General features: G+C 39.3%; 1 protein-coding gene across 1 annotated transcript; it reads left to right on the top strand.

The window, feature by feature from the left end:
• Positions 1-749: 749 nt before the first annotated feature.
• hecw2a (HECT, C2 and WW domain containing E3 ubiquitin protein ligase 2a) lies at positions 750-54314 on the top strand. The gene is made up of 29 exons (XM_036561922.1): positions 750-1185; positions 7700-7807; positions 8018-8112; positions 9838-9907; positions 11060-11229; positions 12139-12281; positions 12715-12815; positions 13662-14425; positions 15747-16068; positions 18812-18910; positions 19379-19529; positions 20194-20297; positions 20820-20944; positions 23107-23292; positions 24408-24542; positions 24823-24925; positions 25458-25554; positions 26752-26835; positions 30367-30455; positions 30787-30907; positions 31571-31684; positions 32261-32413; positions 42468-42566; positions 43249-43378; positions 44577-44723; positions 45581-45695; positions 46498-46583; positions 51419-51531; positions 53272-54314. Exons 1-29 carry the CDS (start codon positions 861-863, stop codon positions 53381-53383), a joined length of 4461 nt encoding a protein of 1486 aa, XP_036417815.1. The 5' UTR covers positions 750-860; the 3' UTR covers positions 53384-54314.
• The last annotated feature ends 6634 nt before the right edge of the window (positions 54315-60948 follow it).

Raw genomic sequence — 60948 nt, 5'->3', positions numbered from 1 at the left:
GGACCCTGACACATGTGCTCTAAAAGCTCTGTACTTCTAATCAGCAATCAGTGTGACATACTCTAAGTATGAAACTTTGGGCACCTTTAATTCTTACTCTTATGCTTTAATTCTTATTTTTGCTCTTTCTGGATGATTTGTACGTGCTTCAGTGTCTTCTGAAAGTCAGAATTGCTAAATACTGTGGCATTGTAGATATGCTGTTCTGCATGCTAAAAAAGCCTTGATGGGCAATTTCCTTCCCAAGAGTGAGGTTAGTATGCTTAGCCACAGAGTAGCTTGTAGTAGGCTGAATAGCTTGACTTTAGAGGGCAATGCTGAAGCCTAATGACTAATGAAGGCTGCTTGTTCTGGAATTCCTTAGTTCCTCTCTTTAGCTCAAACTATTTGTGTGCTCTTGCTGTGCATGTAGATGGGGCAAAAGCACTGATGTTTCTGTCTCTCCCTCTTTTTGTTTTTGTCCTCTAACTCTCCCACTTCTACCTTATTTTCTCACTCTATCCCTTCTTTCTCAGGTTCTGTGAGCTGTTGTTTACGTACAGTGATATATGAATTTGGTGAATCAGTAAGATTCACAGGCCTTTCTGGACTTTTCTCTGTGCTTACAGCCTCACTGACAAGTTATTGCTAATGATAATTGCCATCTAGAGTGACCTTTGCCGCTGCAAAACAACCTTCTGCAAGGGAACTTTCCAGAGGTTTGCCTGAATGCAAGTCTAGTCTCTGGATATTCCCTTCCATAACCCTCTCTGCAAGATCCCCAGTCACCTTACCTCACTCCTCCACCAGCAGCCACCATTCGCCCCTCTCTCGCCACAGCGGTTCTCCCGTCCAGGCCCCGCTCCCACCAGGCGCCAGGCATGGCGCCCCAGGGGCGGGAGCACCTGGCTGCTCGGGAGCATCAGCAGGCTGGGCGTAGGCGTAGCCCTAACATGCGCCACACGTTAAGCCCGGAGAACCTGCGGAGTCTGTCCGAGCGAGGAGGGTCGGACCTGGTCGGTACCAGCTCTTCCCCGGGACTGCCCAGGGCCACGAGCGACACGGACCTGGTCAGCTCCCAAAGTCGCTCCTCCCTCACAGCCTCTACGTTGGAGTTCACCCTCGGCCGCGGGCAAAACCTGGTCATCTCTTGGGACATTAAGGAGGAGGTGGATGCCGCCGACTGGATCGGCCTCTACCATATAGGTGAGCATTTGAGCATTTTGATTGATTCTTCCTTCTTCCAAGAGCAAATATTGCAAAGTACCAAATTAACACTTTTTATCACGAAGCATGTCTTGCAAAAATCTGACCAAACTGAAATATCACCAAAGCATTTCTGGTCAACTCGACTAATGAGTGCAAATTTGCTAACTGCACAAAAATAGAGCAATCGGCACATTTCCTGAACTTGGTTTACGTGACCAGTTTTTAGCTAATCTTTTAACAACACTACACTGTTTTGGCTGGCCTTGGTTGCTCTGAACAGTGTAATGTTAACACTGCCCACCTAGGTTTTCAAAATGTTTTTTTATATCAGCATGTTTTTTTCCGTTTGTAATAACTTCGCATATTAAATAGAAAACTATTTTGCAATGACTGCAAAGCTACAACTAACAAAAAGCATTACACAGGAAATGATGGCAAAGCCCACATATTTTATCTGCTTGTTGAGATATCAGCACTCAAAGCTTTCAGATGTTTCATTTACCTTTGGCCTAAAAGATACATACACATACATATGAAGCTTGTTTCAGTTATTAACATACATTTTACCTCATATGTTGCAGTTTTACTGCAGTTTCAAGAGTCCTGGCATACCTAGAGGAAAACATGTCTTTCTTAAGATTGAGGTACAATACAGTATTAATGAAGGATAACTGATTTCTGAACTCTTTCTCCTAAACCCCCCTCAGGAGAAAAGACGAGATTAAAATCAGCATTTCATTGTTTTTTGCACTTCGTTTAATGGTGAGTTAATGGTGTTCGTTTAATGGTGAATTAAGGTTCTCATTACTCAGCTTGAATTAACAATGTGGTTACTCAACATGGTGCAACGGTGTAGCCCCTTCGGGGTTCAACTTAAGTTTTTATCTGATAGGAAGCTATTCTGTGCCACAGTATTGATCGGCTCTGTGATCCTGGAGCCTCAGGAGTTTATGCTGAAACTTTAGCCTTTCAGTCGTACTCAAGGGAAGCCTGCATGTCCCTGAGCTGACAGTGCTACTACCTGATACCATTCATGCATCTTGCTTTGCTGGTGTAGGATTAATTGCACGCATCCAAAAAGGTTCAACTAATGCCTGATTTTTGTGATGGTAGAAATATGAGGAGGTTCCTGGCAGAGGCAACATAGGCAACTGCATGGGGTGACAACTTGCCAAGAGTGGACGCGGCACTCATGAAACCATACAGTGTGTGGGTGTCCTCCAGCCTCTGGGGTCCATGAACAAGCCCATGCGTCACATTTGATGTTTACCAGATCACCTCTTACCAAAGAGAAAAGGAAGAGGTCATTTAAAACGGACTCTGACATAACAAAAAAAAAATATGTAAAAAAAACTAATATTGTGAGTCAATTATTCATGTGAATTCATCAACTAATTATCAATTAATTGGGTTGAATGAGGCCTGTAGATCTTTAGAACTGTAACAATAAAATATTCTGACAAACTGAGGTACTGCTCAAAAGCTGAATTATCACCACAGCAAAAAAAGGCACTTAGTTTAAGCCTGTTTTTTCCTTCAATAAATAAAATGATTATTTAAGGCCTGTATTTTGTGTTGACTCAGGTTATCTTACTTTAAATTTTATTTAAAGATGCGAAACCATTAAGTGTGACAAATACAAAAAAACGAATCAGGAGAGGGCAAAATTTTTTGCACAGCACCGTACATGCTTGAGTCTTGCATAAAACATTATATTTCTCAAACTGAACTATATCAGGCAAAATTAGGCAAACTAAATTGTTAAACAGAGCTGTGACACCTTTTAGTTTTGCAACTAATGCTAACTAGACTAGTGTTTGCTAAAGAGCTATCTAGGTTAGCAATGTAGCTAGAACTCGGTTAAATAGCTGACTAACTGTATTACTGTGAAGAGAATGAGCCATAAAAATGAGCCAAAGGACTGAAGATTAAACAAATTATTTATTATTGTTTGCAGCAAACAGAATGTTTTGCTTCTGATGTTTATGATTTTATTTGAAACTTACATTTAAAACCACATATAGGGACCCCAACACAGAATTAGCCCCAGAATACCAGAGTATGCGTAGCAGAATCTGGCCTTTCACCTTCCTTGCCCTTAAACACTAGCATCCTAATCTCTAACCACGTGCAAAAATCTGAGAGCAGGAAAAGCGATCCTTCTGGGCACCTTGCCTCAGGCTATCGACCAGGAGGCCTCAGTACTTCATTACCTTCACAAGGGTTCCATCCCCTGGGTGCTCTACGTATCAACAGCTAAGCAGACATTCAATGATGGCGCAGACGTAAACTGTCTCTTAGCTCCTCATTAAGAGGGGGATCATGCAGGCCAGCGTGATTTACAAAGCCACACTCGTATTGTTTTGCAGGATCATAATTTGTCTTACGTATTGTGTGCTCTGTGCCCTCTCTGTTAGCTACTGTTGTTTTTTTTTTTGATAGCTTGTGTTGTTACTCTGTGATTGATTTTGCTTTTCTGCTCTATTCTTTTGTATTGTTGTTTGAGGCTAGGATATAAATAAATTGTTAGTAGTAAGAAAAAAAGATATGTGCATATATAATATATTGCTACATTCACTATCCATTTTATCAGCTCCATTTACTATATTTTGTAGTTTGTAGTTCTTCAATTACAGACTGTAGCCCTCTTTCACTCTGTTCTTCAAAGGTCAGGAACCCAACAGGACCACCACAGAGCAGGTATTATTTGGGTGGTGGATCATTCTTAACACTGCATTGACACTGATGTGGTGGTGGTGTGTTAGTGTGTGTTGCGCTGATATGAGTGGATCAGACACAGCAGTGCCGCCGGAGTATGCAGAGAAACAGATTGACTAATAAAATGGAAATGAAGCTAATAAATGGAAAATGAGTGTAGAAATGAAGTGGTTTTAATATTTTGGTTGATTGTTGTATATATGTCACATGCAAAAACACTGCTAGTAACATTAGGTTTGTAAGTGAAATAAAGTTACCACACCCTCTACAGGGATCAAGCCTAAATATGCCAAATTTGCACAAATTCTATTTATTTGTTGGGTTAACATATTGGGAAAAATAAACATAAAATATACAGCACCTGGACAAAGAAAACACACAGGTTCCCTACAACTCTCTCAGCTTAACAATGATTAAATCCATGGCACTATATTTAGATTCAAGATTTATATTCTAGTCCAGACATGGCCTCATCTATATACATCAATTAGTTAAATCAGAAATTATTAAGTGTTTCATCTATATCTGGCAAGAACTGGACCTCCCTGAAATAGACTTTTTCAGATATCTACAAATGGGGCATTTTCTTAAAAAAGAAAAAATACAAAATAAAATTACCATCTCCAGTAGAGCAGCACCTTATCCCTCCTGTTATGTTGTGGGTCAAATTGACATATTTCAAAGTTTAAAAATACAGGAAAAATATTTTTAAGTATTTTTTTGAAGCATTGTCTGCTGGGCTTAATTAGTGTAATGGACATGTAAATGAAAAATGACTAAGTAAACATGTTTTCAAGCCTCCTGCATGTTTGTATTACAAACATAATATATAGTTCTGTAGTCCTACCAACATTATGCATCTGCACTTTCTCAGAGGTTGAAAAGGAGACTCTGAAAGTCAACTAGATAACACACCTTGCAAGGTAATCTCAAATGTATAGCAAATTCTTAAATCAGTGGAGCCACATAACCCATTATACCTTAAACATAAGTGGAAAACTAAAATACAGAAGGAAATTTCCCATTTACTGTCGGCTTCCCACTTATGTGTAATGTTTAAGTTGACACAATCTCTAAAATTTTTCTACAAAAATTTTAGTGCACATTTTAATAGCACCTATTGCTAGATACTTTTGAACACAACATAAAACCAAGAGGACTGGCCCATCTTTGTCTAGTAGTTGCTGGAAGAATAGGATTTTGAAGAAACTGAATCAAACTTTCTTCATACTTTTTGGTCATATGCAAAAATTGAGGAAGATATCTACAATGCCCTAAACTCTGTCTTTGACATTCCAGTCCTTAAAGAGCCTTTAGTGTCATTGTTAGGAGTTGATCCCTAAAGTTTTGACAGTAAATGCCAGATTTACCTTCTCCAAATTTCTATTTGCTGCAGCTACTAGGGGTATAATTGTAAACTGGCTAAAACTACTGCCCCAACTTGTGAATCCTGGATATGTCGCCTAGTGGAATTCCATAATATGGAAAAAATAACTGATTTTCCATGGCCTGACTGCAAAGTGGTGAATCTTTCTGTGATTAAATAAACAATTAGTTAAAAAATATATTGTAGCATTTACCACTATTAAAGAAGGCACAGCTGGTGCACAAGTCGTTGTGCTTTGTAACAGGGCTGTAGCTGGCCACAGCCACGCCTTACACAAAGAGAACTTTGTCTAACAATTTGCTCTAAGCCTTGTTACGTCTGGTCTCCTCTGCCATCAGCATAGGACTGACTGATACTTCCTAATCTAATAGAACACAGCCAGTCTTAGCCAATGAGAATAATGACCTTGATTTTGTCCTGAGAAAAGTGCAGCACATTATCAGCACATCTGTATTCACTCTGCAAACTGGCTCTTTCTCTGAAGTAAGTCTTTTGTAGGAAGCTACCATTTGCCAGTCTGCTGTACTGCTTACATTAACGCAAGAAAGAAAGCAACTGACAGAAACAGAGCCAGTGCATGCTGTTCAGGCCACCAAAACTATAAACTCTGCTCCTAAACCATCACAAAGCTGGTCTAAAACAAAACCATCATCATCACAGTGACAGCTTATAATGGTTGGAGGTCATCTCTGTGTTCTGCAGGCCCTTTATTTGCTTACTGAAATATATACGAAACATCCTTATGTTTCCAGACTCTGTGTTGCTTCATTGAACTTTTGGAAACAGCCGTATGTACTGAAGGACCTACAGTTATGTGCAAAAGTCTGGATGCCTCAAATTACATGTTTTGTTGTTTGAAGTGATCAGTCCTCAACAGAGAACATATGTCTGCACACTTTAATGCACAATTACTGGTTATGTGCTGAATTTAAACATATTAAGGAAAAAAAATAACATGTAGCCTGTAAAAAAAAATTACATTTTATATTTTATGCTCATTTTAACAGTTTTAAATTGTTTATGCTGTAAAAACACCCGATTATTACCATCAGAGAGTTATGACTAAGGAAATCTGTTCCAGAGCATAGACAGTGTCCGCGGTGTTGGAATTTATGTTTTAAATTAGTTTTAATGTAATGAAAGGGTACAAGGAGTCATCTCGTGGGCAGAACATAGTGTGCTGTTCCAGACAGTATTATAATATTCAGCTGAAAATCTTTGAAATAAAGAATGGAGTCCCTCAGGGGTCTATACTAGGATCAGTTTTGTTTGCCTTACTGAAAATAGGTTGAACAGATGAAAATGCCACCTGCATGCAGCCAACAGAGTTACTGTTCTGCTCTTTCAGTTAAATGGGCCTGGTACAGTCTACAGTCTGCAGGTGCTTTTGACTGCACTCTGAAGTCATGTCTGAGTCACACTAGCGCTGAGTATTTGTAGAGTGCCAAGTTTTGTCTTCCTGGCTCAGGCAGTCAGAGTTTTTTCTGAAAAGTCTACCTTGTGTTAACTTAACAAGATTCCCAAGACCTTTGGAGGAAAGTTTTTGAATTTTTGATCTTTTCTTGATCTTTTCTTTCATGTTTATTGACAGTCATAATATTTTTAAAATTAAATTTTTGCTTATTTTTTTAAGTTTCTGCATTTCAAAATCATTAAGAAAAAGTAAATAATAAATAATTGTTCAATGTCGTTTGATGTGAAACGCTCCATTCTCGGGAAACTAAATGTAACTAAACTGAACTATAACTAATAACAAGAAGTTATTACATCAAACACTGCCTGATGTCTAAGATATTGTTTTATGACAGTTCTGAGATATGATTTTGACCTTAAAAATACACTAAATGTCCAGACATTTGCAGACACCTGCTTTCTTTTGAAATGAAGGGTATTAATAGGGAGTTCATCCCACTTTGCTGCAGTAACAGCCTTCTTTACACTAGATGTTGGAACATTGCTATGATGGTTTACTTGCATTCAGCCTATGTCTAACAGTCATACCTATGATGGATAATTAGTTCTGGATCAATCCAACTCATCCCAGATTTATTGGACGGAGCTCCATCACTCCAGAGAATGCAGTTCCATTGCTCCACTGCCCAATGTTGGGGGGGCTTTATACCCCTCTAGCCTATGCTTGGTATTGGGCATAGTGACCTTAGGCTCATGTGCAGCTGCTCCAGAGTCCTCTATCAGTAGAGAAAGTGTTAACTAATTTTCACTTAGAAAATCAACACAACATGGAATTTACCCAAACATTTACACACAACTGTATATTTCTAGTTCCTTAACTGTCCAGAATGTCTGGATACAATAAGCATTGTCATTATGCTTGGGCAAAATTAGCTTAGCAACTCCAGTCAGTGTGGAAACTAATGCTGATATACTTTTTCCCTCCTCTGATAGATGAGACCTGTCCATCAAACATGTGGGACTGCAAGAATCGTGGAGTGAATGGAACACAATGTGGTCAAATCGTCTGGAGGTTGGAGCCAGGGCCCTACTTTCTGGAAGGTCAGCATCACATTATGCTCATGAGCTGACTAACTAATGGTTGTTTTGGACGTGATTGTAACAGTCACAATTTGAGAATTAGCTTGGAAGCCGTGGATGAAATACTTAGCAGAAATGTATTTTGTTTAATGAGGTCCTTTAAGGAGACCTTCACAGAACAGATGCCTGTAGGCTACTAATAAGCACTAGCTCCTGTTTTTTCCCTTGCAGCGGAGACCAGGATCTGCTTCAAATACTATCATGGAGTGAGTGGAGCCTTGAGGGCAACAACACCCTGTATTACAGTCAAGAACCCTAGAGCTTCGGTAAGTAAATGTGTGTTTATGTTGCATGTGTGGGGTGTGCATTTCTGTTTATTAACTGCTGAGGGATGATAGTAGATTCATTTTAGATATATAGAATGTATGAAGCTGAAGTTCGCTTCTTTGAATTTTACGTTCCACCTTAAATTGTGCAGCAATCAGATGCAGAAATACTGCTGCACCATTTAAGGTGGAACGACAAATTCAAATATGAAGCTGGTGAATAACAAGTCAACTTCAGCCTCGTGGTGAATGTCGGGCTTGTTTTACCTGCAGAAGATGTTAAATTAAAAACAGAGAGAGCTCTGTTTCTTTTGTTTTTATATCATGAGGAAAATCTTCATTTCACCTGGTGAGTTTCTCCAGTAAGACTGGAATTTAAGTGCTGAGCAAGGGCTTATTGAGCTTCGCTTGTTTCTAGCTTATGGAGGCAAACTTGAACCTTAACGCTTCACTTGTCTTCAGAAATAAAAATAGCCAAGCATAAGCATAGCAAAGTAACAGTCACTTGGTGATGTTGCTGTATATCAAATTTACAGCAGGAAACGAATCCATTCACATGAGAAGTAACTGACTGTGTAGAGTCGTGTCTGCAGGCAGACGCTTCTCCATGCTTTTTCCACTTTGGGTCTTGAGTCTTTCTGAGTCATAAGGTCATAAGGTTGAGTCTCAAGTCGTCAAATTCGTGACTCGAGTCTGACTCGAGTCCAAGTCATATAACTAGAGTCCACACCTCTGGAGATGATAGTTCACCTGTTGCTGCAAATTTTGTGTTGGTCATCCTCGTAGTCCTTCATCAGTGGTCACAGGATGCTGCCCACAGGATGCTGTTGGTTGGTTATTTTTGGTTGATGCACTATTCTCAGTCCAGCAGCGACACTGAGGTGTTTAAAATCTCCAGCAACACTGCTGTGTCTGATCCACTTGTACCAGTGCAACATACACTAACAGGCCACCACCATGTCAATATCACTACATTGCTGAGAATGATCCACCACCCAAATAATACCTGCTCTGTGGGGGTCCCACAGAGAAACGGATGGTATATAAAATATATATAAAACTTCAATGTCATGCAAAAATTTTGTCATTTTTTACTTTTTTGCATAGTTAACCCTTTGTATTTTGTTAAAATTTCATCATGAATGGACGATGGTATTAAGAATTGTTACATTAACTTCCTTTACAAACTAAGAATGTTTTTCCATCTCCTGTAAAAAATATTGTTTTGGAGGTTTTGTCAAGACAGTGACTATATATCTTAACTGCACAGTAACAATAGAAGTGAAGGTTTAATTTTGTTTACACTGAGAACCATATAATGTTAGTAATAATCATTAACATGTGCCGACCATGCATTTCATTAAATAGCAGTGTTTAATGCAGAAGCATGTGCTTTGTAAATTGTTTTTATCTGATTATGTGTTATGTCAGTGCCAAGCTACTGGAAATGAAAGGAAAAGTCTGTAACAACAATGAATGGGTAAAAAGTGAGCTGATTTGGTGAAACAAACTTAAAATATTGACAGTTGGTCAGTTTCCAGCAGTTAATTTATTCACTATGTGACATAAGTCACTTTCTGGCAAAATGGTCCTCACAAAAATTTTCATTCTAGTGATGGCCCGGGTGCCAGTATGTTCATGTGTTTGCACAAAGAGAAAAGCAAAACAAAGACTGAGACCGGGAGAAGAAGCTGGAGTGATACTGATTTCAGTGTTTGTTCTCAGGCTGACAGCCAAGGTGAAGGACAACTGGCTTCAGACAACAGCCGAAAATTGCTCAGCTTCACCCTATCAGGTTTGTTGTAAGAATACAGGTATAAAAGTTTAGACACCCCTGTGGTCAGAAGGAAAAGTTTGAACACCCCTATGGCCCTATAGCATTTCTTTTATTTTTACCTTTTCTCACATTTTAGAGCAATACTGAATACATAAAAGCTTTGAAATATGTACATATATACATATGAAATGCCAAAAAAACAGAGTCCTTGTTAGCTTCTGAAAGCTACTTGTTTGGGAAAGGATATAGGAAATACTGTTAGAAAAAACAGAAAAAGCAACATATGTTGTGTTTTGGATGCTGGCATGTATATCAACCAGCATGACCAGCTTGACCAGCACCAGACAAGTATAAATCAGCATGGAATGTATGTTGGTCTTTTTTTTTAACAGAACATTTAACAAAATTGTATTAAATAATTGTTTTTTGTTGGAAATAGCTTCAGTTTTACTAGGCTGACATTGCTAACAAGTAATGGAAGTTTGTGCCCACAAATTAATGTTATGCCTGCTTAATCACATATCTGCCTCACATATCATCACATATTTGCCTAAACCTTGTTGAACCCTTAAATAAAACAGCGTAACAGCCATCGTGAAGCCTAACATTAACAGCTGGGAAAACTTAGGATGTAGCTTAGGCTTAGAGTGAACTGTTAGACAAAATTCTCTTACGTATGGCATGGCTGTGGCCAGCTACAACTGTTTAAAGCACAACAGCTTGTGTGTAAGCAGTGTCGTCTTTAATACTGCTGAATGCTACATCTGGTGTCAGAAGTGGGCTCCTTAAGTCTAAAGATGAAAACCAGATGAATCCAGCCACTAGATCCAAACATTGATCCCCGTGTGGAACGGGGTATGAGTCTTTCTTGGTGACACCAAAAGTAGTGTTTTTTATGCTACTTTTTGACAAAAGTTAACATGCACACATTATTAAGCATGCTACACTAGGAATGGATATAAAATAAGTAGCCCAAAATATGTGCTCAGGAGTGCCAGGTCACTAATCTGCTACAAGTTTATTGATACACCTTGTGTTAAATAAATAGGATTGGTAGTTGGCTAACCTGTTAGATCTGTGCTGGTTAAAATGAAGCATTCAAAATTAAGTGCAGTTCAGACATTGCAGTGAAGAAAGATAATAAGATAATAAGATCTGTTATTCATGTAGATATCCGGGCTGTGGGCTTGAAGAAGGGAATGTTCTTTAACCCTGACCCTTACCTGAAGATGAGTATTCAACCGGGCAAAAGAAATGGCTTGCCCACCTTCTCCCACCATGGCCAAGAAAGAAGATCTGGCATTACAACCAACACAACAAACCCTGTGTGGCACGGAGAGGTGATACACAGAAGAATCATCTGCAAATGCACATATATTCACTAGTCTAGCTTACAAGTATTACCTTTGTAACTTTAAAATAACATATTAAATAAAAAACAACAAAAAAAAACTTTTTAGATCTTTTAATTGTCTTTTCAAAAAAATAAGAAACAACTGATGAAAGCCCTAAATTGGGAATAATACCAAAATCTAAGCATCCCCTTGTTGTTAACACTTACACACAAATCTTTCACTTTTTGATTTGTACTTTTAACAGTAGTTTAGAAGAAAGAAATATCACATCACGTTATTTAAGCAACACCTGTTCTTCATACCAAGAAAGACACTTTTATGAATGAACCAAATACCCAAAGTATTGAAAAATAAGTGTTTTATATTAAGGCTGACTTGGAGTACATGGTGAAACTTTGATGCATGTTGCGAGTTGCATGCAACGTAATTTCCGTGCAACTTGACAGTTACTAAAGTAATCCATTCCAATCCAACTTGGTACACTGTAGAGTTTTCACTATATAAAGTCATTTATTTACATGCATTTACGCATTAAGTTGAGACTGATGCAGCTGTTTCAGCTGAGTTTCAAGTCAGTTGCTGGACACTTTACATCATGCAATTTAGGGCAATTTAGTAAGCAACTAAAGTTGTGTTGTAAAGTTGTATGTAAAGCCAGCCTTTAAACCTTTGCAGGTGATTTTTCTTACTTGGTTAAAATTTAACTTTAATGATCAAACATTACTTGGAAAAATTAAAAGCAAACAAAGTGCTCCCTAACTTTTGATGAGCAGTGTAAAGCTATGCAATAGCATGCATGCCAAACACAAATGTGAATACACAACATTATAAACTTGCATACAAATGCATTCATATACTCTGACAGAACGTTTTATTATCTATTTTTCTTTTTAGAGACACACTTTTGTGGCACTGATGACTGACGTCCTAGTGATTGAGGTCAAGGATAAGTTTGCTAAAAGCCGACCAATCATCAAGCGCTTCCTGGGTCAGCTGAACGTCCCAATCCAGAGGCTGCTGGAACGGCAAGCATCAGGGTCAGTATCATGAAAACCTTGCTCACAGAATTTTTTTCCTTTTTAATTTTTTTTTCCCTAATTATTTTATCTAGGTCTGTATAGTACAATTTTCCCCTTACCCCAAATGTAGTCAAACAAGGAATGTTGCGTTTTATATTTTGCATAGCATCAAGTTTTTTGGAAACAGGATTGTATTATTGTTGTTGTTGTTGTTGTTGTTGTTGTTGTTGTTGTTGTTGTTGTCATTAAGGAGAATCAAAAAAGAGACAGATGTCCCCCATGCCCAGTTTAACTGTTATTTATTAATTATTTATTGTGCGTTTATCTGAGTCAGAGAATTCTGTTATTGGCACAGGCCCTCCGACACCCATTCCTTCATATCATTTTATCAACATGCTTGTATAGAAGAATGTTTAACACATAGTTGTGTCTGAATATGCATTTGTCACAGGAACCAGTCACTGACCTTCTCTCTGTGTCGTCGGTTGCCTACTGACCATGTAAGCGGTCAACTACAGTTTAAGGTGGACGTTACCTCTACTTACCAAGATGGTGAGACCACACACATGTACACACAGTAGAATACTAATCACTGAACAGCTTCCTCTGGAACCTTTAGAAATGTATTAAAAGTTGTTATTGTATATTTTGGTATGCTATTTCAGTGTTAATAAATAACATAATTAAATAAACTTGCTGTTAGAAGAACCCCAAAAATTTTTGTTGTTGTTGTTTTCAGATTTTTCCACCTTTTGGATATGGGGTGCTTAAGATTGTGTAAACATTTTATGATGAACAGACTGATATAAAAGCTTTTATTCATTTATTTATTTATATTTTTTTATTAAGTTACATTAGCAGATGTTAAGAACATTTTTACCATTGCCTACAAATATATCATTTCGGAGATAAAAGTTTTTTTTATGACAGCTAAAACAGTAATTTTAATGGTAATTATATGTACCTTAAATTTAAGATATTTTTCATTGGTTTTAATACTATGCAATTTACTACATTATTTGCTGAGGTTAACATATTGGAAAAACATAAATCACAAAATATAAAATGTGGCATGACTTTTGCACAGGCAAAAGTCTATGTTTTATGTTTTCCCCCAATACGTGAAATTCAGTAACTAAACAGTAATTGTTTATTGAAATGTGCTGTAAAGTGTTCTCTGCAGAGGATGTGTTAACCTATTTTCATTTTTGCACCTCACTGTAATTACAAAAAAATGCAATGTGCTTTTTGATTTACTTCTACAGGATAAACATGTAACTACTATTCTCTTTATTTTGCCATTTCAAGTTTCATAATTTGCCAAAAGCTTAGCTTTTGTCACATTGCACAAATTCTGATTTTCATTGTAAAAAGGCTAATCAAATTCCCATGTCACAGATGTCTCCCCGGAGTCAATCCTTGGTGCAACAGCCCTAAATGGACCTCCTGGTACCCCTTCAGATGACGAGGATTTGCCCCATCCTCTTCCGGTCACCTCCGGGGGTCCATCTCCAACTGGGTCTCAAAGTTCCCGCAGAAACGGGGAGGGGGGTAGCATCCCGTCGCCTGATACCGAGACTTGCTGCCCAACTTTGGATGATGAAGGTCCTCCTTCCCCTGACCTGCTTCAGAGTACCTTCAGCGAGCAGCTTGATGCAATTGAGGCTCCGAAAGATCCAGGAGAGCGGCCGTTAGGTGCAGCTTCTCCCAAGCTTCGCTCCAGCTTTCCTACCCACACCCGCCTCAGCGCCATGCTCCACATTGACTCGGACGAAGACGAGGAAAGGTCAGCCGGAACCGATCCCCCACCATCCTCTCTGAACGGAGTCCCGAGAGTCACCAGGGATCTGCTTGTGCTTCCCAAACCCCTTGATGAACCCAAGGAACCTGAACCAGAGGCACAGGGAGAAGAACCACCAGGGGAAGAGGAAGAGGAGGTCGGGGTGGAGTCAGAGGTGGAGACTCTGAGCTTAGGAACTGAAGTGATTCTGGAGCTGGAGGTTGTTCCCAGTTCTGTGGCCCCAGAAGTGGAGACAGCAAGTCTGTTGGAGAGGCAGGATGAAGGGGAGGAGGAGGGTCTGGGACCCAGTGAGGAGTTGGCGACTGAGATAGACATCTCGTCTATGGCATCTGACAGTGGCATGGTCCCTCCTGCCTCACAGGTAAGATGTCTGGGCATGATGATGGGGCAACAAAAGGCTGGTAAAGTTGTGTAATGCTAAAAATGGGCTCGGAAACACTTCTGAAAACCACTGTCTGTGAAAACAGTTTGTCTCTGCATCCACAAATGCAAGGTAAAACTCTAAAATGCAAAGAAGAAACTGTACATGAACAGGATCCAAGAATGCTGCCACCTTCTCTGGGCCCGAGCTCATTTAAAATAGACTGAGGTGAAGTGGAAAAATGTCCTGTGGTCTGACAAATCAACATTTGAAATTCTTTACGGAAATCATGGGCACTTTATCCTCCAGTTTGCTGTATCCTCCAGTTCAAAAGCCAGTATTCATAATGGTATAGGGGTGCATTAGTGCACATGGCATGGATGATGTGCGCATCTGTGAAGGCACCATTAATGCTGAACGATATATATATACATGTTTTGGCAACATATGCTGCCATCCAGACAACATCTTTTTCAGAGAAGGACTTGCTTATTTCAGCAAGACAATGTCAAACCACGTTCTGCACGTATTACAACAGCATGGCTCTGTATTAAGAGTCCAGGTGCTAAACTGATCTGCCTGCAGTCCAGACCTGTCACCTACTGAAAACATTTAGCACATTATGAAACGAAAAATATGACAAAAGAGGCCCCGAACTGTTGAACAGCTGAAATCTTATAACAAACAAGAATGAGAAAGCATTTCACTTTCAGAACTACAGCGATTGGTCTCCTCAGTTCCCAAAAGCTTACAGAGTTTGTTAAAAGAAGAGATGATGAAACACAGTGGTAAACATGCCCCTGTCCCAGCTTTTTTGGAACATGTTGTTGGCATCAAACTCGAAATGGGCATATATTTTTCAAAAAACTATTACATTTCTTGGTTTCAACTTTTGATATGTTGACTATGTTCAATGAAATATAGGGTTTAAATGATTTACACATCATTGAAATTTGTTTTTATTTACATTTTGCACAGTGTCAACTTTTTTGGAAATGGGGTTGTAAATTAGGATTATTTTTGATATGTAAAAAACATGTAAACATTATGATTAGACTGAAAAAAAACAAATATAAGAAAAATGGAAGATATGGGCCCTTTGAAAATTTTACTTGAGAGATAAATTTGTACATTTTGTGGATAACAGCATGCCATATAAATACCAAAAGTAGACCTGTAGTGCCTGTCCAGAAATTAAGAGGCAAACTTCAGATTACAAGCATTTTTGGCTGAAGTTCGGGGTAAGTTGAAAATTGTATAAATGCAAATTTTCTATCATGCTTTAAATTAATAATGGTCACTTTCACTTTTTTCTTTACAGGAAGCACAACAGGGGGCAGAGACAGCTATAGATCCAGGGGGAGGAGACTTTTCAGTTGACCCACGCACAACCTGTGATGCTGCTGACAACGGAGGGGAACCTCCTCCAACTGATGATCTTGAACTGGACATACCACCGCCTGAACTATTAATCAATGAGGAAGATGAAGATGAGGTGGAGGAGGACACAATGTCCAGGAGGTGGAGCCTGGAAGCGACAGCAGGCGTGTCACAGGAGGAAGAGGAGGAGGAGGAGCTGCATTCAGGAGAGGGCGGGTCTGTGGATTCAGAGACTTTTGTTACAGAGACAGACACAGAAACAGGTAACATCACTAAAACATTCAATATACAGTTATGAATTAATACCATCAGAGTCTGTAGACACCTGCTCATACGACGTTTCTTCTGAAATGAAGGGTACTAAAAGGGAATTTTTGATGTAGGTGTTGCTTCAGTGAAAACCTTTACACTTCTGGGAAGTTTTTACACTAGATGTTTGAACATTGCTGTGAGGATTTGATGGCATTCAGCCACATGAGCATTAGTGAGGTAAGGTCCTGATGATGGATGATCAGTTCCGGATCATTCCAACTCATTCCAAAGGTATTTGAAGGAGCTCCATCATTCCAGAGAACACAGATCCACTGCTCCACAGCCCAGTGCTGGGGCTTTATACCCCTCTAGCCCAGGCTTGGCATTGGGCATGCTGACTATAGGCTTATGTATGGCTGCTCTAGAGCATCCCATTCTGTTGGTCAGTGCTTTTCAATGAATATTATATAAGCTGCTTCTGTGCAATTGAATCTCAATTCACTAATTATAAGTGGTGTCTGGATACTTTTGGACGTATTACCCATGTATAAATCACTGGGATGATCTGGATTGTTTATCCTGCATCACTGGGTTGAGCGAGATTGTTTCTCCTGCTGACAAAATTTTTCTTTTTAATTCACCCCCTGGAGTTTTATTCATTTCACAGAATTGTTTGTGACAACTCTTTCTAGAACAGAAAGTAACACTGCAAGAAAATAAAAAAAAATGTGAAAGGATTTTTTGAACAGAAAACCCAATCTTAATCTGACAGCTTGATGCATTAAATTGAGCAGAGTGAAACCTCCCATGCTAATATTATCAGCAACAAAATAAACAATCAAGATTTTCAATTCACCACTCAGGAAAGAATATTGTAAAATAATGTATCACTATAATGATAAAAAAAGTCATATTGCCCACCCTTATTGAAAATCATGCTTATTATTATTCACTTTTTTATATGAACTGAATCGTGAACAGAATTTTGACACTGCAGCAGTTTTGAAATACCATCATAATTTTTACCATGAGATACATAGAGATTACAGTTACCGTCCAACTCTAATTCCGTCCCCTCAAACCTACACACATTTTATCTACCCACAGCTCAGTTATCTTTTTATGAAACAGAGTAGAAGAATAATAAAATAAAATTTGGATTTTAGGGGAAAATGGAGGGTTAAAAGAAAAAAATAAGAGTTATGCAAAAGATGGCCATCTGTAAGAAATGTAGTGTGCTCTTTATAGGCTGAAACTTGTGTATGAGGTTTGGTGCCTGTGCCTTGTAAATTCAAGTGCTTTTGTACAGAGGCATTTATGAAAAATGAAAACAGAATAGCAGATTTAGGTAGATGAGTGCTGTCATTTGAAATGTGGTTCTGTGCTGTAGGTCAAAAACTGAAACTTTCTACCAATTTGCTTCCAAAGATTTCTACTTTAGAAGAAATATGAGACAGAAAGGTACTTATGACTTTGAGATTTTATGCACTAAAAACAACTGCAATTCATTTTTTACATTACCTTTTTTCCAACCTCTCTTTATTCCTTAATTAATCAGGCTGTTATATAAATGTATATGCAAGACTGACATATGTAAATGATCTATGCTCTGATAATGGCTTATTCAAAAAGATCAGATCTCAGATGTCTGGATGGCTGTGGTTTGCTTCCCAACAGCCAGGAACAGTACAGCATTAAATTGTTTTCTGCACATCTTCCATTCCAATAAGACTGTGTGCAGTAACAACTAGGAGTGGGCAGAAATATTTTATCACAACACTTCGACATTTTCACAATACATGATATGCGTCACAATATTTTGTTTTTCTGAGATTTAATAAGTTGGAACTGACGAAATAGAATCTGTAGTGCACATTTAAAAAACACTATATAATGATTGATAGATAAATAAATAAATAAATAAAAATAATAAGGGATGCACCAGAACAGTTTTTTATGCACGATATCCACAATATGCTCAGAAAAGTGCATTGTGACATAATTTATCACAATACTGATAAAATCATATTGCCCACCCCTAGTAACAATACTCCACAACATGAATGGGCAGGCTAAATTGCTCTAAGGTGAATGGGCAGTTATATGTAAATGTCTTCATGATTGTGACATCACTGCTGTGGTGAAATCAAAACAGGCTGTGTTTGTAGTTTAGTTTCCATATTTGGACTATGGTGTGAGGAATGAAAAATACTATTACTACATAATAATAATAATAATAATAATAATAATAATAATAATAATAGTAGTAAAAAACTTTGTTTATATAGCACTTTTCTAAGACAGGGCTACAAAGTGCATAAATAATTATCTCTGAGTGCTGAAAAGACAAAAGCAGTCTGATCTTTGCAATATTTCTTAGTTGGAAAAAACAAATATGCACTGAAAATAGTATGTGAGAATCAAACCAACACCCAGGTTTCTAGGAAAAGCATTAACTCTTGATCTGAGTGAACCAAGAGCAACCAGCAAATCCCTCACAATGTTGTCAAGACCAACGACCAGTACCTTATTTCAAGAAAGCAAGAAAAAAAATCAGTTTTGCATGATATTGACCCTTATACCAGACATTGATCAAATTTTGGTCATCTGTCACCTCTCTTTGCATACAGTGGACACACAATGAGTAAACAATATTTTCCTAAAAATGCCCTCAAATATTAAATATGAAATTGTGCATTTGCACGTTTATTTTTGTTGGCAGTAAATAATTGTATGATGGTGAATGTGGTGTAGGTCACCTCCAGGTAAATGGACATCAGCAGGTTCGCTCACTTCCCTCCGTAAGACAAGATATCCATCGATACCAGCGTGTGGATGAGCCCTTACCTCCCAGTGAGTGTGTGTATGTGTTTATGTCCGTCAGCATGTGCATGTAGCATGTGTGTATGTGTACCTGTTTCTTTCTCTGTGAGTCCATGTATGTGTCTTTTCTTGACTCCATTTTCTAGTCCTAGATGCTTAATCACTGTAAGAAATTTAACAGATTGGCCACATAAGAATTATTTGTGAGCTGATGATCCCTACTCTAATACACTTTTTCATTCCATTCATACACTTTTCTTTCCAAATTTCTGTATAATTCAGTGGTTAAGATGTGAACAAGGTAGTTTATAGTGGTTTGATGTGAAATGGTGCATTGTAGAGAAATTTTGTGACTTGAAGCAAATTCTGTAAACCTTTCTTAATATTATAGATTTAAGAGCTTGATTACCTACATCAAAGTTGTAACTAATCAGTTTGAAGCAGAAGATCCCTCAAGCCTCACACACCACTAACCATCCCTCTTATTAAACCACTCAGACTGGGAGGCTCGTATTGACAGTCATGGACGTATCTTCTTTGTGGACCACGTGAACCGGACCACTACATGGCAGAGGCCCACAGGACCTCCCGCTCCGCAGGGTCTGACCCGCTCCAGCTCCATCCAGCAGATGGAACAGCTGAACCGCAGGTTAGAACATTACCATCATCAGTCTGTTATAGTCCACACCACTACATGCATAAATCAGTACTATTGAAGATAGAAGACAGAGCTTTAATGAGGCATAAAATTTGTCTGAACCAACAGCACATTGGCAATTTTCTGTTCCAGCCTGACTCAACAGAATTCTGTCTGAATTTGACTGTAGCCGACTGAATTCTGACTGAAACTGACTGTAGCCCACAAAATTGTATCTGATGCTGAATGCAGCTGCCAAATTCAGTCTGAAACTAACACTGACTGTAGCCCAACAAAATTCTGTCTGAAACTGATTGTGGCTTGACAGAATTTCATTCAACCCCTACCTAAAGTGGACCACCACAAACTGGAGACTGATTAACTATATTCCTAATAATAGTGCTTGTTTTATTCAGCGTTACAAAAATGTTAAGTAGGAATTAAATCCAGCTGTATGTAATGGCAATTTTGATTGGAAATCCTATAAATCAAGGGTTAATCTTTGACTTTTGCACAGCACTGTATACAGTCAAATATGGACATCCCTTCTATGAATAGATGTGTCCAAAGTTTTGACTGGTACTTTACATAAATAACTGGGCAGCACCATTTTGGAATTAGTTTTGAAGTATTCTTTCTCTAAAGACAAGCTGTTTGCTGTGCCCCTTTCTGCTAGGTATCAGAGCATCCGCAGAACGATGACCAGTGAGAGGTCCGAGGAGCAGGCCATAGACCTTCAACCTCTTGAGGACATGGACCTGCTGCCCCACTCCATCTCTGGTGAGCTACCAGACACACTACAGATTTATATTTTCAGTGTTAGGTTGAGCCAATTAACCACAAAGAATTTTTTTTTTTTCATGAACTACTTTTTGCCCATCTTTACCAGGTGGTGCAAGTAATGTTGTCTTGTGGAAAGGAAAATCGTCACTGTCAGGGCAATCTCCAAAATTTCTGTGTTTTCATTTTATCACATGAAAAATTTTTATGATGAATGGGCTAAGAGAAATGCTCAAAAAAACTTGGAATATTTTTTTTCTCCATCAGCTTACATTAAATATGAAGATTGTTTTTCCTTTCCCTTCACTATTATTCTTCTGGAAATAGAAGGTTTTGGTCTGACAGCAACAAAATGCTGATGGGGTGCTTGAATCGTATTCTACAGACCTTTCTAAGTGGTAAAGTGGCAAAGCTTTAACATCATTGGGGTTCTGCATGTGGCACCATACTGTATGTCCTTGGGCTAACACATCCTCCACAGTATAACTGTGTGTGTGTGTGTGTGTGTGTGTGTGTGTGTAGAGTATCGTAGGGACAGTTCAGTGGCCCACACCAACTCTCGCTCACGTCTGGCCCTGCTGCTTCAGTCTCCTGGCGCCAAGTTTCTCTCCAGTCCAGACTTCTTCACTGTGCTGCATTCCAACCCTGTGAGTAAAGGAAACACATAAATTGCTGTTCAAAGGTTTGGAATCAATTCTTAGGTCACTAATTGTTTTTACTAGGCCTGTGCCCAGTGATGGTTAACCTTGTTACCAGAGTAACAGCCCTCAGTGATGGTAAAAACTCATTTACCTGCAATTTATGACTATAATATGAAGCATTAGGTAGACACATTCTGTTTTGCCTTAGACCAAAGGTTCCCAACTGACCACAAAAGCTTCCACAGCCCACAAAATTTTACCAACTAGATCATTAAAAGTGCAAACAAATATAATACAATAATCAATATAGCCTGTAAAATTTGCTTGATTTTACAATATAAAGTACCACAATAAACACTAATAAATAACAAAACATTTTCTGTGACCTATTGAATTAGTGGATGTTGATTGGCAGCTACAAAATACTGGGTGACATGCTGAAGAAATGAAAGTTGCGAAAGGAAGTCTGGCTCAGTTCAATTGATTTAGATGCATATTTATTTAGGCTCCAATTGATGGTGTTATTTGTTTGGCTTCAGAGCTTTATTTAAAAAAAGACCTGAACATACAGCACAAAGAGGTAGTTATTCATTTTCTGTTCTCAGACATGATAAGGGATATTTGCGAAATGTGACCGTGACAGAATCTGTTTGTCTTTGAGTTTTCTCATATGATGCTAGCATCTCCAAAAGCAGCTCAAAGTGAGTAACAGACATTTGAGCTGTATCCAAAAGCTCTCATAAGGTTCCAGCTCCTGAATGATGTGGTGAAACTCTCTGTGCTCCTTTTCCTTTTTGTAAATGAAGATGCATAAGGGTACATGAGGAAAGATGCCCATCCAGTGTCATTGTTGCCCGTTTTGTGAAGAGCAAAGGAGATCTTTGTCCTCTAAAGACATGTTGCATGTTTGTTTTTGTCATGGCACAATAAGGCTCAGCACTCACTGATGTATTTTCTTCATTTTGGTTTATACTGGGCTTTCTCAGTCTTAGATACGGTGCCTTCTTCACTAGTACGTGGCCCAGCCTTGGGATCTTTCTTTTTAAAAGACCTCATTTGTAACCATTAATCCATGATGGATAAATTTAATCATTATGCTAACATAAAGATTAACAGTTAGTGTTCTCCTCCTAGTGTGTTGAGCTCCAGTTACACTGTGTTACCCTTCACCCTTCCCAACTTGGTGGCATCATGTGATGGAGTAAGCAAGCTAGCGAGTGGAATTAGTCATGACTAAATTGGTTAAAATTGAATGACAAAATTATAAGCTCTATTTATAGTTTTGTCATGATATTTTGAGATTTTTTGAGATCACCCTTTCTCAAATGAATAAAGATTAAATTTGAAGTGGAAGTTACACGGGTTACCCAGTAGTTTTGAATCATCCCCAACTTCTTGATTTAAAACTTATGTGGATTGCATATTATATTAGCATCGTTATAGAATATTGCAACAAAATTGATTTATACAGTGATATTGATGTTGATTCCAAACTTTTGAACAGTAGTGAACATACTAAATGTTTAGCAGTTGCTACAGCCATCCATTCCCAAGACAGTCCAAGAGAGCACAATTGGCCTTGCTGTCTCTGGGTGGGTAGGATGGCCCTCCCTCACCCCCATTACTTCGTGCAATACTAGCCAGCACAGGTGTGTGTTCGCTGATGTAACAGAGCTGGTGGTTAGTGTTCTCCTGCAAGTGTGTTTAGCTGTCCAATGATGTTGCGTTAGCTGCAGCTTGAAAAGATGCAGTGGCTGGCTTTTTATGACTTGGAGGAAGCTTGTGTTTGCCTAGTGCTAGTGTCATGTGAATGGGGGAGTCCTAACTAGTGGGTGGAATTGAATATGACTAAATTGGGGAAAAAACTGGAAGAAATTCCCCCCAAAGGTTTAGTATCTGAATAAAAAAAAAATCCAGTGTCTTGGCCACTGTAGGAAAAAAAAAATGCATTTTCCTAGCTTACAGGCCAGATTCAAACAGATTAATGCCTACTACTCAGTATTAAACCATAATCTATGCATTTTAATGGAAAATACCTTTTAGGGACAATTAACATTCAATCATTCAATCAAAAAACTACTTAGGCAGTTGTATTGTTAACTTACAGAACACAGCCTGTACATCACTGATGTTTCTAATAACCCTGTGTCTTCTGTGTTGTCTTCCAGAGTGCCTATCGCTTGTTTACAAGTAACACGTGTCTGAAGCACATGATTAGTAAGGTTCGGCGTGATGCGCAGCACTTTGAGCGCTACCAGCATAATCGAGACCTAGTCACATTCCTGAACCTTTTCGCCAACAAGCAGCTGGAGCTACCACGAGGATGGGAGATGAAGCACGACCACACTGGCAAGGTGTGTGATTCTGTATTTGTGCATCCCAGGCTGGAGTACTGTGGTTCTCTTACTGGCCACTTCATTAAATACACCTCCTTATGTCTACACTAATTGTCCATTTTATCAGCTCCATTACCATATAGGAGCACTTTATAGTTCTACAATTACAGACTGTAATCCATCTGTTTCTCTGCATACTTTGTTAGCTCCTTTGCATCCTGTTATTCAGTGGTCAGGATCTCCACAGGACCACCACAGACGGTTGTGCCGCTTTGGGTGGTAGATCATTCTCAGCACTGCAGCGAACTTGATGTGGTGGCGGCGGTGTGTTAGTGTGTGTTGCGCTGGAACAGACACAGCAATGCTGCTGGAACAGACACAGCAATGCTGCTGGATTTTTATGTTTGACTAACATAATGTGTGCATCAACAGATGAGCTATCATCTGCATATTATCAAACTAATATGCCACCACTACTGCAACAGTGTGACCACCCAAATACTACCTGCTTTGTGGGTGGTGGTCCTGTGGGGGTCCTGACCATTGAAGAACAGGGTGAAAGTGGACTGTAAAAACAGCGTGGTGGTTTTAATGAAATGGCCGGTTGGTGTATACTGTAAGAAAAAGAAAACGCATTCTTAATTTTAATATATTTTAAAGTTAGCTTTAGACCATTTATATCAGTCCATTCATCCTGAAATGTTCACAGAAACACAGTCCCGGCCACAGTCCTGAACCATCACTAGTTTACAGCCCTCTGAATGGTTTCCTTTAGTGTAATGTTAACAGAAGAAAGCTGAGCAAAACAGTCCAATCAAAACAAGCGTTACAGTAGCAGTACTCAGTAAACACCGGTTCATTAATTTTACTAATGTAAATCTAAAAGTCATCTGATAGTCATACCTTGATGTCTTTGGAAAATTTAATAATACTCAGTTTTATCAATACTACGCAGCACAACCCTAAATTAATAGCACTTAAGATGTTTTAGGCAACCAGTAGCAGAGTTTCCTAAAGTACAGTGTGGAATTTTAAGGTATTGAAGTAAGGACATCATTCCAAAGCACACTTAAGTGTCTTTAAGCATTCCTTGATGGTTCTGTATATGTGTCTATATGTGTTCTGTCTCACAGCCATTCTTTGTGGACCATAACTGCCGTGCCACGACGTTCATTGACCCACGGCTGCCCCTGCAGAGTTCCCGCTCCAGTGGCCTTTTGGCCCACCGTCAGCACCTTAGCCGCCAGAGGAGCCACAGTGCAGGAGAGGTACAGCGGGACAGCTTGTACTGTTCTTCACAACAATGTTCTGCTGACTGTAGAGCCGATGTCTGATTATTTCACACTCTTAAAGATGCCAAAAAAGCCATAGACGTACCATTTTTGGTTCCCAAAAAGAAATCTTTCAATGTATCAATAGATGGTCCTTCGAAGAACCACTTTTGTAAGTGTGAAAAACTTTTTTAAAGTTTAAAGAACCTCCACCAGTCAAAGGTGTAAACAGTTCCTGGAAACCTTATTTTTAAGAGTGAGCTTTTGTGTTTTTCAGGTTGTGGAAGAGTCACGTTCCCCTAGTCCCCCAATGCAGCCGCGACCCTCCAGCACCTTCAGCGGTTCCAGCCGCAGCCAATACCAAGAACTGGTGCCTGTGGGTACGTACACATGTACATCCCTCTCAACACTGTCGAAGCTATGGTCACATTACAAACTTTGATGTGTTTCTTCTTTTGCTCAGATCTGATTTTTCTACTTTAAGATGAATTTATGTTGACCCATATTGGTCCTTGGTGTGAACACATCTGTACCTTGAAATTACCTGAATGTGGATAAATAACGTTTTGATTTAATTTATACAATCTGTTTAAATACTATTAGCTGTATAGTGAAAGGTATTTTGTTTTTTTGTCAGTTTATATGCCTTGAGATTCGCAGATTCCAAATGGTTTACAGGCTTTGTAGCACCACAGTATATGTTCTGCACTGATTATGGCAGTTTGACAATAAAATTGTACTGCACGAATTGTCTGTAATTAAATAAAGTAATTAAATCAACTTACAGCCCTCCAACCATCTTGTGTTGTCCCACAATGTCCTGCAAAAGTAGTTGTTCTGTCCTGCGATTGAACAGTCGAGCAGATTTTATACTGAAGTTCTGACATACAGAACCACCCTGTGTTTCTGCAGCTTATAATGAGAAGATCGTGGCATTTCTGCGACAGCCCAACATCTTTGAGATCCTGCAGGAGAGGCAGCCAGAGCTTGTGAGAAACCATTCCCTCAAGTACGTTTCCCAGTCAAGCACACTTCTTTGATAACACCACTGAAAAATGAAATCTAGAATCAAATACTCATGTTTCCTCCAATAATACACAGTGCCAAGATCTTCTAAAAATGATGAATGTCATTTGCACTATGAGTGCACAGTTTTCCCCCTCAGCCCAAATGTAGCTGAATAACCAAGGCATGTTTGGTGTTTTAGGGTTGCTTCCTTAGTTTTGACTGGACCTATAAAGGGGAAACATTGGCACTCTTTCATCAAAGTTGTGTATGGTCAAATCTGATTGTAGATTGAACATACACAAATTTCACTGTCCGTTTTTGTTATTTATTAATTTCATCTTTGGTGGATCTGTTCAATTAAACTCACTCAAATCTGTGTAAATGTTAAACAGCCTGAAATGCTTGATTTGCTAATAATTTGTGCAGTACAAAAGTGGTTGTATTATTTTATATGCATGTTGGTACACACATGCTCAACTATTTTATGTTCCTTTTAAAGACATATTACACTGTGCTTTTGTTTTGTACTACTGACTCTGCCCACAAAGTAACCAATAAAAAACTCAGCTAGTGTCATACACTGCAATAATACAGTGTTCAAATATGTTATTTTACACTACACAATCAAATCATTCTACCGTTTAAAAAACACTGAAGACGTTTTGTTTGTTTTACATTTTATTCTTTCCAGTGTTTGTAATTTTAACATTGTAAAGTTTGACCAGCAGGGGCAGCAGCGTGTGCACTGCCTCACCTCAAACTCCACCTACGAGCAGAGCCATTGGCTCATGAGCTACTGAATGATATCATATTATTTGCTCCCTACAGAAACCTCTGCAAGAATTAGGGCAAGCTTTATGTAAATTGCATATAAATAAGGTGCTTTTATGTGGGCGCTTGATTTTAACGCACTGAAGCAAATTACACTCTAATCTCTGCTCATTTCATGAATCAGATGCAGTGAAGTTTGTATGTCATTAAAGGCGGTCAAACCTGCATTCTTTTTTTTTTACACAACCTTGTTTAATAAGGGCTGTTATATATATTTGAGTTTTCACCATCTATATCATTTGCGCTACTACAAATGTTGATGTTATTAAGACATTCTGTGACTGAACTCATTAAAGGGATTAGTGCAATTTCTCTTAAAAGGTGGAATTATTTAAAGGTGTTTATATGCGTTGGGTTGAATTTGCAGAGAGAAGGTCCAGTTTATTCGCAATGAAGGTGCATCTGGATTGGCCCGACTCTCCAGTGATGCAGATCTAGTCATGCTACTCAGGTCAGTGGGTGTGAATGTTGCATCCTGTTCTGATTGAGTTGTAGCTCTGCATGTGTGAACCCTAATGTTAAATTGAGTGTATTTACTCTACCTTTCAAAAGTTTGGAATTAATTTGTCATATTGATAACTTTTTTAATTGATACATTCAGTAATAACTTCTAATACAAAGGAGATTAAAATTTTGTAATCTATTCAGGGTAGGTGCTTTTAAATGTTATATCAAATCTCAGGAATTTTAGGAACGACAAGTAGCTAGTTTAAGAGACATACTTAACGAAACTGCACTTTCCTTTCCGGTTCACATTGCATGCAAAAGTTTGGGCGTCCCTGGACGAATTCCGTGTTTTGTCTATTTTTTAAGTAAAAAGAAGGTAACACATCCTCTGCAGAGAACACACATCTTCACATTTTAATGCATAATTCCTGCTTATACACTGAATTTAACATATTGGGGGAAAAAAATAAAACATAAAATGTGGCCTGTGTAAAAGTTATACTTTTTTAGATTTTCTATTTTACTTATTGCAACATATTAAACTTAGTAAATAGATAGTAAATAAATAGATATTGGGTACTAAAAAGGGGCCTAAGTCTGTTTCTCGTTGAGGATGTTTTAACTTATTTCCAGTTAGAAAATCAACCGAACAATAATTGGTCCAAGGTTGTCTACTCGCCATTGTATCGACCATCTGCAAAACTGTGAGATGGCATTTTGATATCTTTCCTTTTTCCTTTTTGCCTTTTTGCTGGTCAGTTTTGCGTCACATTGAGCAAATGTCCCGTCCCACTCCAATAACCACACCCACTCACCCGGTCTTCATACTTATACTGTTGCAGCTGCTGTTACACTTCTCTGCATGGACAGGACAATGTAAAACAGTGACCTAACGTCAGATATTGCAAATATTAAATTATCATATTAGTGACTGTTTTAGCAGCCTCTTTTATGTTGATGACTTTCTATGGGCTAATCAGACTGTATTTTGAGAAAGTTGGGCATATAGCTAACCTAACAGGTTCTATAATATATTGGGAGAAAGGCTTTGAATTTACTGAAGGACTCGACAGTCGTACTGTAACAAAAACATATGTTACTTGAATGTCTATTTTAATGCTGTAGTTGTATATGTTAAATCTAGAGAGTTGCTCTTAAAAGTGAATATAGGCCATGTTAGCTTGGTGCTAAAATGTTTAAATTCCCATATTTAGCTGCCACATGCTCATAGCTTGGTGACCATATCTGGCTTTCAGTGTAAACAAGCTTCAAAAGTGGCAGCAGCTAGTGTTGACATTATACAGTGACAACACACCCTACCCAGCCCCTTCTACTGAGACACCCAAGAGAGCAATCGTTATTAACATACAAAATCAGAAAATTACCTGTTCTTCACAAAGGAGCAAATGGCATCATGCAAAGATGTATTACACTCTTCACAATTGTTTTTCATAAATAAAATAAAAAGAAGAGTAAAATACGTCTATATTACTATATAACAATTTATCTGCCTGGTATTTTGATTACCACTTTTGATTACCACTTCTGTGGTATTCATAATATTAATTTTATTAACTCCATTCTTCATGCTAAAGAGATTTCTCAGCAGTTTTAGAATCAGCTACAGTCTATTATCAGCATTCTAGCAATACTGAACATTTTTGTTATAGCATCCTTCCTAATATTAGCAGCCTGAGCAAACTTTTGAAAGGTACACTATACATCCAAAAGTATGCAGACACAGCTTCTAATCAGCGAATTCAGCCATTTCAAGATGCACCCATTGCTGACCAATAGCATGGAATGCTCTGGAGCAGCAACACATGAGCCAAGGTCACCATGTCCAGTGGCAAGCAGTCAGAGGGGTAGAAAGCCCCCCAGCATTAGGCTGTGGAGCAGTGGAGCTGCGTTCTCTGGAGTGGTGGAGCTACATCCAATACCTTTGGGATGAGTTGGAGTGATCCAGAGCTGATCAGCCAACATTGGCACCTGACCTCACTAATGCTCATGTGGCTGAATGCAATCAAATTCTCTTGTTCCAACATCTAGCGTAAAGCCTTGCCAAAAGAGTAAAGACTGTTACTGCATCAAAGGGGTACAAACTCACCTTTAATACCATTAATTTCAGAAGAAATGCTGATGTCTACAGACTTTTGGACATACATTGTGTTGTGTGTTAGGGAGGAGGCCCCGTTTCAATACTTTCTTTAACATGCCCTTGCCAACTTTGACTCCACTGGGAAGTGCATCACACCATTTGTAGCCCAATGAGGGGTGGATTATTCAATTCAAACATGCTTACCTTTGGCTAGGTGGCCTCAGTGTACTATTCACCTAGCCATGAAAAATTTTGTAATGCAGAATTTTTAGAGTAGTCTGAACATTATGTGCATTTTGTGAATAATTTTGTCATTTTGTCTTGCTATAAGCTTTGGTTTAGACTTATGATGTGTTGCCTTGTTTTGATGTGGCTAACTGTGCTCCCTTTAACATGCTAACTAGCAAAATAAAGTTATCAGCAGTCATGATGGAGTAAATTGCTTTTTTAACCTATTCTGAAAATATCTAATTGAATGTTAAGGTTTTGAAATATTAAAGGTGCATTGTGTAAGATTTAGTGGCATCCAGTGGTGAGGTTGCAGATTTCAACCAACTCAATACCATGAAGAAACAAAACTAAATTGGGACAGGCGACAGCAGAAAACCTGACGGCCCCCCTTTCCAAGCATGAAGTAGGACCTAAGGGGGCCGTCAGGTTTTCTGCTGTCGCCTGTCCCAATTTAGTTTTGTTTCTTCATGTTATCACTTCTTTGCTGCTGATTCACCCTGTTTTGCTTTTTCTTGGGCTAAATAATAAGTACGATCCTCCATTTGTCAAAATTTGGGTTCTCAAACTTATCACAACACAAAATGGTTAGCCAGCACCAGCAGCAGCCACTGATATTTCTTTCTTTCTGCTATAGCACCACCAAATTCATGATAAAATTCAAAAGGCTTTCTCTAGCACTAGTGTTTGGTTTGTCTGTTTACTATTAGAACTGTAGAAACATAGCAGCACAACATTGTGACATCTTTTGGAAGAGGACCTGCTCTTGATATAGATGTGAAGGGCTCATTCTAAGCTAACAAAAACACAGTGATTTGTAGTTACAGGTGATTGTACACTAATGAAAACATGGTTTTGTATACTAAATTACTATATTATTTCTGCTAATACAGCCCCCTGAATCTTACACACTGCACCTTTAAACACTGATTTCTGCTGCTGAATTCAACTCCTTGTGCTTCTGAGGGCTCATCTAATAAACTTCACTTGAGTTAAGAAAGTAATAGAAGAGCCCCTAAGATGGAATCTAGCGTTCCTCTGAGGTGAAACTGTGTGGCAGGACAGACGAGGGCTTGTTAAAACTGGTATTGGAACGGATGGTGAACAGTAAGTATGTCTGATGGTGTCAGCTGGGAGAATCTTGTTGAGTGTGAATGCCAGGTTTGTCTGAATGTGCACGCCTGTTACATGGCCCCTCTCTTCTTGCAGTCTGTTCGAAGAGGAAGTGATGTCATACGTGCCGCCCCATGCCTTATTGCACACCAGCTACTGTCATGCCTCCCCACAAAGCTCCCCTGGTGAGCAGTCACATGAACCTTCTCTCTACCTTATTCCCCTATGTTTTTGTTTGATATTGTTTGAAGTTAAAGTGATAACTTGATTTTTCATCAAACTTTGTTTGGAGTGAGGGGTGTTTACATTAGATTTTTTGCTGAACTATTGCTTTAAAGCTTGATGTAATGCAGGGAAAGTGTGCAATCCTGGCATTTGTTTTGAAACCTGAACCCAATTGGTGCTAATGTGACTCTTTAAAACATGTAAATGAATATTTGAGATTATTTTGGCATGGTGGAGTATTCTTTAACTTTTTCATTCTTATCTTTCTCTTTCTCAAACTCACCCAAACAGGCACTTCTCGTGCAAACGCTCGTGCCCCTGCCCCATATAAACGTGACTTTGAGGCAAAGCTAAGAAACTTCTATCGCAAGCTAGAGACGAAAGGCTATGGACAGGGTCCAGGAAAAGTGAAGTAAGTAAAACAGTAATATTTTGGAATCCTACTAGTCCACAAGAAAGCTTTGAATAGTAAATGATAAAACATCATTGTTTATTATAAATTGGCAGTATTTTTTCACGCAAAATATCATGTATTTCCTCCTATTGGAAATAGTTCCTTGTAGAGACTCATATTTATTTACAGTGGTGGTAATAGGAACCAAGGGTCACCATCTCTACAGCACAAATATAGCCATTATATACACTATCACAAGCCACCAGTGATCCTACATGTGTCTTCTGAGTTTTTATGTGGAATGCTGATGAAGGTAAAATGATGGAAAAAAGCCTCCACAATGAATGGCTTTTAAATTATGTGTTTTAGGCCAAACTAATGTAAAACAGTGTCTCATGTAATAATTTCATGTAATAACTTCCTGTGAGGGAGCTTTTAGAGGTGGACGTCTGGTTCTTATAACCACCATTTTAAACAGTTCTGACTCGGTAAGTTTCTCTAGAATAGAGCATTTCACATCAAACCACTCTAAATGACTTGGTTTACATCTTAACCATTTATTTATGGTGAACTTGTGGAAGTGTAATTCCATATAACCCATCATAACCAGAAACATTTATACCCTATATCATGTTGTCCTGTAAAGGCTGCACCGTCTATAACTTGTTGTCCTTTTTCCAGACTGATCATTCGCAGAGATCACCTGCTGGAAGATGCCTTCAACCAGATCATGTGCTACTCCCGTAAGGACCTGCAGAGGAGCAAGCTTTATGTCAGCTTTGTTGGAGAGGAGGGGTGGGTTAACAGTGCCATGTACTGTATTTTACAAGGCCACTACTTTTAGTTGATGTACAGGGTTTTTATGGTTTTGAAAGTTTCATTAAATAGTCAGTAGTTTTCATTTTGTTTTTTTATTTGGTTTTTCATTTTGGTTTCTTAGTGTTATGGTAGATTTTTTCTTTAGAAACTGAGGTGTAAATCCAAATTGGACACCTAGGTTGCTCAAAGACATTTCCATCTCCTGGTTGATACAGAAGAAATCTACTTCTAGACCATTTATTTTATGCATATTTTACTATGCTTGAAATACTTAATTTTAAAGTTGTTTTCTTCTATTCTACATAATAATAATAATAATAATAATTATTATTATTATTATTATTATTATTATTATTATTATAAACAATCCTAAATGTAGGGGGTGCTGCAGCCCCACTTCCATCATGCCTGTTATCTCTTGACTATAGATAGATTAAGTTCTTTATACTCCAACTCCTTATATGCAGAACTCAATGAGAATTCAATAGATATGATATATCTAGATTATTCACAGAGTTGTCCTACTTCATGCAGTCTTGGTTTGCCAATCAGGTTGGACTACAGCGGCCCATCAAGGGAGTTCTTTTTCTTGGTGTCCCGAGAGCTCTTCAACCCATATTATGGACTCTTCGAGTACTCAGCTAACGACACCTACACTGTGCAGATCAGCCCAATGTCAGCCTTTGTGGACAACCATCACGAGTGGTGAGTCAACAGTAAACAAGAACACTGTTACTGTAAAGACAGTAGGAATGAGTTCTTGCTGTATATAAATTGGGTAACACTTTACATTAAGGGTCGCTAATCAATCATTAAATATATAATAATCAACTATTAGTTTCCCATTATTTAGTTATTAGTTAACTCTTCATTAAGCATTAGCTATTACTTAGTAATTGATTAAGCACTTATCAATTAGTAATTAAGTACACTATTAGTTGATAAGTTAGTTTGTCGTTAGTTTGTGGCTTACTTACTCATTATCTGTGTGCTAATTGCTGCTTATTACATTGTTAATTAACTAATAAGTATTTTTCTTCATATAAAGAAGTAATGTGATAACTTACTAGCACTTATGTGTTAATCCCGCTAATTATCTGTTAATTAACTTTCCATCACCTCCATATATTCAGTTGCTTCACTTTTCTCACTTTGGTTTATTAAAGATGCTTATGGTCACATCTGACCGTAAGATGAGGGCACACAAATTCATGGACGGTTTTGTTATTCATCACGTTCATCTTGGCATATCTGTACTCATATCTGGTAGGAGTGCATGTAAATTTGGGCATAAATGCTGGATATGTGGCTAATTAACTAAAACTATTATCAACATAATCTGTAATTGCAAAAATAACAACAACAATAGAAAATTTCAATAATACTAATTTGTGTGCATGACAGTCCAGTAAGGGCGGCACGGTGGCGCAGTGGGTAGCGCTGTCGCCTCACAGCAAGAATGACCTGGGTTCGATTCCCGGTTGGGTGACTAGGGTCATTTCTGTGTGGAGTTTGCCTGTTCTCCCTGTGTCTGCGTGGGTTTCCTCCGGGTACTCCGGTTTCCTCCCACAGTCCAAAGACATGCAGTTAGGCTGATTGGACATGCTGAATTGCCCCTAGGTGTGAGTGAGTGTGTGAATGTGTATGTCTGTCTGTCTGCCCTGCGATGGACTGGCGACCTGTCCAGGGTGTATCCTGCCTTCCGCCCAATGACAGCTGGGATAGGCTCCAGCACCCCACCGCGACCCAGAAGGATAAGCGGTTTAGATGATGGATGGATGGATGGATGGACAGTCCAGTACAAAAGTGGATGTACTTACTTTACATGCACATTGATATAAACAAGTGCTGCAACTATTTCATGTTCCATTTAAAGGCACATTACACTGTGCTTTTGTTGTCATACACTGCAATAATACAGCATTTATTTTAGGGAATTAATTACACTAAACAATCACTCTACTATGTTAACAACACAGAGTATTTAGTTTTATTTCACATTTTATTTTTTTCCAGTTGTTTTCATTTTAATACTATTCAGTTTGGTCTGCCTTTTTATTGGCTGGCTACTGAAACATCTGCATGAATTAGTGTGTGCTTCATGTAAATGATATGTAAATGAGGTGCTGGTAGGCTGCTTTCATGCACTGCAGCTGATTTATCATTTATGCTCAAATCTCCACTTGTTTCCACATCGTACAAAATTATGAATCAGACGCAGAGCAGTTCATACCGTATAAAAGGCAAAAAAAAAAGTGTTCTTTTTTTACGTAACTTTGATGATTAATGGCCATTAGATCTTAGATTAATGGGCCCTTTTCACAAGATTCGTGATTACTTCCGGTTTAAGCATTAGCAGGGTAAAACTCACTTCCTCTCCATATAGCTACTGCAGACGCGATGTCAAAATGTTTAGTTGTGAACTGTAACGCTCAAACACTGAGCTACAACAGCTGTATTTTAGTTTTCCTGCACGGTTATGTTGTTTTTACTGCAGTTCTGCTGCAGCTTCTTCACATCAAGCCGTCTCTGTGTCTTTGTACAACACGCCAGCGATTTCGGTAATATTCTGTTTACAAAAGAAAGAAGAACTTTTATATGTAGCATGAATGTTATAGACTTTGTTTATATTAAGCTAGATACTGGCTAGAAGCTACTGCTAACCAAACTAGCCCAAACTAGTTAACATGAAGCAGCTTTTTCAGATGTTTTTTTTTTTCAGCTAGGAATCGCATTTTTGACTGAGCAGTGAAAGGTGGATGTTTTCTGAAGTGCTGCTTCAAAAATTGCCATGAAACTATAAGAATAATGCTGTTTGGCAGATCGCTAACATAGCCAGCGTTAGAGCTAACTTAGCTTTAAAGTTTGATGCTCATACGAAGCTGGTGCTCGTCAAACTGCTAATGGTAGTCTAGCTAATTAGCGACTGTAGCCTGCTAGCCTACCGTAAGCTAATACAGTTTAAACGATGTGTATCAAATAGACTTTACATGTAAAAGTTTTTGTTTGTGTTTATGTCAGAAGTCACTGCCATCATGTAGCTAAATGTGTCACAGAACCTGCTCCACGTTAGCCGGCTGGTGGCAGCAGCTAATGAAAGCTAACTAGCTTCCTTATTTTGGGAACACAGCTACAGTTAGAAATGGCTTCTAGCGTTGCTAGCTAGCCACAGCTAAACAACGTCTACCAAATTCATACTACACAGAAGAACTTTAATTTCTTTTGAAAACAAAAATATTACAGAAATCGCTGGCATGTTGTACAACTACAGAGACACTGCTTGATGTGTGCAGCAGCAGTAAGCAGGGCTACACCACACACAGCATTTTAGCTGTGTTTACAGTTAAATCAGTGCTTCCATTCACTTCCTTTTGTCATGATAGTGCACAAAAACTAGTATATGTCTGTTGTAGCTCAGTATTTGAGCATTATAGTTCACTGCTAATGCTTAATCCGGACGTAATCGCGACTCTTTGTGAAAAGGGCCCATGGCCATTAGATCTTTACATTTTGACCATTAATTACTTTTTAAATTCCACTTAATCAACCATTCCTCTTACTTAATCATTAATTACTGCTTTTGTGTTGTCACTTTACTTGGAGGGACACAAAAGCAGTAATTAATGGTTAAGTAAGAGGAAGAAGTAATTAATGATTAAGTAAGAGGAATTTAAGAATCAATGAATGGTTGAATAAGTGGAATTTAAGAAGTGATTAATGGTCAAAATGTAAAGATCTAATGGCCATTAATCATCAAAGTTACGTAAAAAAAGAACACGTTTTTTTGCCTTTTATAAGATATGAACTGCTCTGTGTCTGATTCATAACAATTTTGTACGATGTGGAAACAAGTGGAGATTTGAGCATAAATGATAAATCAGCTTCAGGGCATTAAACCGGCCTACCAGCACCTCATTTACATATCATTTACATGAAGCACACACTAATTCATGCAGATGTTTCAGTAGCCAGCCAATAAAACGGCAGTGTTTGGCATGAAAGCTAATGGCCGTGCTCATGGGTGGAGTTTGATGTCCAGCAGTGAGTGCACTCCTCCCCTGCTGACCAAACTTAACAGTATTAAAATGAAAACAACTGGAAAAAATAAAATGTGAAATAAAACAAAATACTCTGTGTTGTTAACATAGTAGAGTGATTGTTTAGTGTAATTAATTCCCTAAAATAAACGCTGTATTATTGCAGTGTATGACTGAAGCTGTGTTTGTGAGTCTGTAGTATGAAACAAAAGCACAGTGTAATGTGTCTTTAAATGGAACATGAAATAGTTGCAGCACTTGTTTATATCAATGTGCATGTAAAGTAAGTACATCCACTTTTGTACTGGTGTGACGCGGCAACAGAATTCAGACGCTCGCGGATGAAAAAATGCAAACAAAGTTTTATTATCAGGTGACACAAGCGGGGTTGAAAAACAAGCGTGTGACTTGATCAAAAGGCAGCAGAAGATCACCGAAGTGATCATAACACAGGGCAGACAAAACCAAGGGGAAAGTCAAAATCGTCATCAAAAGGCAGGCAGAAAGGTCAAAAACACAAGTCCAATACAGAATCAGCAAAGGTACAAGGGGAGTAGGCAAAAATCAAGGTCGATATAACGAACGTGGGTCGAAAACAATCACTCATAAACAGATCAGAAAAAACGCTCAGTAAGTTCCGGAGAATCAATACCTCGCAAAGTATCCTAACTAAAGCCCGGGCTGATATACTATTCTAAGAGAGTCATATGATTCAAAACACAGCTGTTCTGAGTCAATATTCAGGTGATTGGGAACACTGACAAGTGTGTGAACTATTGTCATGGGTCATGTGATCACCCAAGGGATTATGGGCAATGGAGTTCGTTCTGGACCCCGAGAGAAGTTGCTCATCCACGTGATCTCCCAGGTCCTTCTGGGAAACGTAGTCCGAATCCGTTCGAGGCGTGACAGTACCCCCCCCCCCAAAGAGTCCGGGCAGATCTCGGATCGAGGTCTGCCAGGACGACCACCACGCGCCCCACCGGATCTCCAAAATGGGGAAGAACCAGAACCGCCGTGGCGCTGGACCGAGGAACCCTTTGGCTGAGACAATCCCAGACGAGTAGGCAGGGAGCAGGACAGCTGCTTCCGTGGACGACCTCTGGGACGTGGAGCGGGTTTCTGCGGGTAGCGACTGTGAAAGTCCGCTACGAGAGCTGGGTCTAATATGTCCTTAGCGGACACCCAGCATTGTTCTTCCGGTCCATACCCCTCCCAGTCCACCAGGTATTGCAGCTGTCCCCCACGTCTCCTGGAGTCCAGCAGCCTACGGACAGCATAGACCGGTGCCCCATCTATCATCTCCGGTGGGGGCGGTGTGATGTCCGGCAACACCTCGTCCAAGGGCCCTGTAATGGCAGGTTTTAGTAGAGACACATGAAAAGATCTCGACACTCTAAAGCGAGGGGGTAAGTCTAGTCTATAGGTAACATCATTAATACGTTTGACTACTCTAAAAGGCCCAATATATTTGGGCAATAATTTCTTGCAACTTCCCTCTGGAGGTCGGAAGTCCTTCGTGGACAGCCAGACTCTCTCCCCTGGCTGATAAACTGGGGTTGGTCCTCGGTGACGGTCTGCTTGTTCCTTGTTCTTCTGCAGTACGTTTTCGATACGCTGATGAGTCTGCTCCCATACTTGCTCGCTCCTCTTCATCCAGTCGTCGACCGCGGGGATGTCCGTTTGTGCTCCTGTCCACGGGGCAATCGGCGGCTGATATCCTAAGAAACACTGGAATGGTGTCATGCCTGTAACAGAGCTGGTTAGTGAGTTCTGTGCCATTTCTGCCCACACCAGATACCTAGCCCAGTCTGATGGGTTGTCATGAGAGAACAGCCTTAGAAATTTCCCCAGTTCTTGGTTCACTCTTTCGCATTGTCCGTTTGCTTGTGGGTGATACCCAGAAGTAAGGTTGACAGAGACCCCTAAGTGTTCAAAAAAGGCTGCCCATACTTGTGACGTAAACTGGGGTCCTCTGTCAGATACGACGTCTTCAGGGATGCCGAAGTAACGAAATACTTGTTGGAACAAGGCCTCGGCTGTCTGAAATGCACTTGGGAGTGTGGAGAAGGGGACAAATCGTACTCCTCGTGAGAACCGATCCACCACCGTCAGAATGGTGGTGAACTCTAGGGATTCGGGCAAGTCAGTTATAAAGTCAATGGCTATGTGGGACCAGGGTCGGAGTGGTACTGGCAATGGCATGAGTTTACCAGCTGGGAGCGCCTTAGGCGTTTTACACTGGGAACAAATGGAACATGATGAAACCAAGGCATGTATGTCTTTACTCATAGACTCCCACCAATACCTTTTGTGCTAGGAGTTTGTGGGTTCGTGTCTCTCCTGGATGACCGGACGTTAAAGATGAATGGGCTCATGTTATAAGTCGCGTGCGAAAATTTAATGGAACATACAATTTCTCTGGGGGGCATTGAGTAGGGATTTCTAACGTACTATTAGCTTGTTCAATTTCTTCATCAACCTCCCATCGAATAGATGAGATGATCACTTCAGGGGGCAGAATACGTTCGGGTTGTGCGATAGCTGAGGGGTTGGATTCTCCCTGATGGAGACGGGACAGAGCATCAGCTTTTGTATTACGGGAGCCAGGTCTGTAGGTGATACTGAATCGAAACCGGGAAAAGAACAGAGACCACCAAGCTTGTCGTGCATTTAATCTTTTGGCACTACGTAGATATTCAAGATTCTTGTGGTCAGTAATTACCGAAAAGGGGTGATTGGCCCCCTCTAGCCAGTGCCTCCATTCTTCCAAAGCTAATTTTACAGCTAGTAGCTCTCTGTCTCCTATCCCATAGTTCCTTTCAGCAGGTGATAACTTATGGGAATAGAAAGCTATCGGATGCAATTTTGGAGGGGATCCAGTTCTTTGTGACAAAATTGCCCCGACACCAGTCTCCGAGGCATCCACCTCCACCACAAATGGTTGTTGTGGGTCGGGATGCTTCAGAATGGGAGCCGATGTGAAGGCCTCCTTGAGGTTCTGAAAGGCCCTATCGGCCTGCGGATTCCAGATAATTCTTTTAGGGTTTCCCTTTAATAAAGACGTAAGGGGTGCTGCTGTAGTACTAAAATTACGGATAAACCTACGGTAGAAATTTGCAAATCCCAAAAACTTTTGCACATCTTTCACTGTCCTGGGAACGGGCCATTGCATAACTGCATCGACCTTTTGGTCATCCATTACCACCCCTTGTTGACTTATGACATAGCCTAAGAAGGTCACAGACTGTAGATGAAACTCACACTTCTCCCCTTTAAGATACAGATTATTCTGTAATAGTCATTGTAGTACTGCTCTGACATGTTTGACATGGCTCTCGAAATCGGGCGAATACACCAGTATGTCATCCAAGTAGGCAATTACGTACTGTCCTAACATGTCTCGAAGCACGTCATTAATAAAAGCTTGAAACACCGAGGGGGCGATAGAGAGCCCGAAGGGCATCACTCTGTACTCATAGTGCCCCCTGGTGGTCAAAAAGGCCGTCTTCCACTCATCCCCCTCTTTAACTCTGATGAGATTGTATGCGCTGCGTAAATCTAATTTCGTAAAATATTGCGCTCCTTGGAGTTGTTCTAGGGCCACAGGGACTAGGGGAAGTGGGTAAGGGTAAGATTTGGAAATCTGATTAAGGGCCCTATAATCTATGCATGGTCGCAGGCCCCCGTCTTTTATCTTGATAAAGAAAAAACTCGAGGCTATGGGCGATGTGGAGGGTCGGATGAAGCCTTGGCTGAGTGCTTCTTGAATATAAACATCAAGAGCCTTCTGTTCCTCTTGTGTGAGGGGATAAATTCTAGCCTTGGGGAAAACAGGGTTCTCTACTAAATCGATTGCACAGTCATACGGTCTATGAGGGGGCAATTTAGTGGCATTGTGTTTGTTAAAAACCTCTCTCAAATCCATATATTCAGGGGGAATTTCACAGGATGCTTCGGCATTCGGGCTTTCAATTGAGGTGGAACACAGGGTTAAAAGAGGAGTCTGGAGGCAGGAGTGTATGCAATAATCTGACCATTTAGTTATGGTGTGCTCAGACCAGGATATGATTGGGTTATGTTCTTCAAGCCAAGGGAGTCCTAATATAAGTTCGAATTCTGAATGTTCCAGAACTAAAAAGGATAAAGTCTCCAGGTGAAGCGCACTGGTTTGGATCTTTAAGGGGTCCGTGACTTGTGAGAGTGCCAACACCCACGGGTCCTCCATCCAGAGCTGCCACCTTAAGCTGGTTCTGGAGATTCCTTAGTGGGACTTGTAGCTGCTTGACCACCTGTGCGTGGATGAAATTCCCTTCTGCTTCTGAATCGATCAAGGCTGAAACGACAAAAGATTGTAGCTGACAGTATATAGTGACTGGTAACATAAAAGACTTAGAAACCAACCCCTTTGTGGGTACACTCACCACACACTGTCCAGGGGTTGGCGCCTTGCTTTTTTGGGGTCTGACACGGCACTCACGCACTTGGTGGCCTGCCTTCCCACAGTACAGACAGAGGTTGTTGTCATACCGACGCTGACGTTCTTCACGTGACAACCGGGATGAGTCACATTGCATAGGTTCAGAATTATCATGGTTTTCAGATCCTAATCTAGGTTTAGCGGGTGCTCTACGGGGATTTCGGTCACCTTTGGTCTTGTTCCGCTGGTGCAGTAGATGGTCGAGCTTGATAGCGAGCGTGATAAGTTGATCCAGTGTTAGATCATCATCCCTACTCGCCAATTCAGTTAATATATCTGCATGAAGTCCCTGGCGAAACATCACTAATAGTGCTGCCTTGTTCCAACTGCTGCTTGCGGCTAATGTGCGGAATTCTAAGGAATAATCCACTACCGAGCGGTTTCCCTGGCGCAAGTTCACCAATAATTCCCCGCTGACTTTCCCTTCGTAGGGATGATCAAACACAGTCTTGAAATCCCCTAGAAATTGTGCATATGAAAGTCGGTGTATCTGATCCCAGCTAGCAGTAGCCCATTCTAGTGCTTTACCGGCTAACCACGAGACGATAAAAGCGATCTTAGCTTGATCGGAGCTAGCAGGGGAATTATCAAAATACACAGAACACTGGAGGAGGAATCCTCTACATTTATCGGGTTCTCCCTCGAACTTGTCAGGTTTGCTTACTGGAAACACGGGCGTGGATGGTGCCGTCATCACCGTGGAGACACTGGCGCTTGTGGCTGGTTCGGTGAGGTTCATGCTTTGTAGTTGTCCCGTCAAACCTCGAACACTTGCCACTAGTTGGGCCAGCTGGGTCTGCTGTTCCGCCTGCTGCTGTGCGATGGAGTCCAGTGACTGGGTTACCCCGGATAGCACCTGTTGTTGACGTCCCAAAAGCTGTCCCTGTTCCGTTAAAGCCTTGTGGAAGGCTTCCGGATCCGCCGTCTGCATACTGGCGAGGTATTCTGTGACGCGGCAACAGAATTCAGACGCTCGCGGATGAAAAAATGCAAACAAAGTTTTATTATCAGGTGACACAAGCGGGGTTGAAAAACAAGCGTGTGACTTGATCAAAAGGCAGCAGGAGATCACCGAAGTGATCATAACACAGGGCAGACAAAACCAAGGGGAAAGTCAAAATTGTTGTCAAAAGGCAGGCAGAAAGGTCAAAAACACAAGTCCAATACAGAATCAGCAAAGGTACAAGGGGAGTAGGCAAAAATCAAGGTCGATATAACAAACGTGGGTCGAAAACAATCACTCATAAACAGATCAGAAAAAACGCTCAGTAAGTTCCGGAGAATCAGTACCTCGCAAAGTATCCTAACTAAAGCCCGGGCTGATATACTATTCTAAGAGAGTCATATGATTCAAAACACAGGTGTTCTGAGTCAATATTCAGGTGATTGGGAACGCTGACAAGTGTGTGAACTATTGTCGTGGGTCATGTGATCACCCAAGGGATTATGGGCAATGGAGTTCGCTCTGGACTCCGAGAGAAGTTGCTCATCCACGTGATCTCCCAGGTCCTTCTGGGAAACGTAGTCCGAATCCGTTCGAGGCGTGACAACTGGACTGTCATGCACACAAATTAGTATTATTGAAATTTTCTATTGTTATTTTTGCAATTACAGATTATGTTGATAATAGTTTTAGTTAATTAGCCACATATCCAGCATTTATGCCCAAATTTACATGCACTCCTACCAGATATGAGTACAGATATGCCAAGATGAACGTGATGAATAACAAAACCGTCCATGAATTTGTGTGCGCTCATCTTACGGTCAGATGTGACCATAAGCATCTTTAATGAACAAGAACCAAAGTAAGAAAAGTGAAGCAACTGAATATATGGAGGTGATGGAAAGTTAATTAACAGATAATTAGCGGGATTAACACATAGGTGCTAGTAAGTTATCACGTTACTTCTTTATATGAAGAAAATACTTTTTAGTTAATTAACAATGTAATAAGCAGCAATTAGCACACAGATAACGAGTAAGTAAGCCACAAACTAACGACAAACTAACTTATCAACTAACAGTGTACTTAATTACTAATTGATAAGTGCTTAATCAATTACTAAGTAATAGCCAATGCTTAATGAAGAGTTAACTAATAACTAAATAATGAGAAACTAATAGTTGATTATTATATATTTAATGATTGATTAGCGACCCTTAATGTAAAGTGTTAACATAAATTGCTACATAGTAATTACTGGTTTGTCTGAAATACACTTGTTTTCGTTCTTCTCAGGTTTCGGTTCAGCGGGCGTATTTTGGGCCTTGCTCTGATTCACCAGTATCTTCTAGATGCCTTTTTCACTCGACCGTTCTATAAAGGCCTGCTACGCATGTGAGTCTTGATAATAAGATACATACTTAAGTGAAAGAATTATCTTTGGATCTGATGTTAGCAGCAATTGAAAAACTCTTGTGAAAACCCAATGAAACATGATCCTTGGGAAGAACACTGCAGTCTGTACTTGTCTACTACTACCCTAATTTCTGACATTATTGCAAGAATATAGCACATATAGAACTAAACCAGGAAAAGCCCAATGAAAGACCAATAACAAGCGGTCACTAGACTAAATGTCAGCAAACATACTGGTATTATGTAATATATGTTTAAAAGATCCAGACACATTTTGTGCAGACCCCTTTAGTGGACATTCTGCCAGTGGAATAGTAATTGTCTATGGTATTTTGAATTAATATGATGAAATAAAATATTTTCCCTATAACTTTGTTATGAGATGAACTAGGACACTGTGTGTGAAATGTTGTGACTCTGTGTTGAGCTGCTAGTGAGAAACGTGGAATAAAAGGAGAGGGCTTAGAACTCCATGCAATAAAAAAACAATTCACACCCCCCCCCCCATAAAGATAATCGTGCTGAAATAAAACAGACAACTGCAGCTTTCTTCATATCAAACAATCCTGTTTAACTGACACAATAAACAGATGTCATTTAAACACAATAAAACATGGAGAAAACCATGCTGTGTTGAGACTTTATTTGCCCCTTTCTGCAGCCCATGTGATTTGAGTGACTTGGAATTCTTGGATGAGGAGTTCCACCAGAGCCTACAGTGGATGAAAGACAATGACATTGAAGACATGCTGGATCTCACCTTCACTGTCAACGAAGAGGTGTTTGGTCAGGTCAGCAGGCCATGTGTATATTAGATAATAGTAGCTTATCTAGACTAAATACAGTCTTCCCTCCTAAACTGCCCATATTATACATCTTCCTGTTTAAGTAAATTGATATTCCATTCAGTAATGTTTGTGTGGGTTTATCTGAAACAATCATGCTTCTTTCAGCATGCTTTTCGCAACTTCTGTTTATCCCTGAACAAGCCACTGTGAACTTTATTCACAGTGGCTTGTTCAAAAGCATTCTGGGATGAAATGTGTGGAAGAAAAAGGGTTAAAATCTCATTAAAATTTTCAGGAATAAACTTCAGTCATTCCCATCAGATGAGTTTGGGTCTTTTGGAAGTATGCAATGATCTGTTCACTTCCCCACAGCCATTTACACATCATACCCGCATCGTCAACTCTAAAAACACACAGGCAATCTGCAGTAACGGCACTGTTATATGACATGGTCATGTGTAAATGGGTTCATGGTTGTGACATCACAAGTCTGCTTTTGCAGCTTAGCTCCGATATATGAACTGTATGTACAAGGGCATGAAGGATTGTTTTTGAAACTTGAATAATTTTATATTGTACATGAAACTCTATAAAAAAGCAAGTAAATGTTTTTTTCATTTTCTTGTGAATTCTCATTTTCTCCTTGAAGTCCACTTATGTTTGTGTGAATATATATACCAAAAATAGTCATGATTCATTTTTACATGACCATTTCCCAGCTTCTCTTAAAATTAAACAGGCTGTTTTTGCTACTGCACCTTTAAAACTGATATATGTATGTGTGTATATATATATATATATATATATATATATATATATATATATATATATATATATATATATATATATATATATATATAAATGAAAGAGCGGGGCCAGACTGCTGTAGGGCAGTCATATGTAACCATGATTAATTCCAAACAAGCAGCTTAGTTCCCACATGTATGTATGGACTGGGTAGTGAATGATATGTTTTTAAATTTGACTAATGTTTACATAGTACAACACACTCTTCGAAAAGCAAGGAAAATTCAGTTTTCCATGACATGGGCCCTTTAAAACTTACAAAATATTGCCCCATGAACCTTAACATGAATGAATGAATGAGCATGAATGAGGTATGCCATTAAATTATTGTTCATACAGAAGTTGTTTATTGCTGTTACAGAATAAGGAGGCATCTTTCTTTTCCCTACCCCAGATTACAGAACGTGAACTGAAGCCTGGTGGAGCTGGCGTCCCAGTATCTGAGAAGAATAAGAAGGAGTACATTGAGCGCATGGTGAAGTGGCGTATCGAGAGAGGAGTAGCCCAGCAGACTGAGAGCCTGGTGCGAGGCTTCTATGAGGTGGGACATCATATTCTATTAAAGACAGTCACTGGAATGGCTGAATAGGTACTTGCATTTATTCACACGCAGCAAAAAATGAAAAATTAGCAAATGAAAACATGTCAAAAGGCAATAAATTTAGAGCCAGGAGTTCTAAAATGGTTCTTTGCTTAAATGGTTCTTTGCATGGTGATTTCAGGTTGAAAGAGAATGTGTTCTATATACCTCTGTATAAAACCTTTTTGAATATGGTTCTATATAGCACAAAAAGGGTTCTGCTATTTTTACAAGCTTGACATTGTAATTAAAGAAGCCTTTTGGGTGCTATGTAGAACTATTTACACCACATTCTTCATCAATCTAAAGAACGATTTCACCATGCAAAGAACTATTTAAGCATGAAATGGTTGTGTAGAACTCATGGCTCAAAATAGAATCATTCACTTTGCTAAAGAACCATTGAAGAACCATCTTTTTTAAGAGTGCAAATATAATTACTTGAAATACATAAAGGATCAGAAATAGGTTGAAAAAACATTTTCTATGCAAAGAAAATTACACTTCAGAGCTGTCCAAAGGAAAACATGTCTCTCCAAAATGGTAACTTTTAATGGTAAGTTTTTTACTGTAAGTTGACAAAGAGATTTTATTCCAAGTGATTTTGATGCATTTCTATTGGTCCATTCATCATGAAATTTTTATACAATATGAGGGACAGCTGCCATGGTCAAATTATGTAGAAAAAGAAAAATCGACAAAAATGGAAATTTTCTTTGGACAGCAACGATTTACTGTCCACGTTTATGATGTTTCACTTGCTAACATATTTTTTTCAGGGCATTTGCATGTAAGTTTCTTGCCTTTTGTTTGTGCAGGTTGTGGATGTGCGGCTGGTGTCAGTGTTTGATGCCCGGGAGCTGGAGCTTGTCATAGCTGGAACTGCAGAAATCGATCTGGCAGACTGGAGAAACAACACAGAGTATCGAGGAGGTAGCAATTCTAATAGTTTTGCAGTTCAGAATGATAGAAACAATTTGAGTATATTGAATAGAGTACATTAACCCTCAGGGGATGACAAACTCACCTGTGTGTCAAATTCAGTGTTTCCGTGCATGTTTCTATCTTTTTGTGATAATACTCTGCAGAAATACGGTTCAAACATTTCCTGGATCTGTAGCCTGTAGTCTGCCCTTTTTGATTACACTCTTCATGTGCAAGATCATACGTGACTCACATCTGGAGTTATGAGGCTATGAAGAGGGGTTGAGAAACATGTCATCTGTCTCTCTTTGTGTGTAATTAGTGGATTTGTGTGTCTGTCTACATTTGGTATGAAACTGACCAAAGGACACTCAGGAAGTCACTAAAATAGAGATTAAGATAACAGAGCATTTTGATATGAAATGCATAAGTCATATTATATGCAGGTGCCTTTAAAGGCGAATTTAAGAAGATTTGCAAAATGCCCTCACACCTCAGAGACTTAAAGGGGTAGTTTGGTGAAAAATCATATTTACGTAGTTTCCCCCTTATTTAGCCAAAGACATGTTTGTCTCTTCACTTCTGCACTGGAGCTATGAGGCTTATGTAACTGACTAGGAATGAAACTGCTTACATAAATCATCACATACTGAAAACCTCATCCAAGGTGTTAAGCAATCTCTAATAGACTTGATTATGTGGTTTGTGACACTGTTTAACGCCCTGTTTTATATAAACATGGACATGCCTTGTAATTAGCATTTTTATTAAACTAACTGAAAATAACATCTTTACTGTGCTTTCCCGGAAGGTTATCATGACAATCATATTGTCATTCGATGGTTTTGGGCCGCGGTGGAACATTTTAACAACGAACAGAGACTGAGGCTCCTTCAGGTACAGTACCAATCCGACAAATTCAATCTGACCTGCTGTCAGGATCACTGGGTTTTTTTTATATATATATATATATATATATATATATATATATATATATATATATATATATATATATATATATATATATATATATATATATATATAGGGAGATTCGCTTGAAAGTGGCCCCGAATATTCTGTAATAACTCTCGTTAGGACGAAGCAATCTGAACGAAACAATGTGCAGTGTGCTCCTCAGTATATGGAGCTTCGAACAAGCTGGGATGCCCCTGCGTCGGAGCGATGAGGTAGGCGCCGGACAGCCGTTGCGACATTTAACCTCCGTTTGCAGCTTCCGGGTACATACCCCCGTACCCCTTCATGTGTCTGGCAGAAAATGGAGATCACTTCCAGCATCGCATGTAATGCAATCGATAACACATACGTCAAGGTATGTAGCATATATTTTTGGCTCAGATTGCTTCATCCTAACCGGAGTTACAACAGAATATTCAGGGCCTCTTTCATGTGAATCTCTCTGTATGCGTGTGTGTGGGTGTATATATATATATACACACCGATCAGGCATAAAATTATGACCACCTTGTTTCTACGTTCATTGTCCATTTTATCAGCTCCACTTACTATATAGGTGCACCTTGTAGTTCTACAATTACAGACTGTAGACCATCTGTTTCTCTGCATACTTTGTTAGCCCCCTTTTACCCTGTTCTTCAGTGGTCAGGACCCCCATGGACCCTCACAGAGCAGGTACTATTTGGGTGGTGGATCATTCTCAGCACTGCAGTAACACTGACATGGTGGTGGTGTGTTAGTGTGTGTTGTACTGGTACGAGTGGATCAGACACAGCAGTGCTGCTGGAGTTTTTAAACACTGTGTCCACTCACTGTCCGCTCTATTAGACACTCCTACCTTGTCAGTCCACCTTGTAGATGTAAAGTCAGAGACAATAGCTCATCTGCTGCTGCACAGTTTGTGTTGGTCATCCTCTATTACTTCGTCAGTGGTCACAGGATGCTGCCCACAGGACGCTGTTGGGTGGATATTTTTGGTTCGTGGACTATTCTCACTGATGGGTTTAAAAACTCCAGCAGCACTGCTGTGTCTGATCCACTCGTACCAGCGCAACACACACTAACACACCACCACCGTGTCAGTATTACTGCAGTGCTGAGAATGATCCACCACCCACTACCTGCTCTGTGAGGGTCCATGAGGATCCTGATCACTTAGGAAAAAGGTAAAATGGGGGCTAACAAAGTATGCAGAGAAACAGATGGACTACAGTCTGTAATTGTAGAACTACAAAATGCACCAATATAGTAAGTGGAGCTGATAAAATTGACAGTGAGCATAGAAACAAGGAGGTGGTCATAATGTTATGCCTGATCAGTGTATACAGGGAGATTAACACTAGGTAACACTATTTGAACCTGTCCCAACACTGACACAACAATGCCATAAACATGTCATAATGTTGCTGTCATGAAAAACTATATCCAGTTTTTGAACGGACCAATAAAATGGTTTAAAATGGTCCATTGCAAATTGATAACATTTTTTCCTCCTCCTAAAAATTTGGCATTTTGGATATGATGTTTTGTTCCAACAGTGATGATATGCTGTCAGATTATGTTCAGTAATGTGACTATCATATTAACATTACCAGTGATGGTCATGACAGATTGGGAGGGCCTCCTACAATGCTGGTGTCCAGGGGCCTTGCAAGACTACAATCTGTCCCTGCTGCCATGGCATGTTTATGGTTTTGTTTGCTCAGACTCAAACTATTTAATCATAGACATTGTGTCACCTGCCTCACAATACACTGAGCTCTTTCATACTAACAGATCGTCTTTATAGGCTTTTAACAGTAGTCACTGATGTTGACTCTCATTTTCACTGTCATATGCTCCTAACAATAGTCACTGGTTTTCACTGGTAAGAGTGACTGATTCACATAATATTTCTTATTGTTACTCTGATAGGCCACTAAAAGAAGTCATCGGTTATGACTGATTTTTACTACCATCACCAATTCTGTTCCCTATAAAAGTGTTATACAAAGTGATCATGAGGCCATATTACAGAAAATTTCCATCTTTTGTCCTAAGTTAAGATCTGACAGGTCAAGATGTGTACAAATTCAAATTACACAAGCAAATTTTATCATATTTTAGGAATTTATCTTCTAGCATCTCATCACAAGTAGGGAAATCCTAAACTGCCGATACAGCTGAAATGTAAACACACAATCAAAATATTGTTTAAAATTTTACCTAGTTTGAGGGCTACTGTTACTGATGTAAAAAAAGATGAAAACAACACTACGGTGCAATAAACTGGTAGATAAGAGTATTGCGGCAGCACCCCTGCCATTTATCAGAGCATTCCTGCTTCCCAGTTTCAGTTTGCATTTCCCAAAAGTTTTAGCTGACCATCATGTTATTTCTCCTAATAACAACCATACATTCAAGTCTCTTAATTATTCACAATATTTTATCTCATGAGTTTTCAGCAATGCTAGCTGCATCGGGCCCTTGTCCTGGCGAAAGGGCTTGTGTGGCTCTAGGGATCTTCAGAGCTAGGTTGTCTGGAGAAGTATGCTCCTGGTAGGGACACCCAAGGTGGACAGGTCTGGAGTGAAGACCCAGACTAACTCGATCCAAAATCTCCTCTGAACAAGAAACACAATATATTGTGTACCCTGCCTATGAGCGGATTACTGGGACCTACCCCTGAAGCCAGGTCTAGGGGCAGTGTTTCTCGGCGAGTGCCTGTTGGCCGGGCAGCCCATGTAACCCGGCCGGTCTCAGCCAGGGGACCATGTCGGCCCACCACCTGCAATGTTCAGCATGGGGGATCGGTGCAGTGCCTTATAGGCAGCGGGAGACAGCAGAGAGGTCCTTGGCAGCATGTACCCCCACGGTGGAAACTGGCTCTTGGCATGTGGAATGAAACCTCACTTGGGGGAAGGAGCCAGAGCTTGTGTGGGAGGTTGAGAGATCCCAAGTAGATATAGTTGGCCACACCTCCTTTCACAATGTCGGCTCTGGAACCAAACTCCTTGGTAAGGGTTGGTCCTTCTCTCAGGGTGCGGGGCGCCAGGTGGGTGTGGGGATACCGGTGGATGAGAGAGTCCCCTCAATGTGAATTAAAATCACAAAGAGGAAAACTCTGACTGTTGCGCATGCTTGTGCACCAAACAACCGTTCGGAGTAATCTGCAAGAGGGTGTGTTTCTGGAAAGGGCCACAGCTACAGACTCCATAGTATTGCTGAGAGATTTCTATGCTCATGTTGGCAATGACTGGGAAACCTAGAGGGGCGTGACTGAGAAAAACGGCCTGCCCAATCTAAACCCAAATAGTGAATTGTTATTGGACTTCTGTACTAGGCATGGATTGTCCACATCAAACAACAAGTTGAAACATAAGGATGTTCATAAGTGTACTTGGTACCAGAACTCCTTGGGTCAAAGGTCAATGATCGACTTCTTGTCATTTGATATGGGACCATATGTTCTGGACACTCGGGTGAAGAGAGGTGCTGAGCTGTCAACCGATCACCATCTGGTAGTGAGTTGGATCAGATGTCAGGGAAAGACTGGCGGTCAGATCTGGTAGACTACCAATAGCGAATAGTGCGGGTGTGCTGGAAATGACTGGCAGAGCCCCCTTTTTGGGGTGATTTAAATTCCTACCTCTGGGAGAACTTTTCTCATGTGCTGGAAGAGGTAGGGGACACGGAGTCCGAATGGACCCTGTTCAAAACCTACATTGCAGAAGTCGCCAGGCATAGCTAGGGCCAAAAGTCTGTTGATGCTTGTCAGAGCAGCAACCCAAGAACCCCTTAGTCCATGGTCCTCGCCTGGAAAAGGATGCCATGTCCAGTCCAGGCGAGGGGAGAAGACCTGCCCCAGGTGGAGGAATGCAAGTACTTTGGGGTCTTGTTCAAGAATGACGGGAAGAGGGATTGTGAGAACGGCTATGGGCTGGGACAGGCAGTAGCAGCAATGCGGTTGCTGTACCAGACTGTAATGATGAAGAAGGAGCTGGGCCATGAGGCAAAGCTCTCTGTTAACTGGTCGCTCTGCATCCTAATCCTCACCTATGGTTATGAGCTTTGGGTAATGAGATTGAAGAATGAGATCACGGATACAAATGAGCTGGAAATGAGCTTTCTTCACAGGGTGGCAGGCTATACTCTACTTGACAGATTGAGGAGCTCAGTCATCCGGGAGGAGCTCAAAGTAGAGCCGCTACTCCTCCACATCGAGAGACGCCGGTTAAGGTGGTTAGGATGCATTTTTGCAATATAATGTATAATAATATTATTTTTCCAGTTACACTGAACTATGATGCCTAAAATTGAAAGAAACAGGCAATTAAAATAGAATTTAGATGACTGTTGGGGTTTATTCTTAAGTTAGGATAGTATGCAGGAATTTTAGTCTAGATATGACGTTTTCTTATCAGGAATTAATGGATAAGATTATAAATTTAGGAACTGTTATTCTGTAAAAGCTACTGTCCTAAATTCAGTCTTAACTGAAGTTGTTGTGGTGATTGACTGGGTAAGATTTCAGAGTTCAGAGGCCCAGATTTTCAAATGTAGGTTATAGTGATATGGGGGATCACTTCGGAGAGGGCATTTGGCTTGACTAAATTATGTTAATGTTATCTAACAGAGTTCAAGTAAAGTGTTAACATTTATTCTCTGATTCTTACTTACCCTATATTGGGTGAATCAAGGGGTGTTTCTGCAGCTCTGCTTGTAAATCTCTGACATTATTACTATATAAGTCCTTTTAATTTTGTTTTTTTCTGCAGTTTGTTACAGGCACCTCGAGTATTCCCTATGAAGGCTTTGCCTCTCTCAGGGGGAGCAATGGCCCACGTCGGTTCTGCGTCGAGAAGTGGGGCAAAGTCACTTCCCTTCCAAGGTCACAGTTATCACTTCTCTTGTCATGGCATCATATAATGTTAGAGTCTCTTTGTTCAAACACGTCTATTGAATAACTGTGCTTTGTTTTGGAACATAAAAAAAATAGAAAAAAGAAGTAGTATCAGACAGGCTTAAATGTGGTGTCTGTGTGCTGCTGCAAGCCATGAATTATTTGAACAGCAAATCATTTAAAAACATAGGCATCAGGTGGGGAGTTCTTTATGCATGTCTTTATGTATTAACGTCACATGCACAGGCTCAAAAAGAAAGTCCTGCTCAATTGAACTCTTTGAATTCTCTTTCAATCATCAGATTCATCCACTCAGGGAAGGGGGTCTAAAACATATCCCACACTACAAAATGTTCTTCTGTACGCTGTGTGCAGTTACACATTTCTAGCAGAGAAGTCTCCAGATACCCAAATCTTACACAGTGCTATAAATTAAAGGTACATGGTTAGGATGTTATGTTGAAGAAATAGTTTGATGAGAAACAACGTTTAAATGACTCCCCCCTTGATCCAAAAGTAGTGGATCAGCCAAAACATGCTCCTTTAGCTTTGTACTTGGGCTGTGAGGCTAATATAGCCACATAATTGAAGTAATTGAAGCTTGGACCCCACATTCTTATTTTCCAAACTATCACACAGTTGTCAAGTAATTTCAAATAGACCTATGAAGTTTGTAACACTCTATTAAAGTATCATTTTTATAAATAATTTTATGATTTTCTATTATCTATAGAATGAAAAACAGTATGTTTCATGGCTTAGAAACAGTAGTAGCAGCCAGAAGCCCAAATTGACAATTAGGGCCCCTGAAAGATTCAAAAACATATGAAAATAAACTTTAACAACATGCTGTGGTGATGTGATGCCCATTAGGCTGCTGGGAAAATAGACACTCAAACACAAAATCAGAGAGTTCATAAGGTAAAACATAAAATATTAACAAGGTAAAACATAAAAAAAATTATATTGATAATTGGAAAGACAAAATAGTGCCACACCAAAACTATGAATATATTGATTTAAATTCAGTATTTTACATAATATGCTACACTAACTCTAGTAAAACAGGACTAATTATGCTCTCTTTATAATCATATATGTAGTTGGGGTGTGTTTTTGGATAATTACTATATCATCACATGCTCAGAAAAGTGTCATACTGTAATGTCATTTATCATGATAACGATAATATTGTCATATTGCAGCCCCAACTGAAAATTACATTACATCCTCTACAAGGAACACACATAAATGTGACAGTTTTAGGCCAATTTTAGAGTATAATTTCTATTTGCTGAGCTTGACATATGGAAATAAAAACATAACATTTAAAATTGCACTGGCTATGGCTACATTTTATGTTTTATGTTTTTTTTCCCCCAGTATGTTAAATTAATAGTAAATAAACAGTGATTGAGTATTAAAATGTGCAGAGGTGTGTTCTTTGTACATGATGTGTTAACTTATTTTCATTTAGGAAATGAACAAAAACATGGCATTTGACCCAAACTTTTGCACATGACACTTTGTCTTTTGTCACCATTATAAAAATGCTAGGAAAGTAATAGGACAGTTGGGCTAAAACTTAATAAGCCCACATTTCAAACAAACAAGTGCTTCTTTTAAATCTCAGGCTTGTTTCTTCAACACTTTCTATATCCTAGCTATTTTTCAAATTAGTAACCTATAAAACAAATTTCTCATATGTTTCGTTGTCTGTATTCACAGGGCTCACACCTGTTTTAACCGTTTGGATCTCCCTCCGTACCACTCCTTCTCCATGCTTTATGAGAAGATGGTCACCGCCGTGGAGGAAACTAGCACCTTTGGCCTGGAGTGATGCTTACTCACTAGAACTCTCCTTCACTTCCCACCACAGCCAGGACCTCCACAAAGTCTTTTTAGCCCATTCTGTATCCTCAACCCCCATCACCACTCTTAATATGGCCTTGGTTCCTGGAGCCTTTTCTTCTTTCCTCTGAAACTAGGACTATGTTGATTTTACTGAAGCTGTTCTTGATAGCTCCTAGAGGACTCAAGGCCGAGCCCTGTTCTTCGGTCTATAGACACACACACACAAACACACTGAATGCATTAGATGTATGAGCAGGAACGTTCTTTTCCTCTCATATTCACACAGACAAACCATAGATACACTGAGTACCCCTTCTATATAAACACATACACAGTGTTCTTCACCCAACCTTATCCATGCTCCACCCACTAACGCTGCAGGTATTTCATAGCAACTACTGCAAGTTTGGACAAGTTTACAGATTATTAGCCAAAATCCCATTCAATCTAATGAGAAATTGTAGCATACAACATATTATTGATTTTTGCCAAAAAGATTGAAATTATTCAGACCACTAAAAAGTTTGTTTAAAGTCCGTGTAAAGTCAATTCAGAGATTTGTTTCTAAACACTTTATATGTGTTAGAAAATAATAAAGAACGTGAACTGTGTAGTACTGAATTGTGTTGTTAGACTGTTAAGCTGTGGGTCTGAAATCATGGCTCGATGATGTTGCAGACTGAGAAGAACAAGGTTGATTATCGGGTAGGTCAGTGTCCTCTGGCTCCGAATTGGATTCTGGGTCTGCTGGCTCAAACCTGTATGGCTGTACAGTCCAGCTGCTAGACAGAGCGAATTCCGTGTTTGTGTCAGCTAAAGCGCAGCTAGCCGCTTCATTTCAATCCAAGGTTGCTGCTCAACCTAGTGAGATATTGAATATGCTAACATCAGTATGAAGCTGAAGTTGTCTTCCTGCTCGCCAGCTTCTTGGTCAAATTTTCACGTTCCACCTTAAATGGTGCAGTACTTGCATTCTGGTGAATACAAAGCTAAAGTTAGCTTCCTATTCAAATTTTCCTGTTCCATCTTAAATGGTGCAGCAGTTAGATTCTGGCGATTACGAAGCTGGTGAGGCTGTGCCTTTTTTGTGATTGGGTGTAGTTTCAGAGAGTGAATACAGCTTTCTTTTATATACTTTGGGATTTTTTTTTAATCATTCAAATTTGGCTGGGTGATTGAAAACACATTTTTCTGTGGTGTGACAAACTGTGAACACATTTATTACTGCTCTACACAGACTTTGAATCACCACATAAAGCTGAGTTTTCTGTTCAAAATGCAAATCTGCCAATCTGGCCTCTTAACAAGCTAGTGTTGTGTGCTACAGTTTCCTGAATGGGATAATATAGTAGTTGCTATGAAAGACTGCATATGTAGTCAGAGAATGGACAGGTCTGTTCCTCTGCTGAGGGAAGACAAACCCAGGAATGCACAGAATCAAGTGATGAATGGATGCACACTCATCACTTTATACAGGCGGGTTGAATGTTTTATATGAAGTCATTCAGTGCAGATCTAACTGTACCTACTGGTTCTTTACTTATGTGGATCATCTCATAGATCTTCTGTCTATGGGACATATTGACTGTTCCTCAGCTATAGAGAGAGAAGCTCATACTGATGCATTCAAGAAGTCATTCAGCTATATTAGAGTGGAACTCAACCACTGTAGTTCATGCAGCATGTTCTCAAACCAAGGGTACAAATGTTGAGTCCTGCTTTTAGGGATGACCTATTCAGATGGACTAGAATTAGGGGGCATTACATCTTTAAGCTTTCTTATAGCTTAATACTAAAGCTGCATGTTTACTGTAGCTGCTGAGAAAATGCAGATTAGACCCCGTAATCCAGTGATGTAAAAGTTACTTCCACTCCGTTTTTTTAACATCAGGTCTGTCGTGTCCACAATGATACCAATTAGAAAACCTGTAATAGTCTATGATTTGTGGTTCAGAATGGAACAGAGTCTCCATAAAGGCTGTTATTCTGATGTTCCGAAGGGGTCATTTTGCAATCCCAAAGTGTTTAAACTCACCCATTTCTAAGCAGGAACCCCAGCAGATATTAAGGTTTTGAGTTTTAGGTTGAGAATTGGGTTAGAGTGATTGATGGGTTCAAAGTTAGGGAATCACTGAAGGGAAATTATACTGATTTTTAACATTTTCTGGATAATTCGGTGTCTAAGAAAGCTGAACAAAGTGCTGGTAAAGGGACCAGTGGTTACAATGTCTGCAACACAAATATAGCCATTTTACTACCCAGTTTTTATTTGTAATGTTGATGCTGGTTAAATGGTGATAAATCTGAAAAATAAGTTTTCTTTGGGGACCATTTTGCCTTACAACACTTTGCATGTACTGCTCCTCTGTGAATCACCTTTAATAACACACTTTAGGCCTTCTCAAAACTATCATAAAACAACGTCTCAATCATCAGGCAGCGTTTTCATAACCATTTCATGTAGTAACTTTCTGTGAGGGGGCTTTTAGAGGTGGATGTGTGGTTCCTGTCACCACCAGTGTGAACAATTCTGACTCAATATGTTTCTCTAGAATGGAGCAGTTCACGCCACACCACTCTGAAGAACTTTGTTTACATCTTAACCATTTGATTATACAGAAATGTAGAAATGTCATTGGTATTCCCTTGAATATCTAGCTGAATGCAAGTTATAAAAGGTAATGGGTGCAGATATCTGATTTCACAATTTGATTTGACCATGATTTTTAGGAAGCTGTTCAATGAATAGTAAAATTCCACATTTTGCTTTGATTGGACTTATGTTAGTACAAATCAAAATTATTTTTAAAAAACACACTGAATATACAAATGCAATTGACGAAAGTGTTATACATTTTTGGGCTTGAAAATAGCCCAAGGTTTATATATTTGGCTGAAAAAGAGCACACACTTCATTCAATATCGGTATAATAGTTTATAATCCATTATACAACAATTCCATAATTGACGCACAGTTGATACATTATCATCATCATCATCCACTGATTCATTTTTAAACTAACACCATCTACAAAGCATCTGTTCAATTAAAGTGTTACCAGACACTGGCCTGTGTGGGAGAAGACAGGGTGAACAATATTTCACAATATTGTGAGTCCCAGTGACATTTATTAAGATGTTTCTCTAGTAGTGTTTTACCTATTAGAGAAATACTAGGGGAGGTGAAGGAAACCAGTAGTTTTTGTCATGGACAGGAATTAGGCAGCAGAAACAGTTTAAAAACTGCTACCTCAGGTTTCCTCCAGGTGGTAAAAAATAAATAATGCAGCTCTACTTTTATAGCTGAAATAACACAAAAATATTCAAGATGGGAGGTGGGTAGAGCAGCTTAAAGAGCCCATATCATGGAAAAATGAATTTTCCTTGCTTTTTTTATAAGGAATTTGATGCAGTATATAAACATTGTTTGCAAACATGTGTTAAAGTTTCAATACATACCGTTCACTCACTAGTCCATACAGTCCGTATACAGAAACTATACTGCAAAAACAGCCTATTTTGAAGTCATTGTTTTTTTGATATCACAAGAACCAGCTCATTTACATATATCCACCTATTCGATATACAGCAGTTTAGCCTTGTCCATTCAGGCTACAGCAGTTTAACCCCGTCTATTCAGCCTACAGCAGTTAACAGTTTACATGAAAAGCTTTTAAATATGTTGCATGATGCCTGCTTTATTGTTTTATGTTTTTTTGAAGATAGTTTGGCTTAAAAAAACATTTTTAAATCAATTAATCGTGGAAGGATACATGCTGTGTATGGGCATTGTGAGGCAAAATAGTCCCCAAAGAAAACTTACTATTTCAGATTTTCTACTATTTTACCATCATCAACATTCCATATAAAAACTAAGAAGACATGTGTAGGTTCACTGGTGGTTTTGGATAGTAAATAAAATAGCTATATTTGTATTGTAGATATGCTGACCCTGGTTCCTATCACCACCACTGTAAAGAAGTCTCTACAGTGAACCATTTCACACCACTCGCAATGGAATTCCCTTTTAAGTGTGTGGAATTGGGTGTATGGAAGTAGCTACTACCCACCCCTGTTCCGAATGAACACATTTGCATAATAAACACTGTATTAATCTGATAGAGGTGCAAAAAGTAATACATAGAACAAAGCATAACTCGCAGATTGTAATGATTCATATTATGTCAAGCCATGTCAGTATAGCAGCTCACCAGTCAGCTAGAAATACTTGCACGTCTTGAAAATTGACCCCAGATGACGTCATCCTGGAACCCTTTGCTGATTTGTATCATTTTGGACACAGTGGACCAAATGCTGAAAAATGGCAAAAAAAACAACTAGATAACTTTTTTCTACCACTTTTTCCTAACTGGTTTGCAGAAATGCTGAAGTGCATCTATTGTGGTAATCCATCCACCTGCACACACAAACACACACCATTCTGATTTGGTAACAGAATAGATTCGAATGTTTTTATTTGTCCCAAATATAGCAATGCTCTTTTTTCTCTGTATAGAGTGATCTGTGGCTAAACTAATGCATGCAGGGTCTTTAATGCAGTACCTGAGTTCGACCCTTAGATGGCGTTGTGTCATAGCTTGATATTGCATGCTGGAGTTAGTGAACCACCACCAGTCCAGATTAGCTTTAACTTGCATGAGGAGTTGCTGTTAACAACAAAGGGGATTAAAGAAAACAAAAACAAAACAACAAAAAATATGTATTCACCTCTTCCAACAATTTGTGTTGAGATTAAAAGACTGTGATAGAAGGCTGATAGAGCTAGCACCATACTAGCAGTTAGTCAGACTGAGAGCATGCATGTGGTCCACAATCATGCCCATATTTGTATATAGTTGTACTATATGGATGCCTGTCTTGTTCTGTGTTTAAATTATATTTTGCACTGAATGTACCAAAGGTTTGGGGGCTAGAATAGTCTCTTTTGGTCTCTGTGTGTCCACCTTTGTATGTTTTTTAGTGGCACAGATAGCAGTCATTATTAGTGGTTCACGTCTCATGTGCCTTTGCCTCTTGGGCACATTCAGCCATGGCTTTGTACTGCAAAATGTCCTGCTGTAAGTTGCAGATTGGTCTCCGCTCACCACATCTGTTCTATGAATGCTGTCTGTCTTTACACAGTGTTCCACTACTCAAGCTGAATCCCAAAAGGCCCCCTATGCACTACGTAGACTTCTGCACCCAAACAGCGCAATAAATATCTAATAGCAAGGCATTTAGTATTCAGCCAAAGGCTGCAGGATTCCCTATTAAACATTAAATGCACTGTTTGGGTTTAGAAGCCATACCACCAGTGTAAGTGTTCAAATAAGTGTCCAAGTACAGTTGTATGGAAAGGTTTAAACGGTCAAATGATGTTTTGTTTATTTTGTTTATTAGTGAAAATAAGTTAACACATCCTCTACAACATACTTTTTCATATATTAATGCACAATTACTGTTTATTTGCTGAGTGTAACATATTAGAAAAACATAAAATATAACTCATGCGATAACTTTTGCACAGGCCACATTTTATGTTTTTCCCTCAATATGTTAAGTAAATAAACAGTAATTGTGCATTAAAATGTGTAGAAGTGTGTTCTGGGTAGAGGATATGTTATATGCTTAGAAAATCAAAAACTGTGAAATTTGACCTAGGCGCAACTTTTGCACATTCCTTTATGCACCTTTTCTGAAATGTGCAAAAGCACAGTGCAAAGCAGTATTGGGATCAGTATATAACCCAAAGAGATACAACACAGTTGTGTACAAAAGTTTGGGGTCAAATTCCATGTTTTGTTGATTTTCTAAGTGTAAATAAGTTAACACATCCTCTACAGAGAACACACTTCTGCACATTTTAATGCACAAGTACGGTTTACTTACTGAATTTAACATATTTGGAAAAACATAAAATATGGCCTGTGCAAAAGTTATGGCACATGTTATGTTTTATGTTTTTCCAATATGTTACACTATGGTTATGGGAGATATATATAAATATATATATATATATTTTTTTTTCAGCAAATAAATAAGAAGTGTGCATATATTTGCAGAAAATGCCATACTGAAGTGTGTTCTCTATATAGGATTTCTTGTTTTCACTTAGAACATCAGCAACAACATGGAATTTGACACATATTACTGTAGAGATCTACACTCTTCTGGTCTTAACATGTGCTTGTGCACTTGTGATATATTCGGAAGTATGTCACATCAGTGTGCGCTTGGGCAAAACCACAAATCACAAATGTGGACATTGGGACATGCCGATCGTTTTGTGACTTACATAGTGCACCATGAAGAAAATATTAAGCCATTTGAGATTCAGCCTTGGTGTTGTCCAAAAGTTGTCCCGTGTTGTCCATCGTCCAACCAAAATGAACCTCATGAGTCCATTGTCCAGTTGAGCTACAGTCCAGCCAATGAAATTAAACCCTTTCAGTTTCTGCTGTCAGTAAAAAAACAAGAAAATGAGGAACCTCAGTCAAAACACAACTTTGCTTTGATTGCACTGTATTTTTCCATTTTGGTCCAGCGGTTTTATTAAAGGTTGGCGACTAAGTCTGGATTGAAAGAACAACAACATTATTATTTTATCTTCATTTTACCCTTTATTACTTTCCTTATTGTTGTGTACTTTTTTGGACTGAAGATGGTTTTATAGTTAAAGTTAAGTGACGTTTTTGTAGCCAATGGAATGTCTTGTTTAAAAAAAAAAACAAAAGAACTACTTTTTAGCTGATTCATAAAGAAAGGTCCCTTTCAAATTCCATAAAACTGAAATAATAGCCCCTCACAAACTACATGCTTAAATGTTTCTCATGTTTTATTAGTGTAGTAAAAGCACCTTGAATCCCACAAGTTTGCACTGTTGTGTTTTATGGATATGGGCCGGCATTCCCCCAGTCTCCCCTGGTGTGACAAACATGAAAGTGAAATGTGACTGCATGATTACTGATATTTCAATTCACCTGATATGACTCAAATCCAGGGGTGGATAAAGTACAGAGAAACAGAAAATTATGAGTACTGTGTCAAAATCCTACTTAGTTAAAGTGGAGGTATGGAGCCAAATATATACTTAAAAAAGCATCAACAATTAAACATATCCAAGTATACAGCTGCATGCAAAAGTTTGAAGATGCCTGGCTAAATTCCATTTTGTTGTTGATTTTCTAAGTGAAAAATACATCCCCTACAGAGAACCTTAATGTGGCATTGTGACTTGTGTGGCTGAGAATTAGTCCATTAATTTGCTGAGAATTAACATACTGGAAAAAAAATAAAACATATAATTTACATTTACAGCATTTAGCATATGCTCTTATCCAGAGTGACTTACAAAAAGTGCTTTGTCTATCTAGAGAAAGTATCTATGCTAGTTACAAATAGGTTAAAGAGAAAGCTAGTCTTGAGCTCAGATACTGCTAGAAACAAAAGTCCATGTTGATACCTAGAGAAAAGAAACACAGAGTTAAACACAGTGCAGTGCAATACAATACATTTCAATAAATACTTAACTCAGTGCTCACTTAAGTGCTG

This window comes from Colossoma macropomum, unplaced genomic scaffold (genome assembly GCF_904425465.1).
Source record: "Colossoma macropomum unplaced genomic scaffold, Colossoma_macropomum, whole genome shotgun sequence".
Classification (NCBI taxonomy): Eukaryota; Metazoa; Chordata; class Actinopteri; order Characiformes; family Serrasalmidae; genus Colossoma; species Colossoma macropomum.
This window is presented reverse-complemented; position numbering and strand designations above follow the sequence as displayed.

What these genes read in the sequence shown, in the direction of transcription:
- hecw2a (XM_036561922.1), top strand. Translation starts at nt 861, where the DNA reads ATGGCGCCCCAGGGGCGGGAGCACCTGGCTGCTCGGGAGCATCAGCAG. An exon ending in ATGGAACAGCTGAACCGCAG is followed by an intron (nt 19,530 to 20,193) that starts GTTAGAACATTA and finishes CCTTTCTGCTAG; the next exon opens with GTATCAGAGCATCCGCAGAA. An exon ending in CAGGGTCCAGGAAAAGTGAA is followed by an intron (nt 30,908 to 31,570) that starts GTAAGTAAAACA and finishes TCCTTTTTCCAG; the next exon opens with ACTGATCATTCGCAGAGATC.